Source organism: Chenopodium album, chromosome 12, assembly GCF_948465745.1.
Source record: "Chenopodium album chromosome 12, dcCheAlbu1.1, whole genome shotgun sequence".
Taxonomy (NCBI): domain Eukaryota; kingdom Viridiplantae; phylum Streptophyta; class Magnoliopsida; order Caryophyllales; family Amaranthaceae; genus Chenopodium; species Chenopodium album.
Genome location: NC_137845.1, coordinates 16,396,968 through 16,466,881, shown reverse-complemented (window position 1 = coordinate 16,466,881; position 69,914 = coordinate 16,396,968). Strand labels below are relative to the sequence as shown.

At 33.7% G+C, this 69,914-nt stretch overlaps 6 protein-coding genes and 2 pseudogenes across 8 annotated transcripts; all 8 read left to right on the top strand.

Moving 5' to 3' along the window:
• Window positions 1–1,840: 1,840 nt before the first annotated feature.
• Window positions 1,841–3,151, top strand: LOC145572147 (glutathione S-transferase-like). Its single transcript, XM_081631168.1, has 3 exons — window positions 1,841–2,004; window positions 2,456–2,504; window positions 2,690–3,151. Exons 1-3 carry the CDS (start codon window positions 1,858–1,860, stop codon window positions 3,136–3,138), a joined length of 645 nt encoding a protein of 214 aa, XP_081487294.1. The 5' UTR covers window positions 1,841–1,857; the 3' UTR covers window positions 3,139–3,151.
• A 6,313-nt stretch (window positions 3,152–9,464) lies between these two features.
• On the top strand, window positions 9,465–11,826 carry LOC145570987 (glutathione S-transferase pseudogene; annotated as a pseudogene).
• Window positions 11,827–13,019: 1,193 nt separating this feature from the next.
• Window positions 13,020–14,628, top strand: LOC145572146 (glutathione S-transferase-like). The gene is made up of 3 exons (XM_081631167.1): window positions 13,020–13,293; window positions 13,385–13,433; window positions 14,072–14,628. Exons 1-3 carry the CDS (start codon window positions 13,150–13,152, stop codon window positions 14,524–14,526), a joined length of 648 nt encoding a protein of 215 aa, XP_081487293.1. The 5' UTR covers window positions 13,020–13,149; the 3' UTR covers window positions 14,527–14,628.
• Window positions 14,629–17,492: 2,864 nt separating this feature from the next.
• LOC145570986 (glutathione S-transferase pseudogene) lies at window positions 17,493–17,882 on the top strand (annotated as a pseudogene).
• A 2,539-nt stretch (window positions 17,883–20,421) lies between these two features.
• Window positions 20,422–22,025, top strand: LOC145572145 (glutathione S-transferase-like). The gene is made up of 3 exons (XM_081631166.1): window positions 20,422–20,702; window positions 21,365–21,413; window positions 21,583–22,025. Exons 1-3 carry the CDS (start codon window positions 20,556–20,558, stop codon window positions 22,023–22,025), a joined length of 639 nt encoding a protein of 212 aa, XP_081487292.1. The 5' UTR covers window positions 20,422–20,555.
• Window positions 22,026–24,744: 2,719 nt separating this feature from the next.
• On the top strand, window positions 24,745–28,246 carry LOC145572143 (uncharacterized). Of its 3 annotated transcripts, XM_081631163.1 has the most exons (6): window positions 24,745–24,813; window positions 24,924–25,046; window positions 26,664–26,720; window positions 26,810–27,145; window positions 27,231–27,311; window positions 27,587–28,246. In XM_081631163.1, the coding sequence occupies exons 3-6, from the start codon at window positions 26,670–26,672 to the stop codon at window positions 28,118–28,120; spliced, it is 1,002 nt and encodes a 333-aa protein (XP_081487289.1). In that variant the 5' UTR covers window positions 24,745–24,813; window positions 24,924–25,046; window positions 26,664–26,669; the 3' UTR covers window positions 28,121–28,246. The 3 variants fall into 3 exon arrangements, with proteins under 3 accessions (XP_081487289.1, XP_081487290.1, XP_081487288.1); XM_081631164.1 differs by having other exon boundaries at window positions 24,751–25,046; window positions 26,816–27,145; XM_081631162.1 differs by having other exon boundaries at window positions 24,751–25,046.
• Window positions 28,113–30,116, top strand: LOC145572142 (uncharacterized). The gene is made up of 6 exons (XM_081631161.1): window positions 28,113–28,249; window positions 28,346–28,483; window positions 28,567–28,650; window positions 28,751–29,571; window positions 29,693–29,882; window positions 29,965–30,116. The coding sequence occupies exons 2-6, from the start codon at window positions 28,394–28,396 to the stop codon at window positions 30,067–30,069; spliced, it is 1,290 nt and encodes a 429-aa protein (XP_081487287.1). The 5' UTR covers window positions 28,113–28,249; window positions 28,346–28,393; the 3' UTR covers window positions 30,070–30,116.
• LOC145572144 (uncharacterized) lies at window positions 30,088–31,188 on the top strand. Its single transcript, XM_081631165.1, has 3 exons — window positions 30,088–30,301; window positions 30,388–30,494; window positions 30,596–31,188. Exons 1-3 carry the CDS (start codon window positions 30,110–30,112, stop codon window positions 30,882–30,884), a joined length of 588 nt encoding a protein of 195 aa, XP_081487291.1. The 5' UTR covers window positions 30,088–30,109; the 3' UTR covers window positions 30,885–31,188.
• Window positions 31,189–69,914: the final 38,726 nt, after the last annotated feature.

Sequence of the window (69,914 nt, the reverse complement as noted above, 5' to 3'; positions counted from 1 at the left end):
TTTTTAAGGGGTTTTGGACCGGATCAATTAAGAGTATCTTGATTATTATTCTATACTTTTTAATAGTTTTTACTATAATATGAAAAAAAGAAAATATATATATAAGAAAAATAATTATTTAATATTTTTTTTGAACATCTAAAATGAAATAACTCATATTATAAAACTATTTGTAGCATATTAAATGTAAAAATTAAAATAATAAAGGTTTTATTGATAATTTTTTTTTTCAAAAAAAAGAACAACCAATTCGATTCAAGACCGATTTTTGAGGGGTTTTAGACCAGACCAGGCCGAAGATCTTTTTTAAAATTCTCGGCCTAGAAACCGGACGGCCGGTTTCTTTGGTCCAGTCCGACCAGGTTTATTTTCCAGCCCAAACGATTTTTGAACACCTGTTTGTAGTAGTCTAACGCACTACTACTTTTTTTTTCTTTGCTCATCATATCCCTTATTTTCAATAAAATATATTAATCTCACTATTTTTTCTTATAATTTTGTAATATCCCAACTACCCACATACATCTTTTTATATTCGAGTAAATTATTTCGTCTAAAATTATGTGCCTGTTAAACTGTAATATTTAAAAAAAAACGAAGGAAATAAGAAAATTGTCATGATTAACGACAAAAGCGAATATGACCTGGACAAAAAATCTACAAACTCAACCCCTTGTTGGATTTATGGACAAAATAAACTCGTTCAAATTATTACAAGTACAAAATATCACATGAAACATAAATTCGATTTGACAACTCTACTAATTTTAATGACATAGAATAAAAACCTACTAGAATATACAGTTTAAACTATAAAACATTAACCATAAATAGGAAGGGAAAGCTATTGTAAAAAAAAAAAAAAAAAAAAAAGAAAAAACGAAAAAGAAAAAGAAAAAAAAGGGTTTTCTAACCTGTGCCCCTAAACTTCTTCGAAGTTGTGCCCATGCTTTTACAAACATCTAAGTTGTGCCCTCAGTCTCACTTTTTTTTTAATTAGCAATAACCTTTGACGTTAACATTAATTAACAGACGTTAGAATTCGTTAAATGTCGTTGCTATTTACATATTAAAAACATTAAAAAAAACATAAAAAAAATAAAAAAAAAACAAAATTCTTAAGAGCGATTTCCCTCAATAATGTTGAAACAAAAACAAATTCCCATTATGCACCCATTTAAAAACAAATTCCCAAAATACCGTCCATGTAGGATTGGTATTTGGTATGGCTTGAAACCGCTAATGTTGTTAACGGTTTTATGTTAAAACTGCACATAAAACAGCTAGCAACATTAGCGGTTTTTTATTTTTTTTTTAGAAGAAGCAAAGAGACCCGTTATTACTGAAATCGGGTCAAATTAATAACGCCACTTAACGTCCGTTAACGGATATGATTGTCAAAGGATATTGTTGATAAAATATTGTGAGGTGGAGGGCACAACTTATAACTTTGAAAGACTATGGGTAAACCTTAGAAATTTCAATAACTTGAGGGGCATAGCTTAGAAAAACCCAAAAAAAACCCAAAAAAAAAGGAAGGGAAATAAACCTTTTTTTTTCCCTCACTTGGATTAATTCAAATGTCAACGAAAATGAACGTAGTCAAGATGTGCACTCCCCTAGTTTGTTCCTTGTCAATCATGTATAAATCGACTTACACATTCAACAAAAAGCTATATTAAACAATTGTGGAATCTATTTAATTAGTGACTTGCATGTCTTATAAATTCTACCTCGAATTGTAGCATTTCTTAGCAACCCTCTATCATCATCTCCTTCATTTGTTGTCTCAATTATTTCTATCTTCTCCTTAATTTCTCTATCTTTCCTTCAACTATTACTAGTCTAAGATAAGCCATGGGGATCAAGATTCATGGAAGCCCCTTCTCCGGCGCCACCCTTCGTGTCGTGGCTGCTGCTAATGAAAAGGAGCTTGATTTTGAATTTGTTCACGTCGACATGAGTGTTGGTGCTCACAAGCAACAACCTTTTGTCGCCCTTAATGTAAGTTTATCACTTAACATCATTTGTTAATTGTTAACTTGTGCTACTCTTTTTGATTAATGTTGTTATTTTTTGGTTATTTAAGTTTCAATTTCAAAAATCATTTTCTAACATCTTGGTGATAAAAATACGTATATTAAAAATCTGTCATCTCATTAATAGATACAATTATAACCTTGAGATTTTAAATAATGTATGTTATTAGTTATAGCATTACTTGGATTAGAGTACACAATAGTTGACAATGATTGTTTCATTGATCAATAATTGACCATAATGTATTGTAGTCAAATATATGTTGATATAGTTGAACTTTATGGGTCAACGTACATTTTGATCAAATATTCACCTCAAAAGTAGATTACGACCGGGTGCTATTGATAATCATTCTAGTGATTCTAAGTTAATTATGTAAAATTCCTAATTCATTTGTCTTATCATATAATTTCAGCCATTTGGTCAAGTACCAGCTTTTGAAGATGACGATCTCCAGCTTTTTGGTAAGTCAACTCGTGTATATCTAACTAATAAAGCCCTGTTTAGTTCACTTAATCTTGTTAATGAGAGATAATTTTTTTATTTGCATCAATACCAATAATCAATAACTATCAATAATATGCATTATTCAAAACTCATATTGATAAATAGGAACATTTATAATGAGAATTGTTTTCATATCAAATAGAATCAAGAGCAATTACAAAATACATTGCATACACCTATGGAAGCAACGGCACTGCATTGGTATGTGAGGACATGAAGCAAAAGGCGACTCAAGCCGTATGGATGGAGGTTGAGGCTCACCAATTCGACCCACCAGCCAGCAAACTCATGTGGGAGCTTGTGTTCAAGGGCATGTTTGGCATGGAAATTGACACGGCTATAGTCGAGGAGAACGAGGCTAAGTTGGCTAAGGTCCTTGATGTTTATGAGGCTCATTTAGGTCAGTCCAAGTACATGTGTTGTGAGACTTTCTCCTTGGCTGATCTTCATCACTTGCCTCAACTTCATTTTCTAATGGGCACCCAAGTTAAGAAGATTTTCGACGAACGCCCTCATGTGAGTGCTTGGTGCACTGATATCTTGGCTAGGCCAGCTTGGGTTAAGACAGTAGCCTTGCAAAGCCAAGCTTAAGCAACCTTAAGGTCAAGATCAACCAAGCCAGTATTTTGTGTTTGTTACCTTGTTTGTTTGTATTGTTTGTAATGTTTGTAATGTTCTGATTTTATAATTTTGCTATTGAATTTCTGTATTCCAGCTTTATCACTTTAATTAATAAGAGTACTTATTGCCCTGAGTGATGTTATATATATATATATATATATATACTTCCATTGTTCCAAATTACTCTGTAATTAGTTTCAACCTAAAAAAAATAAAATTGTTTTGATGATCTTAAATCCTCACCAATATATAGCCAAAATAATAACTATGTAAGATCTCATGAGATTAGTGTTTATATAAATCCGAGATATTAATAGCCTAAGTTGTGCAATAGTAGAAGGATGTGAAAGTCAAATGTTGCAATTATTTTGACACGTAAGAAATCCATGTGAAAATAGAATCAATTTTTTGATATTATATTCAAACGTGTAATTGTTAGTTGATTATTTTTTATTTTAGTTACAGTGTGGTCAACCGTCAAACCAATTTCATGGATTAGTATAAGTTTGGGTCTTATAAAGCTGAGGCATACTCCCACCGTCCCTTTATTTTTGCCCCATTGCCATTTTTGGGTCAAACTTTAAAAACTTTGACCATAAATTACCGTTAATATATAAAAGATAATATAGTCATGAGTGGTATTGTTAGATTCGTCTCATTGTATATTTTATTAAAATCACAATTTTATAATTTTTACGTGTATGAAAATAAAGATATAAACGTTTTAAAACGTGTCTTGGAGACCGTGCATAGTCATATAGGGATAGAGAGAGTATTAGTTAATGATTATTTGGATGGGAAAACCTTTTCGATCACCCCTTGTCATTTATTGAGGGTATATAATTGTCACTTTACTTTGAAATACTTGAATCAGTTAATGAAAAATCTCCTTCAAGCATCATATTGAAAATGAGCTTATTTTGAATCAGCTCACCGATCACCCAATTAGCCCACGGAAGATTCATATATTGATGGACAAAGTCAATCAAGCCATTCCTCCTCCAACAACTTTAATTATTAGATCAATCCAGAATTATTTACAAAGAAGCTACTCCTTTTGTCAAAAAATTAATAAGTGTTACACTTTGACTGATACATAGTTTTAGGCAATTTAAATGACTTAAATAAATAAGTGGTAAGAGAGTAGTTGCAGTATTAAAAAATTGTAAAAGAAAGACAATGAGGTTAATAGTTAAGTGAAAAGTACTGAATATGAGAGGAAGAAAATTGTGATGTATCATTCCTAAAAGAAAGGGGGGAAGCAAGGAGAAAAGGGAAATAATAATTGACAAAGTATTTGCACATAGAGAGTCCACTGCAGGGCCGTCTCCGACAATTTGGAGGCCTTGTTCTAATTACAAAAAATAGGCCCCTATAAGTTTTAAAGAACCGTTTTTAAATAAAGGTAAAAAGTATTATTATTATACTTCAAAAAAAAAAAAAAAAAAGCTGCAAAGACCATAGCTCCAAGTCTACAAACTCTAATGGAAGAATTCTTGGCAAAAGAACTTGTGGATTGAACCGAATTATAGTTGAAAAAAGATTGTAATTGTTTTTTTATTTTTGGTGCAAAGATTCTAATTGACTATATTTTGTGGGTATAAAAGTATTTAATACTGGTATAATCTTAAAATATTTTTCTTTTGAGAAAAGGTATAATCTTAAAATAAATTGACAGTTAATGTGAATCAAAATCGAATATTATATTTGAGGATAAATTGTTGCTTAAAGTTTGCCTAAAAAATAGTGGTAGTTGGGTACAATTAAGGGAATTAGACATTTAAGAGAGATAAAAAAAAAAGAGTGTTTAATTTTAATTGGGAATTTAAAAACTAAAATCAAAGTCTTAAATTTGGAGAAGAAAGAATCTCAAGAGTTTGGATATAGTTTTGGAAATGGTGGCCTTATTTTACGGGAATATGATAAAAATGAGATATTTACTTTTTTTTTATTATTATTTTTTATTATTATTTTTTTATTACTTGAACCAACGAAATTTGGACCCTCAATTTTGAGTGCCCTGTTCTGTGTATCATAAAAACATGCTCTAAGACGAGCCTGGTCAACTATTTGCTACATATAAAATTCATCAAACCAAACCCCAGACGCAATACAACATCATTACAGAGGTGACAAGGTTGTTGTAATTAAAATCTTCACCGTTTAAAAAATACTAAACAAACTTTGTTTCGATTTTGCTCTTACTATAAATAATCTACTTATAACAGATGACATTTCATCAACTAAAGAAGTAAAGTAAACTGTCTTATTTTTTTCTTAGCTAGCCACTCTTATAGCTTAAGGCATAGCCATGGGAATCAAGGTTCATGGAATCCCTATAGGAATCAAGGTTAATTTATTTTTTGATTTTGAGATGTATTTGTGGATGGAGTCATTGTTTTAATATCAATTGAATTTGTAGAAGCTAATTTGATCGATTTCAATTCGTAGACGATTATGATCGATTACCTGATTGTTTTTATTGTTCTCATTAACTTGATTGTTCTCATTAATTTGTATGTATTTTTTTTATTTTGAGATGAATTTGTGGATGAAATCATTGTTCTAATATCAATTGAATTTGTTGAAGTTAATTCGATCGATTTCAATTTGTAATCTATTATGATTGATTACCTGATTATTTTAATTGTTCTCATCAATTTGATCGCTTAATTTGATTGTTCTCATTAATTTGTATGTTCAATTTGTTGAATACCACACCTATACATTTGAACATTTAGTAAAAAAATCTGAACAATTGCAAAATTTGAACATTTAGTTAAAAAATCAGAATATCGAAAATTTTGAACATTTAGTAAAAATATCTGAACAATTGCAATGTACCACGCCTATACTTTTAAACATTTAGTAAAAAATCTAAACAATTTAAAAATTTGAACATTTAGTTAAAAAAAAAAAAAAAAATCCAAACACTGCACCACGCCTATACTTTTGAATATTTAGTAAAAAAATCTGAACAATCGCCTGTGGTCCAGCACTCTAGATGCACCAGGGTGCACAATAGACTTTGGGCCTATTCCGATTTACTGAAATGAGCAAAACTACATTGAATTGAACTGAACAGAATTGATTGGAGCTGAAGTGAGCTGAACTGAACTGAATATTTTATGAGAGAAGGAAATTAGGAACTGAACTGGACTGATTGAAGCTTAACTGAATTGAAATAAAATGAACTGCATTGAACTAAATTGAACTGAAAATAAGCTAAAAAGAACAGACTCTTATTGCTCATTTTAGTGCTTGGTGTAAGAATATCTTGGCTAGGCCTGCTTGGGAAAAGGTTTGAGCTTTGCAAGAAAAGAGGTTGAACTAATGTTTTTAAATTATTTTAAGTTGGTATTTACTAATTGTGTACCGAGGTTGAGGTTGTGAGTTGAAATCTATATCATTAACAAAATAATTTGATTTTTTTTTTTTTTTTTTTTTTTTTTTTTTTTTTTTTTTTTTTTTTTTTGTAATTTATATGTATGAATTAATTATTTTTTATGCAAAACTATTAAAAGTATATAACCTATATGGCATTGTATGTTCAGCGAAAGCTATGTATGAATTAATAATTTTGTATGCAAAATTATTAAAAAAAAAAATAGGAATAATGGAACAAAAAAATCCAACCTTTGCACTTTTTTCTCTTAAAAATCCAACCTTCATTTTATTCCTCAAAAATCCAACCTTTATACCCCACCTTTTCCAACAGATCCATTACCTGTTGATGACTGGTTTTTGTAAGTTATATGCCACGTGTCAGCTATTAATAGGTTAATTATTTATTTAATTATTAAAAAAAAATAAGAAAAAGAAAAAAAAAACAAAAAAATTCAGAAAACCAACCCCACCCTTCTTCCCTTCCCTGACCAACCCATCCCCACCGCCCATTGGAACCACGCAACCCCAACCACCAACACACACGCCCAGCCACCAACAAAAACGCCTAGCCACCAACTCCAAACCCAAACCCTGCAAACCGCCCAGCCCCGCAATTCCAAATCACCCAGCCACAGCCCCTGCTCAACCCCTAAAAATGCACAGCCACCAACTCCAAACCCGAAACCCGCAAACCGCCCAGCCCCCAACTCCCAAACGCCCAGCCGTGCAACTCCAAAACCAGTCACAGCCCCTGCTCAACCCCCAAAATCGCACAATTATCACCACCCCCTCCATAATCACCACCTCATCAACACCACCACATTCACCTCCATAATCAAAATTAGTAATTTATGTTCACCACCACCTCAACTCGAAAGTGATTGAGGTTTTGGATTTGTTGGATCGCGAACCAGCGAGGGCAGAGGATAGAGAGAGGGAGGGTTGTGGTGGTGGGAGGAGGAGGCGGTTGTCCATGTTGTGATGGTGGTTTCGGAGGAGGAGGAAGTGGTGTTGCGTGGTGCCGTGGTGGTGAACATAAATTGGAGATCGTCGATGATTGGAGATTTTTGATGAGTTAGTTGAGTGGTGAGGTTGGGGATTTGGGTTGGGTGAGGGTTGATCCATGGAGGAGGAGGTGAGAGAGAGATAAAGAGGGAGAATGAGAGTGAGGGAGGGGAGGAGAGGAGACAGAAACGACAGTGATGAGTGGTGGTGACGGAGGTGGGGTTGGTGCTTTCAGTGTTTGAGGAGGTGAAAGAAAGAAGAGGAGTGAAAAGGGAAAAATGAGAGAATAAAAAAAAATCTTTTTAACCTGTTTATCAGGTCACAGGTAAAATGGATCTGTTGGAGAAAGTGAGGTATAAAGGTTGGATTTTTTAGGAATAAAATGAAGGTTGGATTTTTAGGAGGAAAAGTGCAAAGGTTGGATTTTTCTTTTCCATTTTTCCAAAAAAATAATGATTAATAAATGGATGAAGTATGTATGAAAAAAAGTATTGCGTAAATTTTTTTTTTTTTTTTTTTTTTTTTTTTTTTTTTTGGGTGTAGACGAGAGGCTAGGCCCCAAAGAAAAAGACAGATTAAAAAAACTACGGTGAGACAAACCGAGGGAAAGCCACACCAACCCTATCTTCATTTTTTCGAAAAAAAAATTAAGAAACGGAGGAAGTATGTATGAATTTAATGAAAAAAAAAGTATTGTATAATTAATTTGTAATTGTCCATTTATCACTCTCTTTTGCCATTCTTACTAATTGTGTAAGATCATCATTTAAAAATGATACAATTGTATATGATATGTGATTTACAGAAATGCCCTAAGGTATGAAATATTAATAGGTAAATCTTAGCACAAATGCACAATCATGTAAACCACGACAATAGGCCAAGCCATGAAACAATTTGTATTTAGTTAACTTGAATTGGTTTACATGAAGACAACTTTTGAGGCCATGTATGAAAATGAAAGGGGAGGGGGTTGGTGGTTGTATTATTTATATATATATATATATATATATATATATATATATATATATATATATATATATATATATATATATATATATATATATACACTAATTTAATATGTATAGTGTGTATGTAATAGCTAGTATGTTTTTTTCTGAAAAGATTCTAAGCCATATATTGCCAATGCAAGGAGTATGAAAAGTCAAATGTTACCATCAAATGAGAGATTAAATCAGAATAATGAAGATGTTTAACTCACAATAAACAGCCACTTGAGCAATAGAGTTACATAAGAATAACCAAAGATCAATAAGGAATCAAGGAGAAAGAGTAGAAAGCCAAATAGTGAATCTACGTATAAAAAGTCTACTCCACAACTTACCTGTTGGCAAACTTAGTAGGCCACAATTTATTCATGGAATTAACTGATCATACTCTAGAAAAGCTACAAATCAACCGAGAAACATAATTTTTACTCTCTTTACTCCAACAATATTAATTATTAAAAAAGCTAGGTATGTATAATTGTAATTCGTGTATTCTTTCTTAAAAATACCGAAAAAGGGAGAAAAGAGAAATAATAATTGACAAAGTAATTGCACATGGAGGGTCAACTGTCAATACCAAAATATCGTGGTATGTTAATAATAATAAGTATTATACCGTGCTAATCGTGCTACATATAAAACTAATCAAACCAAACCCCAAACACAATGCAACATCATTAGACTGTTAGGGTGTTATAACAAAATTTTCCACCGACTAAAAAACACTAAACATATATTATTTTGATTTAGCTCTTACTATAAATATCTACTCATTATAGATGGAATTTCATCAACTAAACAACCAAAGTAAACTGTCTTATTTTTTTCTGAGTTAACCACTCTTATAGCCAACTTCATTCATCTGCCAACATTTCTCTAGTACATTTAATTAAAGTATTAAGGCATAGACATGGGAATCAAGGTTCATGGAATCCCTCACGGTGCCACCCTTCGTGTTTTGGCGACTCTACAAGAAATGGAGATCGATTACGAATTGGTTCTAGTTGACATGAGATCCGGTGCTATTAAACAAGAACCTTTTCTTTCTCTTAATGTAAGCATTTTATCATATATCTCCGTTTTGCTATGTTCGACTTACTACTAGTATTTCTTTTCATTTGTATTTCCAAATTTTGCATTTTTACTTTATTTCTTTTATTGACATAATTCTATGTATTTATCTGTTACACATTACTCTATTATGTGGCATCAATTGTATTTAATTAAGGAAAAAGATATATGTAATCCTAAAGGCTACATAAAATAAGCTAAAAATGAAAAGAATTGACAATAAATAAACATTTATTACACCGATTTACTCGTGAATTGTCAATAAATTTCCAACTAAATACTAAAAAAGGAAGAATATTAAATGCTTATAAGCAGCCCTTAGGGCTGCATATATCATTATCCTTATGGACCTTATCTATATTAATTACTCAAAATATTTCAATATAATTTCCTTTTCAAATGTTTTGATATTTATGCCTTGAATTTAATTAATTATTGTTACTAAGGGTCTGTTCACATTTACTGAAGTGAGCTGAATTGAACTGAATTGATTGAAGCTGAACTGAACTAAACTGAACTGAATAGAGTTGAAATGAATATTTTATGAGAGAAGAAAATTAGGAGCTGAACTGAACTGTACTGAATTGAATTGAACTGATTAGAGCTGAATTGAAATGAAATTAATCTGAAGTGAATAGGCCCTAAGCAAAGCTTGGCTCACTTGTTAAAAGTGTTTTGAATTACCACCGTATATATATATTTTTTTGACAGGAATTACCACTGTATATTATAAAATTTTAGAATAATGTAGAATGAGGGTATTTATTTGAAGATAAGAATCCCTGTAATTCCATTTATCTAGAGTCTCATTAGTGAGAGTGAGGGATAACTCAAGTCATCAAGTGGTTCGAGTTTCCTCTCGATTCCAAGAGATCTTGGGATCGATTCTCATCACCTCGCCCTAGTAAGTCTCGTCAGAGTCATTCTACTTCCCCTCGAAAGAAAAAGAAAGGAAAAAAAAAAAAAGAAGACCTTCTACTATTTAGAAAACAATAGAGGCATTAATTATTTCATGATTCTCCATTGACATTCGTAAATGTGAAAGTTGGCCTTCAGCAAAGATTTCATGCATAAAATTTTGAGGCTCGTTGTTGTTTTGCTTTTACGTAGTAGATTATATATATATATATATATATATATATAGCTTACATTTTTATAAATTCTTCTTTTTGTCTTGTTGTTTTAGCCATTTGGTCAAGTTCCAGCATTTGAAGATGGAGATCTCAAGCTATTTGGTAAGAAATAATGCACTTTAAGTTAATTACATTAATTTATTTATTCATCACCACCCTAATTTCTTGATTTGCGAAACATAAAATTAAATAAGTCAACATGTATATTTTTATTGCAAGTGTAGTTGAATAAGTTTATTTCAAGTTGTATGAGGTACATATATCTATTTTTTATCATTATAATCACGCAAATTGAATACCTTGTTATTTTTTTTAAAAAAAATATATGTCTATCAATATAGTGCATCAATTAAGAGTAATTTATGGATCTGCCACTAATTAAATTTAGCAACGCACAATGGTATTATTGTGATCTTGTAATTAAGGGTCTGTTCTCTTCAGCTTATTTTCAATTCAGTTAAGTTCAGTTCAGCCCCAATCAGTTTACTTCAGATCCTAATTTCCTTCTCTCATAAAATATTCAGTTCAGTTCAGTAAATCAAAACAGGCTTAAGGTTATGTTATTTATGTAATTTTGATTAAAACTTCACTAACATTAAACAGAATCAAGGGCAATTACAAAATACATAGCACACACCTACGAAGGTAAAGGAGCTTCTCTTATAAACAAAGACAAAAACCAAATGGCAAACATGGCAGTGTGGATGGAAGTCGAGGCTCACCAATTCGATCCTATAGTCAGTAAACTCATTCATGAGCTTCTTTACAAGGTTTATTTCGGGAAGGAAACAGACAACGCGATTGTTGAGGAGAATGAACCTAAGTTTGCTAAGATTCTCGACGTTTATGAAGCTCGTTTGGCAACGTCGAAGTATCTAGCTGGTGAATGTTTCACATTGGCTGATCTTCATCATTTGCCTTCACTTAATTACATGATGCGTACAAAAGTGAAGCAATTGATCGATGAACGCCCTCATGTTAGCGCTTGGTGTAAGGATATCTTGGCTAGGCCTGCTTGGCAAAAAGTTTGGGCTTTGCATAAAAGAGGTTGAACTAAAGTTCGTTCTTAAATTGTTTTAATTTGATGTTTTATTGATTGTGTACCGAGGTTATGATTGTAATTTGAAATATATTGCATTTATAAATCTATATAGATTCTTTTTAAATTTTATTTATGAAATAATAATTTTTAAAGCAAAATTATTAAAAATTCAAGATATAAATGATAGGATAATGTTCAATGAAAGGTGTGTATGAATTAATAATTTTTTATGAGAATTTATTGAAAAAAGATTAATAAACCGAGGAAGTATGTATGGACCCAAAAAAAAAACAAGATTGTTGAATTGTAGGTGGTGATGCAATAGTTAGTAAAAGAAAGAAAAGAAGGGTGTAATCCATAATTGTACGTTTATAATCATTCTCTTTCCCCTTCAAAATAATTGTGTTAGATCATTTAGAAATGTTGCAATTATTTTAAGGAATGTGCTTTAAGGCCGGTATGAGATATTAAGGTGTAAATCTTAGCACAATCATGTAAACCACGACAGTAGGCCAATCCATGAAAGCAATTTGTAGTTATTAGTTGACTTGAATATGGTTTACATGAAGACAACTTTTAGTGAAAGAGGGAGAGGGAGGGGGAAGGGGGTTGGTGGTTGTATTATTTATATACTAAATTTGACAATATTTTTCTAAGTATGTAGATTAATTAAATATTTGCACAATCAGCATAGATTAATTGCCTTCGGGGTTTGTCAGAATAATCGCTTCGATGTTAAAGTCAGTAAATAGATGATAAGAGCATAAAGGTGGTTTAAGAGTGTTTTAATTAAGAAAATCGTATACCTTGAAATTGAAATGTGGTGAGGTATTTATAGTGGTTGCTTGGTCAGGTGGGTGATAAGTGTCACATGGTCGGAAGCAAATCTCCATGTGGATGGCAAAATAGGTTGAAAAGGGTAACGAGCCAATATTTAAATGGATTCAAATACAAAGTTCTGATTAGATTAACCTGATCTATATCGGTGCTGGTATCATCTCGTACAAAAATAATGTTATGTCTCTAGACAATTTTCTTGGAATTAAATCCCAAACACGATAAAACATTACATCATCAATGACGTACTTAAGGGAGATAAGTTCAAGATCTACACCAATTATTGTTAATTTAAAATCAAAAAATTCAAAGCAAACAAACTTATTTAATTGGAAATGATAACGAAAGCTATCTTATTGGGACTATTTCAGCTCACACTATAAATATTCTACTTAGTATAATAGATGAGATTTCATTGTTAACAACCACTTTCATATATAGCCAACTTAATTCATCTCTTAGAGTATTCTCGTACATTAAAGTTTAAGTCATAGACATGGGAATCAAGGTTCATGGAATCCCTCACGGTGCAACCCTTCGTGTTTTGGCGACTCTTCATGAAAAGGAAATCGATTTCGAGTTAGTTCCCATTGACATGAAATCTGGTGCTCACAAGCAACAACCTTTTCTTTCTCTTAATGTAAGCAACTTATCGATGTTTTCTTTTGTCTTTGCAAAGGAGTTTTCTAATTCTTTCTTATTAATTCTTTTATTTTGTGTTGTAACTTTAGCCTTTTGGTCAAGTTCCGGCATTTGAAGATGGAGATCTAAAGTTATTTGGTAAGATATACATAGTAACATACTCCCTCCGTGTTTTTTTAAGTGTTACAGTTTGACCGATATATAATTTTAGACAATTTAATTGACTTAAATAAAATAAAAAATAAGTGGGATAGAAAAAATATAAAAAAATTATAAGAAAGATAGTGGAGTTAATAGTTTATTGAAAAGTAATGAATGTGAAAGGAAATATATGATAAAAAAAAAATAGTAGTGGGTTTGGGTGGGGGCCATGAGAGGAGAGAGATATAATATTTTATTGTACCTTTTTGCTAAAAAAGAAAGTTTAACATTTATTAAATCACGGCCGGATTTGATAAGTGTAACACTTGTTAAAACACGGAGTGAGTATTGATGATCCTTAACTAAACAAACATGGTCATTCCCCATGAAATTTAAGTATTATTATGTCAGATAATATAAACTCTTGAATCAGAGTGATTTTCATTAAAATCAATATTTATAGGGTTACATTGAGAGTCCTAATATATCATAAAGATTGGTCATACGAAATATACATTCTAAACTTAGGAGGAGAATATTCTATTGATATTCTCTATCATATTATGTGTGATGAACACAAGTTAAAAAATTCATTTTGTAATAAAGTATTTAATAACCTGTATATGTTTAAGCAGAATCGAGGGCAATTTCAAAATACATAGCATTCAACTATGAAGGAAACGGAACTTCTCTTTTTTCAAACAAAGATGCAAAGCAAATCGCTGAATTTGCCGTATGGATGGAAGTCGAGGCTCATCAATTCGATCCAGTAGCCAGTAAACTCAATTATGAGCTAGGTTACAAGCTTTACTTGGGCATGGAAACCGACAACGCGGTTGTTGCGGAGTACGAAGCTAAGTTGGCTAAGGTCCTTGACGTTTACGAGGCACGATTAGCAACGTCAAAGTACCTAGCCGGTGATTCATTCACTTTGGCTGATCTTCATCATTTGCCTGCACTTAAATACATGATGCTTAATAAAATGAAGCAATTGGTCGATGAACGCCCTCATGTTAGCGCTTGGTGCAAGGATATATTGGCTAGGCCTGCTTGGGGAAAGGCTTGGGCCATGCAAAATGATCTTAATTAATTTTAACTTATTGTCACCAACCTCATCAATATTAGCTTTGTAATGGTTGTTTGTACCATGTCCAATCTTGTATTCTTATATTATATTATGTTGGTGTTTTACTAGTGTTGTGTATCCACTTATGATCGTGACTTGAAATTTATCCGTTATTAATAAAAGTATATTGAAAATCTAGCATATTACTGTTTTATTATAGATTAATAATATTATACTACGTAATAAATTAAGCTTGGTCTTACTAGCGATATTATAACCTGAATTTTATTAATTTTAAAATGAACCTATAATGTCTATATGTCTATGATGAAACGAGTAATTATTATTGTAATTGAATAATATATGACCTAAGCTATGTGTGTTCCATTGACTTCATAGTTCATATAGCGACAAAAATTAAGAAATAAAAAAGCTAATTCGAGCCAATAACCATTATTGTGCAAACTTTTACAATTACTTAAACGAAAAATAGTGAGTCAAGTCGTGCACTCCCTTTAGTTGTTAGTTTGTTACCACTTGTTTTGCAGTCCTAATATACTAGAAATTTTAGAAACATTAATAAATGGTAGAAATTGATAAGTAGCTTAGCTTGTCCAATTATATTTTTTCAAGCATACTTTAAAGTTGTTGAAAATGTCGGTGGTGGTGAAAAAAATATTACGTTAATCAATCAACTAATCCATCAACGAATAAATAAAATAACACACTGTTCAATTAATTATCTACTACTGTAATGTTGTAAAGCTTTTAAACAATTAGAACTAATTTACTGGGGTAAAGATTTTTAATTTGGCCTTTTTTGTATAAATTAAATTGTGAAAGTACTGTACAAGTTGTCTAGCGAGTAGCGACTATTTAGTAATCTGACTAATTTACCATCCGAAAGATTAATAATTCTCTTTTCTGGCCTAGCTAATCCAATTCATCGTTAGTGACTCATGTAAATTTATGATACTGTATGTTGAGTTTAATTCTTTTTTGTTGCATTCTTCATAACAGTTTTAACTATTGAAATTGCTTTAGGCTTTTATTCTTAATCTATTAAATAAAATTCATTTTCATAAGAAGACTATATGCCATTGCATATGTGCTGCAATGCATGTTGTGTTACAAATAAGCATAAAAATAAAAGTTAAGTTCTTTTGAGATTTACCCTTTATGCCTTAATATTGATGTCAGTATAAGTAGAAATAAGGTTATTTGAAAGTACTAATATAGATTGATAACATAATTTTGTAATGAAGTAAATTACAAAATTTCCATAAAAAAAACCTTAAATTACTAAATTCATTAATTTTTAGTTAAGAACAATGTCTTGGACTAAGCAATCAACTAAGGGCCTGTTCACATTTACTGAACTGAGCTGAATTGAACTGAAATGATTGGAGTTGAACTGAACTAAATAGAGCTGAAATAAATATTTTATGAGAGAAGGAAATTAGGAGATGAACTGAACTGAACTCAAGTGATTGGAGCTAAACTGAACTGAATTGAACTGAAATTAAGCTGAAGTGAACAAATCTGTAAGTGTATGAAATTATATTTAATGTTATTGTGTAGGTCGAATATGGTCCCACGTAATTACATAATAAAAGACCATAGATGAAGGTTTGCAAGAGTAGCATGCACTACTTCACTACATTATTGGCGAAGACTACTCATTCATATCTTCTCCTATCTTTCTCTCTCCTTTGACTGGTTCAATCAAAGTCAAACAAATTAGCGTAAGCCATGGTGGTCAAGGTTCATGGAAGCCCACTCTCCGGCCCGACCCTCCGAGTCGTGGCAGCTGCTTATGAAAAGGAGCTTGACTTTGAATTTGTTCACGTTGACTTTGAATGTGGTGCTCACAAGCAACTTCCTCATCTTGCCCTTAACGTAAGTTTATAATTTATGATCTTAGTGTATTGGTCTTTGATTTTGTTTTCTTTGCTACAAATAATAAATTGTCGTATTAAAAAAAAAAAAAATTGTAAGATAATAATAGAAAAATTGAAAACATGAATAACATCTCCAGACACCCAAAATAGAAATACAAACATGAGACATCATATTATGAGATTTGAGGGAATAATTATATTATAAATGAAAAAGGGATCTGAATTACATAATTTATTTGATGGGTTTTATGTGATAATTTACTTGATGGGTGTTATGTGATAGTCTTGATAATCAATAACATAAGGGAAATTATTTGATGATTCATAGTGAAAAAAAATAGTCATGAAAGATTTTGTTAAGTTCGTCTCAATTACATATACAATCTCCAATTTTTTTTTTAAGTTGCAACTTTGAGGTATTATTTGAGACATAAAATATTCCAAAGTTACAACTAAAAAAAATCGGAGGTAGTATTCATAATATCAAATTATTATTATTTTATACTTAATGATAAATATCACTATTTGTGCTTGAAATAATACATTAACAATCGATGAGAATTGTTATAACTCATTTTTTTTTCCTATTATATAATACTAGCCATTTGGTCAAGTACCTGCTATTGAAGAAGGAGATCTCCAACTTTTTGGTGAGTTTACTAGCTTGCCTTGATATTGAATTAAGGTTGTGTTATTTCTAACTATATACTACCTTCGTTAATTTTTATGTGCAACTTTGAAATATTTTATATCTCACAAATAATACCCCAAAATTGCACATAAAAATTAACAGAGGTAGTATGTTGTTCATTAAACTGAAGCTAGCTAAATTAATTAAATTATTATGGTGATCAAAACAAACTTGTACTTCGTATATCAATTTGCTTGAAGTCTACCATCTTCGACAATGGCTAATTTTTGCACCAATTCATATACATGCATGTGAAAACTAATTTTATCAATATGCATTCATTATTTTGAAAATATTCTGTTTTAACAAGAAAATATTATGCGTCAGAATCAAGAGCAATTACAAATTACATAACACACACCTACGAAAGAAATGGGACTACATTGATAAGCCAAGACATGAAACAAAAGGCGATCCAAGCCGTTTGGATGGAAGTCGAGGCTCATCAATTTGATCCAACTGCTACCAAGCTCGTTTGGGAGCTTGTGTTCAAGGGCATGTTTGGAATGCAACCACCCGACATGGCTATAGTCGAGGAGAACGAGGCGAAGTTGGCTAAAGTCCTTGATGTATACGAGGCTCGTTTAAGTCAAACAAGGTACTTAGGTGGTGAAACATTCACCTTAGCTGATCTTCATCACTTGCCTCAAATGAATAGGTTAATGAGCACCCGAGTCAAAAAATTATTCGATGAGAGACCTCGAGTGAGTGCTTGGTGTTCGGATATCTTGGCTAGACCTGCTTGGAAGAAGACTGTTGAGCTTGCAGAAACGAGTTTAAGGAGCTAAAGCAAGGAATCTATTACTACTCCTGTTTTATATTATTTGCAACTTTTGGGTATTATTTGTGAAATTTAAATTTAAAATATACTAAAATTGCAAATAATATGAAACAGAAGTAGTATATATATGTGCTACGAATTGATGTGATAAACATTTTTAATTTCCCTGTTTTTCTTTCTTAGTAACAAGCCTATATCTGATGTTTGTTAAATTAGCTTGTTTGTTTTAATTTAATTGAATCCATTTTCAATAATGAAAATTATACACCCTTACCGCATTATTTTAGAAGATAGATTATGATGTATCTGAAATCTAAGACTTTAGCTTGTAGATAATCTTAGAATAATGTCCAATCCTTCAATTTAGGTGCATACAAGTATATAATTTCTATCAGAACATCATCTATAAACTTTATTTGACCCCCAAATTTACTATGTTTGTTTTCCCTATTTCCCAAATAAGCTTACTACAAATGTTTATGGAGATCACAATTTTACTCGATCTCATAAGTTACTTAAATTTAAGACTCATCACTTTTCTCTTTAATCTCATTTTTCATCAATTCATTCAACCAAAATATAATAAAGTAGAAAATAGGCATGTAGCAAACAATTAAAAACAGAGAAAATAATATATATATATATATATATATATATATATATATATATATATATATATATATATATATATATATATATATATATATAATTACTACCATTGTTTCACATTATGTGCATTAAAGGCCTTAACACAAAATCTTAGGCATAATTTGTTTGTAAGTGTTACATGAAGAGAGAGATATAGATTAGGAGCAGGGCAAAGAATTTCGAGGTCCTGTGCAATTTTTAAAATTGGGCCCTTTTTCATAATTCAAAAAGAGGTTTTGGTTTAATAACCACTTCATAAATATTAATTCAATTGTCACATTACAAGTTCAATTACTAGAAATAGAACTCTAACTTTTTCACAAGTACTTTCAAAGCCAATTATCTTAATAATTCAATCATATAGCAAAAGAAATTATTATCAAAATTTTCAGCAAGTTGTTTTTATAACTTTGTTGATTAAATTTATACACCCTGCCAAAAAAATAATTAAATTTATAGGCAAGATACAATAGAAAGTAAAAGGATAAAAATAATACTTACCTATAGATTCTTTAACTAATCATTGTATTAGCAAAATTAGGTGTTTTTATGTAAGAAATTATGACAAATAAAGAGATAAGTCATAAGCCATTAGACATTAGAATGAGAGAGAAGCAAAGATACATTAAAGAAATAGACAAACTTTTAAATAAATCGGATGTACAATAAATATTGTACATCCGTTATAAAGTTACCCCTAAAATTAGCGAATCGAACCCTTGACTTCCCTTCAAAACCAATTTGTCCAACTAGTGAACCATTGAGATCTTTGTTTAACTTTATAATCATAATAACATTTTATCTGATTTTGGGACCCCAATATTTTGAGGGCTTGTGCGGTCACCCAAGCTGTGCCACACCTCCTTTGCCCCTGATGTAAATGCATGTAATGAAGAGAGATATAGAGAATATAATGAAAACATAAAAAGGAAGGATTTGTTGCACATAATGCATGTATAGCAACCGTATTTATTTAATGTTGCACATCATACGAAACAAAGGTAGTAAGTAAAATTTTGTAAGATTATATACTATGACCTTGTTCACTTTAAATAATTACTATTAAGTAAAAATAAGTTTTGTTTAGTAAGTATAAATAAGTTTAGTTTAGTAAAAAATCAATAAGCTAAGTATACAAAAGGAATATAATAAGGAATCATTAAAAATAATTGCAGTTCAATCAAAATAATTTCAGTTTAGCAAAACTAAAATTAAATTAGTTAGGTTTATCAAAAATAATTTCAATTTAGTAAAAATAATTTTAGTTTAGCAACAAAGTGAACAAGGCCCATACTTTTTTAAGTTTTGTTGAATGATTATTAAACGTACTAGTAATTAATAATTTATTATCAATGTTAGCCGGCAAAGATGAATAATATCAATTTTTTGCAATTTTAAAAAAACATATACTTTCTCCGTTTCATATTAGATGACACATTTTATTCAGGTCAAAGTGCACACTTTCTAATGCAAATGTATATCCTTAATTACTTATGAACATAAATTTATAAGCTATTCGGGTTTACATTACTCATTTACTCAAAAATTTAATTTAATTTGCTCATTTGATCAAAATAAGAAATACATTTGTTCATCGATTGCAACCAAATGACCAATTGTATGATAAAATTTACCAGTATTACAATAGTTTTTGAAAACTTTAAATGAAAAACGCCTAGGACGGCAACTAGAAATCCCACCCAAAGTCCCAAAGAATAGAACGTCACTGTAGACGTAGTTAAGAAAGTCAATATTCTCATCCAATTTTTTATTTTTATTTTTATTTTTATTTTTTTAATTTAATTATATTAAAAAAAAAGGAGTCAAAGTCAAGAAAAAGGGGGCGTTACATATTATTATATGGACAAAGTGAATATTGCTCCTACTATAAATATTCTACGTAATATATAAGAGATTTCATCAACTAATTAAACGACTCAAAGTATCTCATTGATAATTTTTTGAGTAAAATTATTGATTGCCTACTTCATCTATTTACTTTTTTCTTTATTTAGCTAATTAAGCCATAGCCATGGGAGTCAAGGTTTACGGGATCCCTCACTCAACCGCCACTCTTCGAGTTTTAGCTGCGATTCATGAGAAGGAGCTTGAGTACGAATTGGTCCCCGTCGACTTGAGATCCGGTGCTCACAAGCAAGAACCTTTTATTTCCATCAACGTAAGTTTTACTAATATTAGCTTATTATAAATTATAGAATCGCTTGTCCATTTTATTAGAATACGTTTCTATTTTAAATTTATTTGATTAAGTTAAGTTACATTACTGCTTCCTCGAAAGTGAGTGTACTGTCTTTAATTAATTGATATATCATTATTCACCATCCCATTCGATCTATTTATGCTAAAACATAGCTAGTTGTATGTGTGTATGGACATTAGGACTAAGTACAATTATAAGGTTATAGGATTTATTTTGCTATAAGATCGAGTTGAATAGATGATTTTAGAATAGTCGTCGTTTATTGCAACGTATGAAGAATTTTTGATAGTACTGTTATTACCCGAAGAAAAAAAAACATTGTCTAATACGTAGTAGCATATGATATATATATATATATAGTACGTAAAATACAAAATAATTAAAAATGCAACTTTATACTTTAAAAACTATATATTCAATAGAGAACGTGATATCTTGACCAAAAAAAAAAAAAAAAAAAATAGAGAACGTGATATATGCGTGATAACATTATCTTATAAGTGTGATCCATCAACTAATGGATGTGGAGGATATAAAATTTAGTATCACTGTACATTATAGAGTTAGATTAGTTTCTTTGCTAACAAATTTAATGTTTTTATTTTGTCTTGTAATTTCAGCCATTTGGACAAATTCCAGCTTTTGAAGATGGAGATCTAACGCTTTTTGGTAAGCTAAGACACCTTAAACTAAAATTTAATTATTAAATGGTTACTAAAAAAAAAAAAATTAATGACCGAAAACAATATTGTAAGAAGATCAAATTTACATTTACAATTTGATTGCCTTTTTTTTTTTTTTAATCAAAATGAATTAATTCAAAAATGATCTTAAACAGAATCAAGGGCAATTACAAAATATATTGCATACACCAATGAAGGCAAAGGAACCTCGCTTATATCAAAACAAGGAAAGGAAATGGCTAACTTAGCCGTGTGGATGGAGGTCGAGGCTCACCAATTTGATCCAGTGTCTACCAAACTCTCTTGGGAGCTAGTTTACAAGGGTTTTTTCGGTATGGAAATTGACAATGCTATTGTCGAGGAGAACGAGGCTAAGTTGGCTAAGGTCCTTGATGTTTATGAGGTACGTTTGGCTAAGTCCAAGTACCTAGCTGGTGACTCGTTCACTTTAGCTGATCTTCATCACTTGCCTGGACTTCAATACTTAAATGGTACAATAGTGAAGCATTTGTTTGATGAACGCCCTCACGTGAGTGCTTGGTGCAAGGATATCTTAGCTAGACCTACTTGGGAAAAGGTTATGGCGTTGCAAGCTTGAAACAATTCATGTTACCGCGATTTTAATTAATCTTTCTCTAATGTACGTGATAATTGTTGAAATGTGTACCATGTTACATTGTATGCTTGGTGTTTTACTTTATGTGAGATTTTGTTCTTATTTTTTTTTCTTGGTAATGGTGTCGAAGATAAAAATGTTGACCCTAAATGAAAGTTTTGTGCATTATAATTAACCATGTACTGTATTAGGAGAATGAATCCTACACAAAGGTCTTGTTATTTGATTACTTATATTACAATACTTCTAGTTGTTTGTTTTGATTTGATTCTTAAGGACCCATACATTGTGTCAGGTTTAATTTGGGAAAAGTGGAAACAAAAATATTATGAATCGTGTAATCAATGGTAAAAATTATTATTCCATGTTGTAAAGGGAAAAAATGCATATGAACATTCAATTTGCTATACCAATCATCATATGACATATGTACAAATCATATGAAAGATTAATCTGGTCATTTATAATAATGCATAGGCATTAGCACAATGTTTCATATATTTGCTAAACATAATAATGCATAGGCATTAGCACAATGATCCATATATTTGTTAAACATTTGGATTAACTTTTTAAATGTGGTCTATTTTAATGTACAACAAGATTTAATTAAATAATAATTTTGACCAATAATGAAATTTAATACTTGTTTCAAGGTATTATTTGTTTCAAGGTATTATTTAAACCAAAAAAAAAAGTATATATAAATGTATTTCTGACATTTGCAAAGAAGTTAGATATTATGAAGCATGCATAATATTTTAGAATAATTGTATTACACGTTTAAAAGGACACTTATCAAAGGGTAAATATGTTGAAATTATAAAAGGAGATGAATGTAAAAAAAGAGATGAGATATAAATTTGATGTATTCAATCCGTTTCAATCTATGACTTTATATATGCTTACATATCATTACTACTAACTAAAATCATTGAAATCTAAACTAATATAGTGGATAAAAATAGATGCACTAAAGATTAACTCGTCAACTTGGCATTTCTTTGAATCAAATATCCAACTCCAAGGCAGAAAATACATCACATTATTTATTCAAATTATCATAATAGAGTAGAATCATTTGTCCTTTGTATTCACATTATACTTTTAAACATTAAAACTTTTAAAATATAAACCGAGAAATGATGATACATTGTTTTTATCTTCTCATTAAACTCAATCTTATTTTTATTTATTAAAATCATTTTATTCGATTTTCCATATTTGTGATGCATAATGAAAATTTCAATTTATGTTTACTCTTTTAATTCATTAATTTATGGGAAATTCTCAATGGTAACCTTCAACTATTGCTTATTCTCAATGGTACCCAACTTTTTTTTGGATTCTCAATGGAGTCCTCTACTTTTAAAAGTTGCAACCTTAACCTTAATTATTTTTTTCCGTTAAATTTCTGTTAAATCTAACCTTATTTTAAACTAAGGTTAATTAAAAAAAAAGTAAATAAATAAAATCACTCCTCCCCTCCACTGCCCAGCCAACCTCTCCACCCTCTCTCCACTGCCCAACCACTTTCCCCATCCCCCTCCACGGCTTCACCAACCCACTAGTATGTGATAGATTCTCTATGACATCCAACACCCCAGCCATCCTCTTTCCCTTACCCCCTCTTTGCATGCTTCAATTTCTTCTTCTTCATCTCCATCTCCATCTCCATCGTCGTCGTCGTTAAATTTGAACCACATGTATGTTAATGCGATGGGCGAAATAGAGGATTGGAAAGAGAATTACACTGGAATTTGATTTGAACCAACCATCGAATCTGTGCAAGAAGAATTGAAAATGATTTTCGAATTCTAGGGTTTTAATTGGGGATTTTTTTTGTAATGGTGATTGAAAGGAATGGAGGATTCATCGACCACCATATTAATGAATTTCGAGCAGTAGAGGTGTGGTGGAGGGTTGTGACAGTGATGTTGGTGTGAAAGCTGTAATATGTGTGATTGCCGTTGTGGGTTGGAGGCAAGAGAGGTGGCAAATGGTGGTTGTTGTAGGCTGTTTAGTTGTATATGGTTGAGTGACCCGGTGGTGCAAAGGTGGAGGTGTTTGGTTGTTGTTTCTGTTTAAGTATTGATGTTGTTGTTGATGTGGCTGATTTAGTTGACTTGAAGGGTTGGCATTTCAATGGAAGGGGGATAGAGAGGAGGTGGGTGTACTGTGGACTGTGGAGGGTTTGGGGTTGGAGGTGTTTGCCATGTAAGATGTATAAAGGGGAGGAAAGAGAAAATGGTTAAGAGAGAGAAAATAGTTGACAATAATTAAACTTAACGGATAATTAACGACTTAGAGTTAATAAGGTTACGGTTGCAACTTTTACTAAGTAGAGTGTTACCATTGAGAATCTTAAAAAAAATTAGCTACCATTGAGAATAAGCAATAGTTAGGGGCTACCATTGAGAATTTCCCTTAATTTATATAAGTAATATTCCAAACTAATAATAAACACTTTGTTACATACCCTATCTACTATTGTAACCAATTTACTTTACTCATTTTTTTTCTTCTTCTATCTTTGATTTTCATATTGATATTAGTGCCATGATTTGAGTATGCATAGTGTGCTACAAATTAGGCAAAGTAAGAAATCATGAGTAATACTAGTCGCATAGTTACTATATGCATTAAATGCATATAGGGGGACAATTCTGGAAATGGTCATTGGTGTGTGTTATTTGACTCCATTTGACTTCATGTTGACCCCGTTGTAATTTTGAAATGTTACGGGAATGATTAATGGGGATATGAAAAGGTGGGTATTACCTTTAGTTAATCAATTGAACTCTTTTGTTCGACTTCTTAAATTCCCTCTCTCCTGAAACTCCCTGAAACTCCTCCTTCTGTCTCACTATGTCTGCGAAGTGCTCCCCCCAAAATCGTCCCTGTGAAGGCGCCGGAGCTGCCGGATTTTTGGTGGTGGTGCGTCGTTGGTGATTTGCATTATCTGTCGTTGAGATTGTGGTGGAATTAGTCGCGTTTTTTAAGGTACGATAATCTGCTTTGATGTATTTTTGCCCTATTTTTTTAAAAAAAAATTCGTAATCGTTGGGCTGAAGTGAATTTGATTTCATGCTGTGGTTGGTAGTTCTCGAATTAGGGTTCCAATTATTCGTTTCGAATTGTTCATTCCAGTTTCTAGGGTTTACATGAATACATAGTACAGTTGTTCTCCTATGTTATCCTGCGTGAAATTGTTCTAATGTGTTAAAATAACACTGAGATACAAGTTTTTAGGGCTAAATTGTGTTAAATTCTTCTCATGGGTTAAATTGTTCACATGCTTAATATTCATAGTTTTAATTAAATTCAATTGAAAATGCGTAGTGTATTTGGGTGTTGTTAGTTTGGCATGGTTGTGGAGATTCTACCATTTCATTGCATGAGATACTCTTGAATTCGAACCCTGTGTTTGCTTCATTGCTACTTGGGGGGGGGGGGGGTTTGGTCTGAGGTCTGAAGCATCTGTTAGTTCTGATGTGTCTGTAAAATATGCGGGGATTTGATGACCAGATGATTAATTTATGGCATTTTTGTTAATGTAGTTATAAGTATGGAATTGATTATGTTATTTTTTATGATGTAATCCTTATATTAGAGTTCCAAATCTAATCTTGTGGTTGACTCTGGTTTATTTCCTAATTAGATGAGTGTAGTTTTTGATTAGTTATATGGGTTATTGGATCAAAGGCTAGAAATTATTGGAACTGCTAGATTTGAGCTGTGTTGTTTCCTAATGTATGGTAGTATGTAGTTGTAATGGTATGTACAATTTGATCCATTAAATGTGTTGAATAAATTGCATTAAATTAAAGCTTTGAATTGAAATGAAAGAACATAAATAAGAAGAAGGGATATAGCACGAATATAAAGATCTCTGTCCTGGCCACTAAAAAATCATCATCATGGCCCTGAAATCAACTAACACAGCTATTCAATTTCAATTTTATATGTACCTGCATTGACATGCACAAGTTATTTTGATTTTGAAACAAAGGAATGTTTATGTAAGCATATAATGTGAAGTATTTATTTTGAAACGAAGGAATTTTAATTAGCATTTGAACGGGTAGCATTTGAACCAGTGATAAATCTTTTATGGCTTGTTACTACTTATCTTAGTTATCTTGATTACAACAGTTGATCTGTCTCAGTTAGATGCACTTTAGTTCTAGTATTCTTCCACTGAATCAACTAGTATTCCTTAATTCTGACATATGACATAAGCGTATTTGGTAGCAAAAATATAAATATTTGTGGACTCTTCAATGTTTCTTTAGAACACATTTGGTCTTTGATTCAAATTAGGATCACATTTGATCGATTTTTGATGTGCTATAATTGGATAATATGTCCTATAATAATTCATTAACATATGTGTAGGACTTTCAGTAAAAGTGATAGTTTATTAGGTTTTGCTAAAACAATTTTGCTAGAAATTATTGGAACTGCTGGATTTGAGCTGTGTTGTTTCCTAATGTATGGTAGTATGTAGTTGTAATGGTATGTACAATTTGATCCATTGGAAGTTTTCAGGAGACGTCAGATTATATTGTGAAGTAGTTATTATTGATATTTGAGGTAATTTTTATTATTTTCCTCCAGGGTGCAATGGTGAAGAGGAAAGTATCCGGAGTTGCTTCTAGCAGTGTAAATAGGAGGGTATGTGTGTGGATCATTTACATTCATATGGTATTGAATTATGTTATTTAGTTTATTATTTTTTTGCTGATGTTATCTGTAATGTGTAGGGTCAGTTAAAAGCTGTGAATGGAGAGGGTGTACTACCTATCAAGAAGGGTGTAAACAAAGGGAAGAAGAAGGTGAGAGAAGATCCAGTGTATGAGGTAGAGGAACTAGAAGACACAAGTAATGAGGATGGAGAAGAGGATGATGAGGATGGAGAAGAGGATGATGAGGATGAAGAAGACGATGCAGAAGATGATGCAGATGATGAGGAGAACGAAGAATTGCTAAATCAAGCGAGACTCCAGGGTATGTTTCTGAAGTTTCTTCAGGAACAAGCTAAGTATGCAAAGAGAAAAGGTGGGGGAGGGGTTGGAAAAAAAAAGTTGAAAAGAGCAAAGGTATGTGTTGTATTCTTGTATAAAGAATTGAATACAAAGTGAGGGATGATTATTAAAATTGGGTGTCCATGAAATGTTAATGTAGGTTGAGTCTGATGTGAATCTTGGTCAAAGAGTGATGCAGAAAGGAGTTGTTATCAAAACTCAATCTCGGACAACGCAAAAGGTAAAATAAATTTAATGTTTTGGTTTATTTATCAATCTAGATGTGCTTAGATGTTTGTTGGTATATTCCAAGGCTTGAGTATAGGTTTTACATTATTTTGATTTTATATCTCTATTGGCAACTTGAAACCAAGGAACTGTTTGATTTAATATCCCCTACCTTGCTATTATTTGTTGGTATATCTTTGTTGGTGAATTGGACTAAATGTTGGTAGTACAATTTTGTATGGATTTGGTGAGTAACACTCATTATTTTTTGTATCTTGTGTTTTCTAGGCCCCCAACCTGAATGGTGTAAAGGCTTTTGCAAATCTGGTGGTTCAGTTTGATGAGTCTAGGAAGCAAGTTGTAACTGAAATGGGTTTTGGAAGCCTGTTAAAGATACCGCTAACTTGTTTTCCTCGTAAATTTGCGTATTGGCTGTTGACTAGAGTTGGTGGTGATGGATCTGTAATGTTTGGGGATGGCTATGTATTTCCACTTAGTCCTGTTCAAATCCAGTGTGTCCTTGGCATCCCGATGGGTTCGAGACAACTGCCATCGAACATTCCTGATGATGCTAATGTGAAGGCTGAAGTGAGTCGGATTAAGGGTTTGTTTGCTAAGGGGAACAGTATATCAGTGCCTATTGCAGGGGCTGCTTTGTTTAGGTGGGATAGTAATGCTCAGTTGGCGCCTCTAAGTTCTGAAGCGGAGAAGTCGCATTTTAGAATTGCTTTTCTTATAGTTGTTCTTGGGTATTTGCTTTGTCCAACGACGAACACAACCAAATTGGCAAGCAAATTGACACCAGCTTTGACAGTGTACTAAGAAACGGGGGAGTTTGACTGGTGCAGTTTAACTCTTGATTGGCTTTGTTGTGCAGCCAACAAGTTTCAAAAGAAATTTACAAACAGAGGATATGTTGCCGGGTCTGGGGGCTGCTTTCTGTTTTTGTTGGTTAGTTTTCTTTTGGTTTCCACTTTAGGGTATCCATTGTACCCTATTTTTGGGAATAGTTTTGTTTGACTAATGTCACCTATGTCTATCATTTAGCTTTTTTACGTCGACCATTTGAGGCGTGTGCCGGTTCAATGGGGAGTGATGCCGAGGATTACGGTATGGACTCAGAAGAAAATCAAGGATGCTCTTAATGCAGACATATTTCCCAGTGGTGATTATGGGAAGATGAAGGTACATTGTTTTCATTGCATAAATGTATTTGAAATAGGATCTTATATGATGTTCATGTGTCAATGATTTTGTTGTTGGTGTAGTCAATGAATGTAGCTTACGGTGAGGCGCATCCATTAGGAGATCGTGACAAATCAAAGAGCGATGTGGACCACTTAACCGCGCTGGTATGCCCTAAAATTTGTTGCTGGACTTTGTTTTTTCCTTAAAATCAGTTTCGACTATGAATGGAATCTGTTGTTGAAGGTGTGTTGTGGCTTTGTGTAGGTTGCGGAGAGGGTTACTCCCCAAGTAATGTCTGCGGTTGATGTAAAATTGAATAGTGTCATCGACACTGTCCAGTCCATGAAAGATTTATTGACAAGGAGCTTTGGCTCTGGTCCTAGCAAAGTGATAGATGTAATAGACAATGTTAAAGCCAATGAAAGTGCAGTAGAGACGGGAAATGATGGTAGTTTAGAGAATAGGGATTTTAAAAGTGTATGTGATGCTGATGCTTTGGGATATGAGTATGAAGCTGCAGGTTTGGTCCATCCTGGTGATGATGGTGTGGACCAGGGTGTAGTTACTGGTGTGAATTTTGGGCTTGGTGGTTATAATGATGTGGATCAGGGCCTTCAACAGGGTGAGGACCTTGTGAATGAAGTGGGTCAGGGTGAAGGCCTTGAAAATGCTCTGGAAAAGTTAGAGACTGAGGTGACTCCTGGCAACAAGGTTGGTGATTGCTGTAACACCAAGGGGGTTGAGGACTTAGTTCAGTCTGAGGAGGACGATAAGTCTGAGCCGGAAGATGAGGATGCTGCAGTAGAGAATCCTTCTTCACAGGTTGTTGTAGGGTTGGTTGGACATAGAGGCACAACAGTGTGGGTGGATAATGGAGTACAAGGGACAGATAATTCATCTGAATCTGAAGGGGAAAACTCGGGGCCTGGTGATGAGGAGGGGAAGGGCAGTACCCGAAAGCGGGCCGTAAAACCAACTGAAGCAGCCCTGTGTGCCAAGTCTTCAAGTACACGACGGCATACACCGTTTGAGTCTCGAATGTTGAAGTTCGTTCGTGGATGGAAAGACAGCCGTGACCCGCTAAGGTACGGATGGAAATTCACACCTTCTAATAAGTGTTTGTGAATGTTATTATAAATGTTTCCCATATTCCTGTTGAGTGTTCCTAATATTTTTTTCAATTATGTCCTACATTTGAATGCGTAGCCATGGTCCGGTGATGATCTGCTGCGAAAAAAACACAGCCACCCAGAGGGACTGTTTCGGTGTTGTTCATCCACGATCTCGGGTAGGAGATGGATATGTACTCACTGTAAGTGCCTTGTACAACAAGCATTGGGCCACAAAACAGTTCCTGAACAGAATCAAGAGAATTATGCTCGACCCGAGCTTCTCGGTGAGTTTTCTTTTGATTGAATATTTAATTTTTTTCCCTTTTTCTACCACTTATTATCGGATCTGGGGTACGTATTTTGTAGAATCGAATTATGCTGAATGAAAACAAAGATGAGCACATAGCTAAGAAGTATGGGAAGGCATTGCTTGTTCATAAACTTAGGGAAATTCGAACTGTAAGTTTTTAAATAGAATTAAAGGGTGTTGTCATTGATTGTTAAACTTTACATGAGGGAAGTGATGTTTATCTATTTGTGGTTTGGACATGTTTTCATACCAGTGTTGGAAGTCCCTCCTAAATCTCCGAACGATTCTCATTGGTGGTGCCTGGCTATTGACTTGAAGGGGAGAAGTCTTTGGATGATAGACTCATTGTTTCCAGATCCCTATGCCAAACATGAGAGCATAATTGAACTTCTGGTTTGTATTGCATTGTTTTAATTTTTTTAATTTTTGGTGCAATTGCTTCCTTGTGGTGGTGCTAATACATCATCTAATAATTTCAGGTTAGAGGCATTGATGTTATGTTCAGTTTGTGTGATCCCGGGTGGACTACTGGTGAGATAAAGCATTGGACACGGTCGACAATATCAGTGATGGAGCCCTCTGACACGTGAGATCATTAACCTCCTTACATTTATAACTCAAAATGTTTTTTATGGTGTCAAATTACTTTTTGTAATGTGTTGAATCCTGTTGTTGCTACATTGGCAGGTCGTATTGTGGTGTCTTCATGTTGGCTTGTATCAAATTCCGTGCTCGTAGGTTCACTACAAAGTTTGGTGTGGTGAGTCCTATTACCTCAAAATGTTTATTAATTATGGTGTCAACTAATGGTGATGATTTGAGAATTGATTTAATACATTTAAATTTTGTGCAGGGAAAAATTTCAACAGCCAGGGAGAACCTGTTCTTGGATGATCTTCTGTCGGATGAGAACGAAATGAAAGATAAGCTGGAAAGCATCCTTCCTGCTCCCCGGAAAACCAATCGCTCTCACTGATTTTTCCTACCAGAGTGTTTAGCATTGATAAAACAACTTGTTCTCTGTTTTTGGGGTTTGTGAATTTATGTTGGAGGAAGACTTTTTGCTGTAAATAATTTGGTATTTTATCAGTTGACTTAGGACTGCACTGACTGATCTGGTCACTAGTGATGCACTATTACAGGTGGTACAAATGGTACAATGGACAGTAAATTTTGGGTGCCATTATGCATGATAATGGTACTTATTTGTGCTTCCTAGTATCAATGGTGGTATATTATAGTGTGCTATTTTCTATGAATATGGTAAATTATGATGCATTCTATTACATGTGATGGTTAGTTTTTGTGAAAGACATTTTTTCAGAGTTATACTAAGGCCGATTAACATAAATTTAAAGGCGATTAACATAAAATTAAAGTGCCTTTAGGTCCCTTAAAGGTACTACAGTTTGTGGGAAAAATACTGGTACAAAATAGTAAACTAAAATAACATTAATAAATCATTGCAATTGGAAAGTGTTAGGTAGTGCAGGCAACGGAATTGAGTTATGCATTACAATGGATAATTAAAACAAGTCTTGGAGGATAATAGGGCCTAAGGAAATACACCAAATACAGATATATGAGGTACACAGTTCAATTCAGTTGTTGACGAATCTAGGTTGAAGGAACAACACCATTACACAATTCAGCCCGTTCTCTCTTCAGCATAGGTCCTTCCCCATTCCCAAATGGTGGCAGGAGCCGTCGAAAGCCAATCCGGAGTTGAATAAATAGGACCCTGGTTCAGCCTCTTCATCGGAGCTACACGGGTCATTATTGAACTCCACGGGGGGCTGGTAACGAAGTGAACTGTAGCCTGGTGGTGGCCTTGCCTAAAAAGAAACCACCATTGCACATTTGTGAGTTGTTCATAGTGGAAGAGATTCACAAATATTAGATTTATAAATGGTACATATTTCTACCTTTTTAATGTTAATGGTACATTTAATGTGGTATTTCGTATAGAAAGGTATATTTCATAGTCTATTTTCTCAAAGTGGTATTTAGAATGTACTATTTAGTTGCCAATCTAGTTTTCAATGATATTTTAATTGTTGATGGTACGTATTTGTACCTTTAATTTGAAATGGTACATTTAAAATGCTATTATTTACAGTACGGTATATTTAAAGAAGTAATTTCAGAAAATGGTATACTATTAATGCTATTATAGTTATAATAGTACAATAACTGTGTTAAAAGGTCAACCACTGAAATAATTAAATGGGTGGTGCTATTTTCGTCTTCAATATTACTTAATAGAGTAGGTAGATAATTATGAAATTTCAATACATGATACAAAAGCGAAGCAAAGTATGATTGAAGTTGAAACACAAAACTAGTATTTAAGATATATGTGATACAAGACATTACCTTGAATACGGCATCGAAAACCATCCCGGTTGGGGCATCTGAAGTGTATAAGAAGTTGCCCATTAGAGCTGATGGTTTCCACAGCACCAACACCCCACCTGGCCTTCTTTGAGGTCCACAGTGACACACCTCATACGAACCAGGTAGATCATACATAAGATATGTGGTAGATTCGCTAAATATTCGGGCTTCTAGAATGACGAACAACACAGGGTTGAACTTATCGAATAGAGTTGTGAAGTGCTGAACAAACGAGGGCCTGGTGCATCCTCGGGCATTCCAAAGCAGAACCACAGATCCAAGGTCCAATTCTGAACTTACATTGGAGGATATGTGTTCTCCCTTGTAACTTATGCGATGATAGCGTTTACGGATAGGCAGATGTTGTTGGGATTTCGGCTTCAGTGTGGAACCCTCAACTTGGACCCTCAGTTGTGTGTAGGATATGTCGACTCGCATCACATGGACTGTGTCTGTGTATGATCCAACAAAGATATGGCGCCAATTCATGGGAAAGCTATAAATTGGGGTGTTTTCGATGTTGAGAATGGGTTTCATGTCAATTACTTCAGCCAAATCGCTTGGTATTGTTAACCCTGTAGATGAGGAGTAGAACCCTTGGAGCATCCAATACAAAAGGATACAAGCCCCTTCACTGTAGCATCCCACCAAGTCCTCGATCAGTGGTAAATGCCCTAGAACAGGGCTCCCATCAGGCACAACCATGAATTCGGTTGGCGAGCACATTGACTGAAGAAGATATGCTCTTAAGCTTGGTGTAGGGTGGATAAACCCATTAAGAAGCTCATAATTCCCCTTGAAATATTCAACAAGGTTGATGTTAATTTCATTAGCTTCCCTTTGTACTTTTTGGAAGTACATAATGGGCTTTTCTGGGTGGTATGTGTTCACATCAGGTGTCGGTGTTTGTGTACCTACAGAGGTAGAAGCACGGTGGAGGGAGTGACTCATGTTGTGGGTGTGGGAATTATTAGGTTGAAACAGGGGAGGGGATTGGAGACGAGGAAAGGAAGAGTTCTAAAATGAAAGAAGAATGTGGACTAATATGGTCAAGCCTTCAAGGGCGGTAAACTAATTTTTCATAAAATTTGAATTTTGTAATTCACCCACCCAAAGTTAAAAATTGTAAATCGTACGGAGGTACAATAGGGAGGGAGGGATAGTAATTTATCTCTGCCTAGCTATTTTACGGAAAATGGAACTAAATTAGTAGTATTAATCTTATGTGGTACAAAGTTGTTCTTCCAGAGGTTGTAATAATACCATCATTAATGTTGATTAACAGTGGTGGGTTTTTATACATTAAACAATTGAAATAGGATGATTCGTGATTGATAGTCTACGCACCTAGGGACTGTACTGACTTGACAACACGTCAGGACATTGAAAACGAAAACCAAGGTGAAATACTAAATGTACCATTTTAAGTGTAAATTCTACTGCAGAGTGGCCACTTTCTACCTTTTTGTGATTTTCAGACTCGGTAAAAACACAAATTTACTAATGTCACAGTGCACCATTACTTATATAATGGTACATTATAAAACCAGTTTGTATGTTTAATGTACCATCAAAAAGTAGTACAGTCGCAATTGTAAATGGCGCGTGAATTATGTTTCATGGGGTTCTTTTACAATTATTTATACCACTTAGCCAAGCTCCAAGACTAGTTAACACACAAGTCTTCTACTTACTTGGCTTTAACACCTTTAAACCCTCTTAATGTACTCTGTTTATTATGTTACTAGTAACTCTTAACTCCAAAAACTAACAAACATGGTGAAAAAAAAGGAAAACGAAAAGAAATCCATGATCACACCACCAGGTGTTATGAAAAAGTTGGAAAATTTGAAAAAACAAGGCTACCATGATGCAAATGGTGTTGTTAGGGACTTATTTTTTCTAAGGAGGAGTAGGGAGATGATATTTTGTCATCAATCGGCTACTATTGCACGTGGTGGTTTGGAAAAACCCATACTCGGGATAGATTTCCACCCCGAGTACCCATTTCTTACCCCCTTCAAAATTGGTAGGGCCCAATTCTTTAGGAAGGAAGCATTTTGTTGCATGCACTACCTCGTTGATGCACACAAAATTGCTGTTGTTGTCAATTTTAAAGAGTTCTTAAAGGACTTGAAAGAGTGCATGCAATACATATACTGGGGCACATACTTAACAAAGTTTTGGGAGTTGTTCCTACCTCTTCCACTGTGGCTTAAGCATGTTGATTACATGCTTCAAACACATTGCAGTGAGATAGATGAGTATGGGTTGCTGTTGTTAGGCCGCAACTTCAGCGCTGATCAAGATTAGGGTCGTGTTAACATCACAATGGAGTGGCTTAATCTGTCTGAAGAGGATCCTTACGAGACTATAGTGGAGGTTGAAGACGAGCGAATGCATTTTAGGAGTCAAATGTTGGCCGAGAATGGATACGATGAAATGAAGCATTTGAAATTAATCACAGCTGATCCGTTTACCTACGACGACTACTCGAAATGGTATGTGAAAAGGCTTGACGAAGCAACAACTCGGTTTCAGAACAAGACTGGCTTTGACTCAGTAGACTGCTATGAAAGTGGGTATGCATCAAGCGATCACGAAATGATGAATGAACAGCCTTGGCTTGTTTACGATTGGGATTGAACGTTTCTTGCTCACTAGGGTTCTCAATTTTTTGTTTTGTTACCCCGATTTCCCTGTTTTACAAATTTCCCCTTGTTTATTTTGTAGCGTCAAAAATATTTTGTATGATTGCTGATCATTATGATGGGAGTAGTACTATATTGGGGGGTGTTGTTTATAAATTTAGCCAATGCCAAATATTTCATATTTAGATGGAACAGGGAGCAGTTGTTTGTTGGGGGGCCTTTGTAATGTCACTACATTACCTTTTGTACATGAAATAGTTGCTGTGTGAAATGGAAAATTAGATTGAAATAACAATTAAAATGATCCAAATGATTGCATTCCAAATACATTTAATTAAACGAGTTGATCATGGGCAATAAGAACTACATCACAGCACAGACATACATAAATCCTAATACTTTAAATACAAAACAACTGCTATGAGAAACAGAGTAAGCCCGATTTTAACTAAATTAATATTTTGGTGTTCCAACACCTCCAGCCTTTCAACAATTGCAGCAATATTGGGTGGAGGACCGTCTTTAACGAGGTCCCCGTGACAGCCCATTCCCAGTTGCCGCAAAGACGACATTTATAGTAAGGCCTCATAGGATTCATCTCGGACATTGATATACGGAACTCCACCAAGTTTGATTGCACTCCGGAACAAGAACAAGTTTTGGCCGATATCCATGACATTTCAGCAGTAGCAACCGGTCTCTGGATAGATCGCCGGACCGAGGAGGAGGATGTGTTTGACTCCATGAACAGAGTGCTTTAGTTTGATTTCAAATGTGGTGATTCATTTGGGAAAAATGTCTAACCTATTTATTATAAATAAAATTATTTAATATTAAAATTACAAAAACTCATACATTCACAAATTTCAAGGTAGGGAGAAAAATGGCGCCAATTCACGTTACCCTTTCGCGCCAAATCAACAAAGGGGCTCCAACCCTTGTTAACCACAAAGTGGTAAATTTAGCAGTATATTAGTACATATAAGTACCATTACGCTGTCAAATATTGAGTGTTGGTATAAATAAGTACCACTTATAGATTTGAGATACACAAGAGAGTACAGGGTTTGCCCCCATAAGAAATGGCGGTAAAAAATACGTTTGATGTACGCGCCAAATGAGCAGTGGGGCCCTAGGCATCTGCGCATCAATTATGGTACATTTTCTTATTCATATACGTATTTATGTACCATTTACTATATCTGAAAAGGAATAAATAGTATAATAGAGTACTATTATTAAGGCCTGGGGTTGCATGTCCATGATCTAAATATTATAGGGACTTTAAGTAAATGGTCAATTTAATTTGTTTACTTCCAAAAGTAGAACCAATTTGTAACACCATGTGAAAATGTCAAGTTACTAGGGAAAGTTCAATAAATTTAATTTGAACGTATCTAAATTAACAACAAACCTCAGAATTCACTATCCAAGTCCAAGTACATATGCATACAAATGAGTTCCTCAACTACTATGTCTGACTACGTGAGTAGTCCATGAAACATGGTTTATAACTTACAAATAGTATGTTTGATTATAATTATAACTTGTTATAGTGCTTGACTAAATATAACCTACCCTCCTAACTTACAAATGTGATTACAATTAATTTAATGACCATTTTTAATGACACAAAGGTCAAATTTACCCAATGGTACCCTACATCAAAACAATTTCTAAGTATGGTACCCTTGGATATTTATCCATTGCAATTATGGTACATTATCCTCCCTGGTAGTACAATATGATACCGCTTTATTGCTGAGCTATGCTACCATACCGTTTATGGTACATAAGAAGTCATGTTATTAAGGAACACTACATGAATATTATCCATACTACACTCCTATAGGAGAATGAAAAGGCCCCAAATGAATTCATATATTATGGGATCCAAATTTATGTACAACGCGAATTCATAATCGAACCTGATACGATACGCAAAACTGGTACTCGCTCACTGTTGTTACATGTATGTGGGCCAGTTCGATATACCCATTGTCATATGTAAGTCTTAACTTTGCACTCAATGTGGATCATTAATCTGTTTAAATAGTAGTAGAATACCTTAACTGTACATAGGTGATTACACATTAGTACATTGTAAATAATACTTATGATGGATAATTGTCATATTTTAGTTGTTTTTATTAATCCAAATGTAGTTAAATGGTAAACAATTTTTCGTCGTTGTCAATTATTAAGGACAATTACCAAAGTACACAACTCACAACTCACACATAGGTGGGAGGAAATATGGAACATTAAACTACCATTCCTGAGAATTTTGATTACTTCACTCTCAATGGTACAAAATAGTACTTGTTTTGTTAATAGAGTACTTATAAAGTACCATAACATAAAAAGTAGTCAACTAATAACTCCTAACAGTACCTAACCAGTACCACCTTATAGGCCATGCACAACTATTGTTGCTTACCACCACAAAACAAGTGAAATTACAATATTAATGAGAATATTACCTAATAAAATTCATAGAGTAATAACCAAAACTTACATAAACCACATATTAACTGCCGTACCCAGTACAAGTGAAGTTTTCTATGGAACCATCAAGGTCTGTCATGTGCACTCCTGCAGACCTGATATACTCATGGCTGGACAATGTGACACTGGTGGTGTTGTTTTTAGCAGCTAGCTTCTTCGCCGCATTCTTTGCTCTTGCTGCCTTTTCTTTTCCCTTTTTCTCCGTGCATGAAGGATATCTTTTATTAGTGGTCCTGTGATTCTTCTTCTTTTAGGTAATGGTGGATCAGGAATGACACCTGATTGGTGAGGAATGGCACCAGAAAGATCAGGAATGGCACCAGATATAGCAGCAGCAAAAGACCCTTCACAACTACCCTGAAAAGCACTACTTGGAGTTACAGGAGCTGTGTTACGTGCACTGTTATGTGACACCTTGTTCTGTCCCACAGAAGAGGGGGTAAGTACCAAATCTTCCCCACCCCCACCCTCATCATCAGGTTGCTGTTGTTCATTAGCATTTTCCTCCATTTCCTGTTTTCGCTTTTTTTCAACCATAGCAATTACCTCGTCCACTCTAAGGTCCATCAGCTGCAATAAATCAGACACAGCAGACACAGCCTCCTTATAGGCAGCTGCTTTACAACAAATCGGTTCAAAAGCCCCTATAAGGTTGTGATACTACCGAACCTCATCTGTCTTGAGAGGGTCATGGTATGCCACTTTCACCCTTGTATGCTTTCTATGGATATCTTTCCTCCAACGCCGAAGAATGTATTTCTCAGGCACTATACTTACACCAGAAAGATCGTAAACAATGATCATATGCCGACAAATTATTCCATGGCACTCAAAATGCTTACAGTCACACGCTGCCTCAAATGTTGTACTATCATACATAACCCTGTAACATCTCCGAATTTTTGTTACACTCTCCTTCTTTGCATTCTTCGGCTTAATCCAAACACGATCTTCAAGAATGTACTCCACAAGCGTGTCAGAAATTTCAATTTGATCTATACAACGCACATACAAAACTTTTTTACACTGCTGCTGCACTTCTTTGAATTTTGAGTCCGTATAGCACTTTTGGAACACCTCCTCGGCAGGAAATGCTATTGCTAATTCCCGAACATATCGAAGAGTGTTAGAGTCGGCAATTCTTTCTGCTTCGGCTCTAATCTGCATGGCATCACAATATCGGAGCACAAATTCTGACAAAGTGGTGTGGTTGTCAACATAGCCTTTAAAAAAAAGATTAAAACTCTCGGACCTCTGAGTCGTTCGCATGCCTGCCCAGAAAATATGTTTCAAGTATGCTGGCACCCACATATGTCTTTCCAAGTACAAGCCTGCTCAGAAAATATAGTACCTTGGTAACAAAATTCCCAACAAATGACACTTCATTTTATAAGCATAAAACCCATAAAATGCAAATGATACAACACACACAGCAGGCAACACAAATAGAATATACCAGGGGGAGGGATTCATATAAGAGCTATATTTAATAGTCTATGATAACCACAACAACAACCATCAAGTATAAGTTCAAATTCTTCAAATACCACACCAAAAACCAAGTTAGGAAAAAATCATTAAGCAAAAATAAAAGGTAAGTATTTTATCAAACACTTTCCCAGATATCTATTAATTAAAACACATCCGTAATGCAGATTAAAACTATTAAAGCAAATAAGAACTACCATACCTTCAAGCCAACTATTATTTTGCAACTTATAGTGCTAAATTGCATCCACCCAACGATCATCAAACTCCGCAGGAACTAAACTCCCATATATTATATTTTCCAATTCTTCACCGAATTCTTCATATTTCTCCAACTTCCCAAGATACTTTCCAAACTTCTACAAAATATGCCATATGCACCACCTGTGACATGTTTGATTCAAGACCAAATGAACAGCTTTCCGAATGGCAGGATCTTGATCCGTAAGTATGGATGTTGGAGCTTTATCACCCATGCAATTCAACCAAGTCTTGAACACCCAAGCATACGTCTTGGCAGTCTCACGGGAAATCAACGCACAACCAAACAATACACTCTGACCATGATGGTTTACCCCAAGAAATACAGCAAATGGGAGATGGAATCTGTTCGTCAAATACGTACTGTCAAAGCATACAACGTCGCCAAATTCTTCATAGCAGCCCTACTCCTTGCATCAACCCAAAGAACATCCTGCAATGCACCATCCTTCCCAAACCTACATAGGTGGAAAAAATTCTGATTGTCGGAACTCATTTTTTGGAAATACTCAATCATACCATTTGCGTCGCCCTCGGTCAACTCCAATTTCTTCAACTCAGACACTGCATTCTCCAAATCTTTTTGCGTAAAGCCCATCTCATCAACCCCATTCCTCTCCCGTGCAACACAACTGTACGTTTGTGAAATTTTCACCCTTGACTTCTTGGCATTACAGGCCTGTTTAACCACATGCTTATTTTTAATAAGCAACTCATGCTTACGAAACATGGCAACATCCCTTGCTTTTCTTGGAGTGACTATGTGCCTTTTATGTTCCAAAATAACCTTACGAATAACCCAATTCCCCCCCGCATTCACACTAGCGTACAACTCCACAGGGCATGAACACTTCTTTGTTTTCCTTTTTACAACAGAGTCATCATCTTGCGCCAATCCTTCCTTCAGAGGATCTACCTTTCGCTTCCTAGAGGGTACACCATAACACTCACAAGTCCACTTCGCATTCCTCCTTTGTTTGCAAAACTTACCATCCCCCAATTCACTCTTCACCCTAGCCCAACCAGATGCTGCTCTCACTATGCCAAATCCCTTCTGCCTCGCATACCTCCAGAAGTAGCTATCAACTTCATCCCAACTACCAAACACCATACCAATGGCAGGTGGTTCCAGTTCTTCTTCCTCCCGTACAAAGGTATCAACCAATACCTTCCTCTTGGGGGTAATAAAGGAGGAACCCCAAACATTTTCACCTCCTCCAGAAACCCCACCTTCCTCATATTCCATTTCCATACCATCTTCAACCTCTTCCTCGTTACTAAATTCCCCATTTCCTTCACCCTCACCCTCTTCCTCAGACCACATTTCCTCCACATCTTCACCATCATTATCACAATCTTCCTCTTCTTCATCAATCAAATCAGCATTTCCAAATTCTACACCACCCTCCCTTTGATTTGATCCATTTAGCCCAACAACAGTATCATCAAACCCACACCCCTACAATAAACATAACAACACAAAAAATACACAAAATTTCAATACAACATACGACCAATAACATCAACACACATTCTTTATCTTATAAAACACACATAAAACAAATCAATTAAACTCCATTATCAAAGGACAATATTTTCTTCGATTCATTCTGTTAACAATACTCCATATCCACACATTCAACATTTTAGTTTTAAATAAGCATTTCCAAACCTAAATGTTCAACAAAATCAAAATCAATTGTGTTGTTGAGCAATACTTAAATCAATTACGTATGGAGAATAAAAATTAATTGACGCTACTACTTACATTGTCATCGTCGAATTGAAGCTCTTTCGCGCAACCTAAACTGGAGCCTTCACTCAACGCCTCGGCTAAATCAACGCCAAGCAGCTCCGACAGCGTCCTCATTCTTCACATATCATCCACTACGACTGCCACTTGAAGGCAAAGAAGAGTTCAAGAAGTACGAGTCAAATGCATGCCTCGTTTTCGTTTGGAGGAGAAAATGCTACAGTAATAATTTTTTGCCCCAAATCAATTTACCTAATAAATTAGTGAAGACTAAATGAAATTACATTTTCCCGCTTTAGAAACAAAGCCCGTTAAACTCACATTGCCCCGTTTTGCTTTTCCATGCCAACTGTACTAGGCCCCACATTCAACTTCAATTTATTAACTCTTTTGCCATCCTATTGATTTCTTAGCCCATAGTAACTATGCGCTAGAGGTTCTCCAGAAATGAGTCCCACTAGTCGCATAGTCCATATATGCAAAAATGCATATAGGAGGGCAAAAGTGGAAAAGCGCTGAGGTTTGACATCCAGAATGGTACTTTTTATGGTTACAGTGGTACATTTTTTGTACTATTATGCATGTATATTGTACCATTAGATCTTAGTACTACTATTATATCTCACAATGGTATAATATTTTGATGTACCATTTACATACTTATTTGTACTATTAGCATAATATTTATACCACTACAACTTTTAATGGTACTATTTACCTATCAAATGGTACTTTATACTCCAACTACAACTTCAACTTTATTACTACATTGCCATCCTATATGCAATGTTTGCATATAGGAGCTATGCGCCAGACCTTCTCCATCGAGAACCAATAAAAATACATTAACTAGAAATAGTAATAGCTAATCTCTTTTTCTCAAAAAAGTAATAGCTAATCTCTCGTATTTATGTCTTCATTGAGAAAATTTTCACAAATTTAATTAAAAAACATAAATATTGAAACTAAAAAACAAAATTTTCAAACAAACCAACAATTCTACATACTAAAATCTTTACATGACAAGAATACAACAATCATCCTTTTGCAAACATTAATGTCTACCAAAAGAGCACAATTTATACAGCTAGCTTTTAGGCCTGGATGATGCCCCGAGTTACTACATAAATTATACTAGTATGTTCTTTATCCGTCCGTTCATTCCCCAAGCTCAATAAATAAAGGGTTACAACATATAAAGATAATATTTGACATCTCTAGAAGCATGTTTGGATGAAAAGTCAAATTATCAAATTGGCAAGTTTGTGCAGGAAAGTTAACCTGTGAAATAGGTTTTTTTACACAAAAAAGGACCGTTATATGAAGTAATACTTTAAATCTTTAATTCAGTTTATTAAGTCTATGATAAAAAAAAAAACCTTTTTATGTAAATGAGTTACTTCCTTTGTTAGTTAATACTCTTCCTTTTTTTTATTTATTTTTTATTTATTTATTTATTTTTATTTTTTTTATGGTTACAACACTTTGCTAAAATGAAAATGTCACAATAGATTCAACACATTATAAAAGAAAGGTTCTTATGGTAAATATTGTACTATTACCTTTATTTAAAGCTACCCACTTGATTTTACACTTAACAACATCTTAACCCCATTTTAAGTGTATTAGAGCATCTCAAATGACATACAAAAAGTACCTACTTGCAAATTAAATTAAATTGTAAGCATGAAGCTTACTATTGGAGTGACAATATTGATGTATGTAGCTAGATCAAGCAACGTTGCTCAAACAAGTTACGTTGCTTGATTTCCTATAGAGAACTTCATCCTCTTTTATTATGACATGTGTATGATAGAAACTATTTTATTTTTATTTATTTTTCTAAACTACAATATTGTATTGCTCACCATTGGAGCTGAGCACTACTTTGTAGCTTAAAAAAAATTAGCTTGAAATTTTGATATATCAAGGTAAGCTACAAGCCTTTGTAGCATGTCATTGGAGGAGATGCTCTTAGAGAAACTCCAATTGTTGTAGTTAGGGACTTGCTTGCAATTTAGAAAATACCCTACCTATTAACTTGACCATCAGATCTAAAAAATTAAATTAGCTTTAATATTTCAAGCAAATTAGCTTGGCCAAGCTAATTTGCTTGACAAAAAAACTTGCCAAAAAGATAGGTTGATACATTAATAAAATTAAATGTAAAAAGCTAATTAACAAATTAAGGCGCAATTAAATCACAAGCTAGTAGCTAACCATTGGATCACAAATTAGCTATAAAAGGGATTAACTTAAGACAAGCTAATTTGCTAATTACCTTCCATTAAAGTTGCTCTTATACATGTGATGACTACTTTTCTTCGTTAAGTATTGACGCATAGTTGCTATTTATATGTTAAGTATATAGCAGCTATAAGTCAATAGCATGGTTGATGAGTTGTAATTATGAACATTGGCATAAAGTAACATTAAATAGGTGAATAGTATCATTAAATGCTTTATGACTTCTCCCTCCATTTTTAAATACTTGCTTCATTTCTCTTGGGTATGTATGGCGATGTTAATCTTTGATCAATAATATCTCTAATTTTGAATAAATATAAATTCTAACAATTGAAAATTAATAATCTATTCATAGAGACGATTCCAACAAGTACCCAAAAGCAGTGCCGTCTCAGACATTTTTAGGGCCCGGAGCAAAAATTTAAATAGGGGCCCCAACCCTAAACTACGAAGTGTATTTTATACGTAATTCAGCAACAAAATATCTTACCCCTTATATTATTTGGATTATAATTTGAATTTTTTTTTTACCATCGTATTAAAATTTTGACGGGCGTCACCAAATTTAAAACGAGAGAGAAGAGGGAAATATTACACTCCTTCTATTTCATAATAATCGCAACACTATGTCAATAAAGAAATTTGGCTATCAATATTTGTAATTATGTATTATTAAAATTTATAAAAGGCTAATATAATGAAAATATACATAAAGGCTAATCCATAATTTTTTACATTAACATAAGTTTTTTTAATATATTATTGGTAAAAACTAATGTCAAAGTAAGCATATGAATAACATAAAAGTCAAGCTACATATCACAATTATCGCTGAACAGACATAGTAAAAGATTATTAGCATGGTATGGGTATAACTAATGATATATACGAAGTAGGAAAAACCAAATAAATTGATTTATATTGTATAAAAAAGTATTTATTAAATGACGGGGCCCACGAATAGGGGGGCCTAAGCCGTCTCTTAAGGTGCTCCCCCTAATAGACGGTCCTACCCAAAAGTCTATTTTTTCTTATGTATAAATCATAAACATTAATCAAAGTAAAACAAATGAATAGTGCAAAAAGTAGAAATGGAACAAGTATTTAAAAACAGAGGGAGTATTAATGGTTTTCTAGTGGTACAAATAAGTATATAAATTGTACATTAAATATTGTATCACTATTACCTGTAACAGTCATATATAGTACTACTAAAACAACATATACTCTAGTAGTATAAAATACATTTATAATACATTCTCCGTTCTTTTTTTATTGCACCATAAGGGGTTTCACGCTTGATAGTGCTTACTTTGGCTATTAATTAATACCTTTAATTATAATTTTGTAAAAGTTATAAAAATTTGATATTTAAAAAGTAGATTTCGAGACGAATCTAACTAGATCCCTGTGAGGAGGGTGTGCCCATCGAAGGGGATCCTTATGCCCATGGCCCTTTAAAATCCTAAGACTTTACACTTTTTAAGGTGTGTTAGGATTTGAATTCCTCACTGTTTGGGGGACCTTGAATTAAATTTGATTCTATCATTACGCTTTTTTGTAAGAAACTAATAATGAGTCGCCAATGAGTTTTAGGAAAACTTAGAAATCTCGTTCATTCCTTTCTCCCAAGTAGAATTCAATGGATATTGAGCATGAATCATAAGTTTACCCATGCCCAAATTGGTCTACTTGTGCCAGAAATGATTTCGGGAGAGAGGGTACTAAAATAACATTCTTTTTACAGAGGAATCGCTATTCTAACCCAAGTGCACGGCCACGGGCTCTACTAGCTCTTCTTTTTTCACAATTTCATTACCAAACGATATATGCAACGTGATACCTATTACTACGTTAGTTGATTTTATTTACACACGTTAATCATGTAGGAAATACATTGCAAATATCGTTATTCTTATTTATTCAAATTCGTGAAAGAACAAAACGTAAACAAGATTTGTCTTGGATTAAGTGATCAAACAATCAATTAATTATTCAAATTCTAGTCTTGGTTAACGCAAGAATACTATGTGAATTAATTGATTAAAGTTTATTTAAAGAGATCAAACAACACTAAGTAGTTAATTAAAAGTTGTTTAAACAAGAAAAGAAAAGGTGATGTATCTAAGTACTCGAGAATTTACCACTTTTCCTTGCAAGATCTTCGTTTAGAAAACTTATGGACTCCTTCTTGTTCGGTAACCTCCACCGTAAGAACAAATAATTAAAAGAGTGTTTAAGGCAAGGGGATGATTAGTGCATAAGTTTATAAAGTTTCTGCTGACTTTCGGGTTAATTTTTGTGTATTTAAAGCTTCGTATCGAACCTCTATTTATAGGGAATGACTAAGTTTAGGGTTTTGAACATTTTGCCGCAGCTTATGGCGCACACATCTCGAAAGGTCGCGCGCGGTTGCTGCACGCAAGTGAATAAGCTGCGCTGAAATGGGCAGCCGGCGCAACCTATTGTCTTAGGCGTGGCTTGGTAAGATTCGATTCAGTATATTTATGAAAGGAGGTTGCGCTGGGTGTCACAGGCCAACGCCACTCCTTGAGTTGTGCGCAAATTTTCCTGCGGGAGCCTCAGATTTTAACCTAGGCACCTCTTAATACGTCAAAATTAGGTTTAATCTCAGGATTAGGCCTAATTGCTGATCGGGCTTAGTTTTAGCAAGCTTTGGTTCATTTCGTATTGGGTCAAGATAGTTGTTTTATGTGTTTAAGTCTTACTTAGTAGTCCATAACCATTCCTCACTTTAATCCAACACAAAGATGGTTTTATTTATCGTCATATCACTTCCGGTCAGTATAGGGGATCAAAAGTAGATGTCTACAATCCCTCATAACTATGTTTTCCTAATGGATAAATCACAAATTTTTAAGTGAATAGTGTAAAAATCCTTATGGTGCAATAAAAACAAAACAGAGGAAGCAGTACATTAAAAATACCACTCAACCATAGAAAATTACAAAAATTATCCAGTGTCGTGTGAATTTACCAGTTTGCCCCCTATATGCATCCCAAGCGCATATACTCTAGTAGTAGTTGAGCGCCTAGTTGCACTCTTCTTGAATACCGTGATAAAGTGTGCAACTATAAAGAAATAATAAAAATTGTTATATACACTTGGATGCAAGGTGCACCTAAGTGTATATTGCTCATCTGATATAGTTTTTTGCTCATTTTAAAATATAAAATGAGCAAAACAAAACACGTTTGGGTGCATCTACCACTATGTACACCCAGATGTATATAAATGGTTTTCAACAAACATGGGAAGTAAGTGTTTAATTCTCATTCATTTTTTTTACAAAAATAAGTGCTCCATTCCTCTTTTTTAAAAGTTGTGTTCCCTATATTACGTCCCTTATATATCTTTTTGCCGAAATTTCCTTTTTAGTCTGTATATTTAATGTTGCCCATTCTATTACTAGACATATGAAACCACACTTTTACTCTCACAATCGCCCCATTGAACCCACCACTTTTCTATTTCATTATTTATACCACCCAAAAATTAATACTCCCTCCAGCCCATAATATATTAGACGTTGAACTATATTTTACTATTCATGCATTAGGTTTGACCATAATTTTTTACAAACAAAATTAAATATATTTTTCATAAAATATGTTATTAGTTAGGTATTAATATAAAGTTTCATAATATAATTAAAAAAATAATTTTTATTAATATTTAATTATATAAAAATAAAGTCAAACTAATGAGTTGACATGTGTGCAATGTTTAACTGTATCATGTATTATGGGATAGAGGGAGTAAAGTAACTTATTACTTCTATGAAACAAAATATAAGGGATGGGGGAATAACAAAGTTTTAATACCCCCCCCCCCCCATACACACACACACCACCACCACCACTAACGCCCACCATTTCATTTTTAATACTCCATTTTTAATCTCTCCTATTTACAAAATCCATGCAAAAAAGAAACAACTATGGGGATAAGGGGTCCCTCTATCGCAACCCACAAGAAGGTTTAAAAACGTTAGAAACCCATACACATGTAGAACTTTTTGAATTAAAGGAACACCCAGTTCACATGATCATAAGCTTTGGACATATGCAATTTGATAACTACTTTGGTAGAGGCCCCATTACTGATATTGATGAGGTGTAAGAGTTCATGGCTCAATTGGACATTATCCTCCACATAACGTATCGGCACAAAAGCAAGTTGATACTCAATAATGAGATCCGGAAGCAGAGTTTTCATCCTATTTACAAGGCATTTAGCTATGCATTTGTGAATTGTGTTACATAAACTAATAGGCCGAAATTGTGAAGTCAACTCTGGAATATCCACTTTTGAAATCATAAGAAGCATTGAACTCCTTTAACAAGTCACTTGTAGAGAAGAAAGATTATACCGATTCAACCACATAAGGACCAACTGTATCCCAGTCTTGGTGAAAAAACTCCGCTATAAATCCATCTGGCCCTGGCGCCTTTAGATTATGGATTGAAAACATCGCCTTTTAAATTTCTTGAATTGTGAAAAGTCTAATTAAATGAGCCGCATTCAACTCTAAAATTCTTGGCAAATCTAGTTCTCATATAACTAAATCCATCCTTTCTTCTTGATCATCCGAGACTAGACTTGGTGGATTATAAACTTCTGTAAGAGTGTCACAGATTAGGTCTTCTAAATTTTTTTGACCAATTCCTTGTCATCCTCATCCTTCCTCAAAGTAACAATTTATATTCTCTTTTGCCTCTACTTAACCCTATTATACATCATAGTCAAAGAACAATCTCCTTCCCTAATCTATCTTTCTTTCATACAGTGAGGATGGTGGCCCATCGTTGGGGATCCCATTTCCTCTACGCCCTTTTCCCTTTAGAATCCTAGAATTTTACACTTTTTAGAGTGAATTAGGATTGAATTCCCGACTGTTTGAAAGACCTTGAATTAGAATTGAGTCCGTCCTTACTTTTTTTAATAAGTAACCAATAGAGTCACCAATGAGTTTTAGGAAAAGTCATAAACCTCATTCATGCCTTTCTGCCCGAGTAGAGTTAGTTCAAATAAAACAAGATTTTCCTAGACTTAAGTGATAAAACAACAATTTACTATTTAATTTCTTGTCCTTTATAAACGCAAGAATATGTGAATAAATTTAATTAATTTTATTTAATGTGACAAAACATCACTAATTAATCAATTAAAGTTTTTTAAAATAAGAAGAAAATAAAAGGTGATTGATCTAAGTGCTCAGGAAACTAACTGTTCTTCTATGCTTGTTAAGTCTCCGTTTTATGCATTTATGGACTTTCTTCCCTCTTCGTACGTCCAAGGACTTCAATGGAATAAATAAGGGTTGTAGAGTAGCTAGGAAGAAAGGGGAAAAGTAGTATGATAGTAATATAATTTGAGAGATTAGGGTTTTCAGAACTTTATATTAGGGTTTGATTTTTGATTATTCTACTGTCATTAGGCTAATCAAAGACCTTTATCTATAGACGTAGGAATCTAAGTTTAGGTTTTAAAACCACAACATTAGGAGGCGTGCAACTCTCAAAATTTTACTAGAGTGTCAAGTGCAACTTTGAGACTTGTGCGCAGCAACCATACACAACATTGGAAGTTGTGCGCGGACCTTATACGAAAATACGTTTTTAAAACTTCCAGATATTTTAATTAAAAATTTGAATTAAGACAAATAAGAAATTATTGGGAAGATATGAAAGTCTACTTTTCAATGACGTTGGAATTACGTTAAAATATGTTATTGATCAAAATGTATGGCCATTTGAGTGCAAAGGTGTCAATTTAGGGCCCAGTTTAGCATTTTGATGATAACTTTTTCGTATTAACTCGGAATTGGGCTTATAATGTACCGTTGGAAATCTATTTAAAAGGGCTTTCCACTTGTATAGGCCATGAATAGATATTAGGTGCTAATTTATTTTGGTTGGCTCAGTTTTCAACAATGTAAAATCAATTTGATCCAATTATTACATTTGACACATTTAGGTCCATTATTAATCAAGATTAAACACGTATGAGCACGCTTTAGGCCTAATTAGTAATCAGATTAGGCTCTTAGATAATTTGGTCTCAAATACAGATTTTTGTTTACTTCATAATGTATTCCAAAGTCTATAAACATTTCAAATAATTTGATCCAGCATGAAGAACGAGTTTTTGTAACATCATTGCACTTCCCGTCTGGACAAGAGGCCAAAAGTATGTGTCTACACATACGTTTTTGCCAATATTGAAATTCCTTGGTGCTCTTCGAAATTTGATAATTAATTTCTTGTAAATAATCAGTCCCCTCTTGAAAGGTACTAGTATTAGCACCTTAATCCTGCAACTCTCTCAAATATTTTCTCCAATTTATTCCCCAAATCTTTTTGTTGTTCAAACACCATCGTTGTATTTTGGGACGCAACTTCTTGCACCTTTGAACCTGCTTAAAAATATATGATCCACTACATTCGAGACTCCAAACTTCACTAATAAAATCCTTAATTTTCGGAAAAACTAAGCACCATGTCTCAATTTGATATGATCGATTTGATTTCAAAGACATAGAATGAGTATCATAAATAATTACCGCATGATATGAAACCAGGATTGGTTCATGAGTCACCCTTCCCTCAGGGAATTCATTAAACCGTTGTGACGAGGAGTAAACTCTATCAAGCCGCTCCATGATTAAATCTGATCCCAATCTCTTGTTTGTTCAAGTAAAACGTGGACCTGAGAAAGGAACTTCAAGTAAATCACTTTGAAATCTCCAATGCAAAAAAGCATTCAGCCCCTTTATCACATTAGAGCCTCCTAATTTGTCACTTAAAAACTCCAATTGATTTATGTCTCCCTTAATTAACATATTTGGAGTATTATGCAAAAGTAAAGTTATACCATATCACACCTTAGGTTTATCTTCAACCTTAGACGCGACGCTCCATACAAAAACATAACGTGTCTACTACTTCCATTAATTAACATCAACTATCTAACAAAACATAAAATTAGGAGAGGAGGCAATACAAAAGACATCACCCAAATACTAACAAAACAAGCTAAACCTCCCGTAGTACCAATCGAGTCTACCCCATATGAAAAATTAGGGGCAAACTTTACAACCAACTTACTAACATCACTAAATAACATTTTAGTTTCCGAAATAAACATAAAATTAGGTAAATTAGTAGCTAATAACCACACTATATATGGATATGTAAAGAAGAGTGTGTCATTTATGCCCGTAAAATTCCAATAATTATCTTCATATATCCTCCGGGAGCTGATCCGGCGCAGCCTCCTCACAATTTTGAATAGTCTCAAAGTCCACGCCATAAGAACTTGTTGCACTTCCACGTCAAACACATCGAGATCGTCATACATCTTCAAGCCTCACTTCTTTGTTTTTTCGCCGGTGTAAGGAGGGTGTGCCCATCGTAGGGGATCCTTCTCCTTATATGCCCATGGCCCTTTAAAAGCCTAGGACTTTACACTTGTTAGGGTGTATTAGGTTTTGAATTCCTGACTGTTTGGGGAACCTTGAATTAGAGTTGATCCTATCATTATGCTTTTATGTAAGAAACTGGTAAGGAGTCGCCAATGAGTTTTAGGAAAAATCATAAACCTTGTTCATGCCTTTCTCCCTCGTAGAGTTCAAGGGATATTTAGCACGAATCGTAAGTTTACCCATGCCCAAATTGGTCTACTTATACTAGAAATGAGTTCGGGAACGAGGGTACTAAAATCGTTCCCTTTAGGGGGGAATCGTTATCCTAGCCCTAGTGCGGCCTCTACTAGCTCTTCCTTTTTCACAATTTCATTACCAAACAATATATGCAACGCGATACCTAAAAACTAAGTTAGTTGATTTTATTTACAAGCTTTAATCACGTAGGAATTACATTGCAAAGTCGTTATTCTTTATTTAATTAAGATTTGTAAAAAAGAACAAAAAATACACAATATTCGCCTTGTCTTAAGTCATCAAACAACAATTAATTATTCGATTCTCTTCTTTATTTAACACAAGATACTATGTGAAATTTATTAATTAAAAGTTTGTTTAAAGTGGTTAAACAACACTAATTAATTAATAAAAGTTGTTTAAACAAGAAAAGAAAAGGTGATTGATCTAAGTGCTGGGGAATTTACCACTTTTCCTTGCTAGATCTTCGTTTAGAACACTTATGGACTCCTTCTTGTTCGGGAACCTCCGCAGTAATAACAAGTAATAAAGGGGGTGAGTGTTTAGGATAAGAGGGTTGAGAGTACACGAGTTCACAAAGTTTCTGCTAGAGTTTCGGGTTATTTTTCTATCGGTTTAAGCCTCGTATTAAGCCTCTATTTATAGGGAATGGATGCATTTAGGGTTTTGAGTGTTTTGCCGCTGTAGGTGTCGCGCGCATCTGAATGGGTTGCGCGCGGCTGCTCAGCGCAAGTGATTCAGGTGCGCTGCTATGGGCAGCGCAACGGAACTTCTTGCGCACGATATTATGTAAGATTCGATTTTATATGTTTATAAAATTCTGAATCTTTCGCGAGCGCATCACTAGAGGTTATGCTGGTCGTCACACGCAACTCTATGTGTTCATCCTAATTCATTTCCCTCCTCCATCTACATTCAACATTTTCCTTCATAAGTTTTCTCTCTCTTCCTTCATAATCCACCACCTTCAATGGCAACCACCACCTTCAATGAAAAACACCACCAATTTGGGGAAGTTCAAACACTTTTTAAAAAATTTCTCAGCAAGGAAGTTCAAAATTTCTTCCTTTTTTCATCTTTCTTCTTTTGGGGAAGTTCAAAAACTTTTTCAAAATCTTTATCGAGGAAAGTTCGAAAAATCTCACCTTATTTTTCACGTCTTTCTTTTTCGGGAGAAAGTCGGTACCCTCCACTTATGACAAAAAATGATGAAAATTTTTTGCTTTTGCATTTTCATTTCCTTGTGTCTGCAAACACACTCAACTATACACACACAGTGACAAGTCATACATATGTCATGTCAAGTCAAGATTGGTCAAGTCAGTTGGTCAAGTTAATCACAGTCTATACGAGTCCATTGGCAAATTTTATTTTGCAAATCTCAATTACAGCCCACATTTGGGGATAAGCGAACCATCTGCATCCCAAGTTCGGGGATAAGCGAACTATCTACGTCCCACGTTCAAGAAAAAGAGAACTATCTTCGTCCCACATTCGGGGATAAGCGAACTATCTACATCCCACGTTCGGTGATGAGAGAACTATCTACATCTCACGTTCGGGGAAAAGCGAACCATCATCAAATACTCAATGATCATAATTCAATAGGCTGCTCGAGGCGGAGTAGCTCACGATAGCTTTTCCTGAGGCGAGGAAGTTATCTTCATTCAATAGGCTGCTCGAGGCGGAGTAGCTCGCGATAGCTTTTCCTAAGGCAAGGAAGTTATCTTCATTCAATAGGCTGCTCGAGGCAGGGTAGCTCACGATATATTTTCCTGGGGCGAGGAAGCTATCATCAAGTAGACAAGTTTTTCACTAGGCCTAGAAAATTTTCGGTCGTTACCACCTCTCAAGACGAAAAAGTCGGCGATTATAACATCATTCCCGAGGCAGGGAAAAATCATTTTCTAACAACATTCTAGAGGCATGGAATCATCATCTAATAGCATTCCCAAGGTAGGGAAAATCATCATTTAACAACGTTCTATAGGCGTGGAATCATCGTCTAACAACATTCCCGAGGAGGGGAAAAATCATCATCTGACAGCGTTCTAGAGGCATGTTTCTCGAGGCGGGGAAAAATATCACAGCAGTCTTCATCCGGTGGATTCCTAGAGGCATAGAAAACCACCAAACATATTTGTTGCCGATTGTAGGGAATAATTTCAAGCATCCCACACTTGAGCCCCACTGTGATCATACACTTAAGTATAGTGGCGTCCAAAGGGAAGGAAGCTAGAGCAAAAGAGTCGCTAATAAATTTTAGGAACTTGTAAACCGTTCACAGGGTGAAGGTTACACCCCTTCATAATCCATGAGATCGCTAACTCCATAGTGGTCCTGAACCATGACTGGATATTCGGGGATGAAGGTTGAAATCCAATCTAAAAGAGATTGAACCTGCCCTAAATATAGGCCTCTACTTTATTCTTCTCATATTCATGTGCCCTTTTTGACTAACATACAATCAATATATTAACCCAAAACCTATTTAATCTATGTTGGTTGAATATCAATGCACAAACAAATCTATTATTGGCGATCACTTGAATTAAAATCACATTAGGCTAAATAAAATTATTAATTATCTTATTAAGCGTGATTTCAAGTACAAATTCTCTTTAAACCCGCAAGAGAGGGCGTGATCAAGAAATAACATAATAATATATTGAGCAACATAATATTGATACAACAAATCATCATCATCATAATAATATTCTCATCAAAGCATATTAGCAAGATCCTAGGCATGATACTAACAAGATTAGTAACAAACCCTAGCATGTCACTAAACAATAAAGATCAAAACTTTAGCCATAACATGATACCATCATGATAGAAGAAATATGAAGTAACCTAAACATGATACTAGAAACATACATGATATTAGAAATATTAGTTAATACCCTAAACATGATACTAAGAATCATAAAGACATCCTAAATTGTTACTAGGAATTAAAATAATCTAAGCATGATTGCTAAAGACATAGAGCAATAAAATTACTCACTTTTTTGCCTCGTATCTCTTTCTATCAAAACAATACACACGTTAGTAACTTCAAGTAAAATATTAAATCAAACAATTAATTTAAATAATTGAAATAGGGATTTGGGACCAAACCCTCAGAAATTATCAACCTTTCACGTCTAGGGCGAAGGCAACTTTGATCTTGGCTAGGTGTGTCTAAGTCTTGTGAAGGAGGAATATTGTATTTGAAAAGGTAAGGCTTAGAAAATCCAGAGAGAAGAAAAGAATAAGCTTCTGGCTTTAAAGAGAAAAGAATAGATGATTGTTGATGATTTAAAAAGGGGTGATATGACCTCTATTTATAAGGAAAAAAGAGGGTCGAAGGAATAGAAAAGAATCCGAATTCGAAATAAAACTCGACGGTCAGCAGTTTTTATGAATTTTGTTTTTATCATAACTTTTGATCCAGAAGTCAAAATAAGACATATACTATGTCATTGGAAAGCTCTTGAAGTCTAATTTCCAACCTAATTAGAATCAGATTAAAATCTTTTGTAGAATAAAAGATATGGCCAAAATAGTGGGATGGTGTCAGTTTTGGATAGAGTTTCGTATTTCTTTTATATCATTTTCGTTATAGCTCGGAACTAATATTATAATATATAATTGGAAAGATGATTTCATAATCTATCCAACCACATAAGATTTGTATAAAAATTATGAGGCACAAGAATAAGATCTGATCATCTTTGAACGTCTTTCATTTCGAATTGAATTGGGACTTAAAAAAGGAAAGTTTTATCCAATTTCAAACTCTTTGATCTTATCTTTTTAAAAAGGATAATTAAGAACTTTTGGAATATTATAGAAGCTTCAAATAAATCCTAATTAGTTTAGTAATGGTATTAAACCTTTGGACCCTCCACATGATTATTGGGCCGTAGGTAAAATCCGGTTTAAGCCCAGTTTAGTATTTTGGCCATAACTTCCTCATTATTCATCGGAATTGGGATTATAATATATCGTTGGAAATTTCTTTTCAATCCCCATCCAACTACACCATTATTGGTCCCTTATCATGGACCAAACTAAACTGGACTGGACGTTTTTAATAAATAGGATACGAAAAGAAAGATTTTCGAAAACAGAAAGAAGTATTTTTATTAAAAACAGAGTAATTCACGAGACTCTTTCACATTTCACCTCGTTTGATAATCAATGATGTGAAGGATATTCATCACCAGGTTTGGTTTTTGGGGAGGCACAATCAGGTGTCTACACCGATACACTGGTGTCAGATACACTGGTGTCACAATCAGGCTTATAACATTTTTCTACAGCTATTGGCGTATAAAGAGTGATTTAGGATCGCAGAACATCTTAAATAATTCTCCGTCCCTATTTTGACTTTCGTTCTTGAAACTGACGTTTCTACAAACTCAGTCAAAGTAGGGGATTCTATAGACACCTAAAAATGTCTCCCCAAAACCGAACCCGATGATGAACAACCTTTCACCGCCATTATTTATTGGGTTGAGTATTTAATATTTAGAGTGCTTAAATCCATATTCAACCCAATACATTTCATAAACCAACCCAATTCTTAGCCCATTTCCCCAAATCATAACTTATTTTCCTCTTTTCGTGTCCACATCACAAAATCGAGCTAATATGATTGCATGGCCCTATAATTTTGATAAAAATATTATTTGGTTGGATAGGCCTTTCAATAAGATTTCCAACGATATATCATAAGCTCAATTCCGATTTAAAACGAAGAAGATATGAGCAAAACCGACACCTTTTCACAAAAACGGTCATATCTTAAAATCCACAATACATTTTAACCTGATTCTAATTGGATTGGAAAGTAGACTTGATAAGTTTTTCAACCATGTATTATATGCTTTATTTCGAGTTACCTATCAAAAGTTATCATAATTTTAAAAACGCGTAAAAACAGGAATTTACCGCGTCAAGGAAAAACGTCGCGGTGTGGCATTTGTTGACGTGTCACAGTGCTTTGTACCGTGTCACGGTATTTTTCACCGTGTCACAGTACACATATCGTGACGCGGTGTTTTCTCCGCACTTAAAACACCACGCACTTAATGAATCTGGACGTTTTTTAAGCAAAACTGTACACCGTGTCATGGTGCAAAGTACCGTATGACGGTGCCCAATACCGTGTCACGATACACACACCGTGAGGTGTTGTATAATTAGGGTTTCTCCGCAGCGCCTCTTCATTTCTAACTAAAGCTTAGGAGGGTTTTAAAGAGGGGGTATAAATACCCATCACATGGGAAAATAAACTTTGCCCAAGGTAGAGAATACTCATGGTAACTCTCTCTCTTTCTCTCTCCTGTTATTTTTTCTCTATTTCTCTTATTTTTCCCTTCCCCTTTATTTTTGTTTTTATTTCACCACCACACACACGACCGCTGGCCACCAACACATGCCGCCGGCCACCACCGTAGCCGCCGACGGCTGGAGAGGCACCACCAGCAGGCGCGCAGTAGCATCCTTGCTGTGGTGTCGTGCTGCCAGTTTTCGAATAAAAAAAATATTCTTTTGTTTTTTATCTTAATCTAGCCTTTGATTAATTATTGTGTTTTGGGTTTTGTGATGATTCTTATGATGTTTGATTATAAATATTATGTATATAAATTTTCAGATTTGGTTATGAATTAAAAAGCCCCAAATTACAAACCCCAGGTTCTAAGTTTATGTATATTGATGTAGATTATTTATGGGTGATTTAAATTATTGAATAAGTGTTTTAAAACACAATTATAGCAATTTTAAATGATTTAATAAAGCTAGAATTTTTGTATATAAGCTACAATTAAGTTTCTTGAAAGGATTTTTAATTACCCATTAATTAGGAATAAAAGTAAGAGTTTTTAATTAATCTTCAGCTTTTTTTAGAGGGTTATTCAGTGACTTAAAGAGTGTATATATTGCCAGAAATTTTTATTGAATAAGTATTAATGTGTCTTTGTAATTTTGGGTTGTATGAGATTTCCAAGTCAGTGATTTATTTTAGTCATGGCGAGTTTGAGATCATATTCAAGGTATGTTCACGTACTTGGTAATTATTTCAGTATGTAGAAGCATGCTAGGCTTTGATTAATTAATTCCAAGGTAGTATCATGATAGGTATTGGTTGGAATTTGTTGTATGGTTGATGTTGGAGAATGATTTATGATGTATGAATTATTTATGATGGATTGGTAATTGGAATTATATATGATGGCATGTTGGTTATGAACCACACTTTTATTATTAGCATGATTGAAGACATGTTTAATTAAACTAAATGTATGATTTGGTTTGGAATGATGAAAGGGAATTTTATTATGGTTTATATAATTTTTATTGATACTGTAAGCATGGGAATTGAGCTATTAAGTGTCTTAGTACACAGGAATGAATTATGTTGCGGTGCCTACGTGCACTTAAGGTATTTCTAACACCGAGGGATAGGATTTGCGGCGCATTATGCGTTTAAGGTGTCTTTGACACTTTGACACTGAGGTAGATTAAAAAGGATTCAACATTAAAAGTTATGTGGTCACTAATTATTCAAGAATTAATTTGGTATGGTTGATTGCTTGTATGATTATAATGTTTGATTATGTTATGGTTTGAGAGTCATCACCAAGTTAAATAATATGTAAACAAAGTAAATTGAAAAATATTACGCACCAAAACTCTTAGAACTTATATACCTCGAGTAGAAAATATAGAGGGAGTTATGGGGTTTTATATTTAACCGTAACTTCTACTGGGAGTAAAGGACGATGTATTTTCCTTTTGTTATTATTATGCACAGGACGTCATCACTTCATGTGACATTTTCCTACCTGATAAGCTCCCGATGTAGTTTACCTCAATTTATTTAGGGCAGGGATTTGGTTGGAAACCCGTTCAATGCATAAGCAAATTAAATGGACATTGGTATTTGTCTAGTTAATGTTGAAAGTCTTGTATGCTTGTTCATAGGTGCAACAACAAGGTAAGTTGTGTGATGATAGGATGAAAGCATGTTAGTGTATTTTATTTACGCTTATGTACTCAGCATTGCTGATTGTGTGTTTGTATGGTTGTTGGCCTTGTCTTTATCTTGGCCGTACGACGACCCATTTCTAATGGCGGGTAGTGGAGACAGGTAGAGGGAAGCATTTCAGCTGATGAAACATATTTATGATGGGCATGAGTGAAGAGCGAATCATGCTTAGTTTCCATAGGAATATGATGTGTTTTAATTGCTTTGAATATTAGTTATTTTTATTATGCTTATGAGACTAACGTAAAAAATTTTAGTATTGTTTGGTATTTAATAAGGGCATACAATGGTTTGACTTTACTTTCGTTTGGTTTTGACTTTTTTCTTTATCTTGTTTTGAATGGTTTTAAAGATAGTCTTCCGCTATGTGTCTTTGATATTTGTCTTAGCCGTTTTTACGGTGGCGGTAGTGTCTTAGATTTTCCTATTTCGTAAATTTAAAAGTGCAAAACAGGTATTTTAAAGGAAAGAAATTTCTAGGGTGTTACAATTTATTAGTTTTCTATCATCCTGTCATTAGGGGGGGAAAAATTTATTATGTGAGTTAGTGAGTGACATATATATGGCTAGTGATAGCGTCAGTAATGTTTTGTTTTAGTAATAGTTAATAGATCATATAGCAGCTATAAAAAATGAATAAAGAGAATAGATTCAACAATTCCAAGACAATGGAGAATTATCTATCTAATTTGCTTTTTTACTTACATTGTGTTTTAAAGTAGCAATTCAGTGCAACGCCCGGGCTACACACTAGTTTTATTATTTTAAATCAAGTTAAATCAATTTTATGAAAGAGTCGGTACAAACATTTTGGTATTATCATTAGACTGTGTTCTCTTAACCTTATTGGACTTGAACTTATAACTGAACATACCTTAACTTTGACCTTATCCAACTTGTTAGTTATTATTGAATATTAAAATTAGGGCTATAATTGAATTTGTTGGCGATTGAATGGTTTTGGAAGGAGTAGTGGGTTCCATTAAATTCTAGGATTTTGGAAGAAGATCGAGGGTTTAGAAATTGGGGAATTTCTCAAGACCTGAGAACCAGAATTTAGGAAGGGAGGAGAAAGATAATGAGGGGAATAAAGAAGAAAAGGAAAGGCGATTTTTGAAGAATAATGACCAAAAAACGGTAATGGAATGTTAGGAGATTTTGGAGTGAAGTTGTACAGAGTTGTGTTGGTTATACTTCCTTTATAAGCTTTATTATTTCCTGCCAGCTAATAGCACTACTACAAAAGTGACCTTATGTAATACTTTATGGTAACACTTCTTTATGTTTACAAATGATTGATATTTAAGTAACACTCTTGTAACACATTGATAATTTGTAACATTTTACAGTAACACTTTTGCATTAGTAACACTTCAAGTAACACTTTTATAATAATTTTTATAATAAGTAGCAATTTGTAAGTGTTACTCTTTTTTTTCTTTTTTCTTTTTTTTTTATTTATGATTACTAGGTATCACTGTAGTTATTTTAGAGAATTGAGTGGACTTTTTTTTTCCAATATTAAAAAAAAATCAGCAGAAGATTAAAGAGGGGAAATAATTGTATTTTGTAAGTGAAATGAAGTCGCCACCACAAAACCCAATTCTTTTTCTTCATTGATCTGAATGTTTTTGCTCCACGAGTTCGTCGAGTAGCCCCTTTTGAAGCTACGCCGACAACCACTGTCCAAGATGTTATTGTCATCCTTTCACTTGCTCATGTGTATCATTTCACAGCGAACAACACCGCAATTCGATCGGTATGGGTCTTGCCTATTGTTATCTTCCTACGCTGCAGTCGCACCCCTTGTTGATTGGTAGTCAATGGCACTATTGTTGGCAAACCGTAAATTTGTAAATTTATAATTACTCAAAATTTGGTTTTTCAATGGCAATTTTAATTTGGTTGCTTCAATTTCAATGGATTTTGACAGAGTAATTGCATTTTCATTTTGCTTATTAATCGTTTAAAGAAATCCTATCATACTATTGTTATTGACAAAGTAATTGCATATTGATAGAGTAATTGCTGGCATATTCACATTTTTAGCATGTTCCAAGTTATTACTACCATTTTTAATTTCATAAATTATTGAACCCATATGAATCAATTGAACGAACTACTTGATATTTAACAAGAAATTTGTCCTATCTCTTATTGGTTTATGATTCCTTAGGATAATTTTCTACTATACATCTAAGTGACATTATACATGTGAGAACTCCATTACCTATGAGGTATGCTTTTTTTTTCAACCTTCCTTTTTTTCTCAGCCATCTTATTATGCCCTTTAGTCAACGTGAAACTACAAAACTATTTCATTCGACTGTCACATATTTCTAACAAGGTTCACACTATTATATGTAAGAAAAATTAAATATTCAAGATTGAATTGGTTGATTTATTATGTTCGAAATAGATTAGTGTTATAAAATAGTATTAAGTATAGTCATATACTTTATGTTATAGCCCTTTTTTTATGTGTTCATCAACACATTGTTTGGATTGAGAGAGAATTAAATGGAAAGAAAGAGAAGACAAATAAGAGATTCATTTTCCCTTTTTTGGATACCTTATGATAGGAGGGAAGGGAAGGGAAATGGAAGGATTCATTTTCCCTCCCTCTCTAATAAACCAAATCTTTCCAATGTTGAAAATATTTTGAGAGAAAATTAAAACTTACCTTCTCCCTCCCCTTCCATTCCATTCCCTTCCTTCTTCATCCCTCCCTTCTCTTTCTCTTTCACTTTGCTATATATCCAAACAAACCATAAAGATGAGTTGAGTGATTAGCAAAGAAAGTCAAACTTTATGGGCATAGTGTTGTAAGGAGTGTAAAGAATTTTAATTGATCTGGGAAAAAACAACTAATTTAGCACTATAAATTACTTCTTTTTTTTTCTTCTCAATATCTTATTTTTGCATATTGCATCTCATTTGTGCTAAGCTGCTAATGTTTTTCACTGACTGATGAATTGTTCAAACATGATTATCTCAAGAAGTACATGATTGATTTAGTAATTGTGTTTGCAAAGGAACCGCATATGTACAAGTGAAGTGCTAGTGAGTAGCATTATGCAGGTTTTGTGTGTGTGTGTGTGTGTGTGTGTGAGGAGGGGGGGGGGGAGAACATAGTTCTGCTAGCTAGTGTACTGTGGTTTTTCGATGTGTGTCATGCTGGTCCAATCAAATTTCTTATATTAGGTAGTGTTATATATTCATCTAATGTATTAATTTTAGTGGCTACACAAATTTTGATTTTTCTCTCTAGGTTGTTTTACTAGCTTTCTTACATGCTGACAACAACTGTGATACATGATTACATGTTTGAGCTCCGTCAATACCTTATTATAATATGTTTTAGTATAATTCAGACTTATATGTTGTGTTAACACTAGTTGGGAAACTTTACATCTCGCTCAGGTCGTAACTATAGCAGAAGCAGTTTAATGTATGGGCAAAATACCGTCTTCAGGTATTATGTAACTCCTGCTAACCTACCGAAATTACTCCAAGAGTGTTGTATAAAGCTTAGAGAATCAATTCAATGGATGCAGGCCTAATTTTCATGATTATTTACATTATAATAAAATTTACTATATGTAATTTCAGGCAGGCCATAGAAGAGATCTTTGCATGAAGAAGGAAGAAGGTATACTCTAGAGCCAAATAAATGCTTTGAATTTAATAGCCTTTTCTTTACTCCATATCTAATCCGCAAATGCTTTATCAATTTATCTTGTATTATTTATCCTTTAGCATTCACATCCCAATATAATGTATGAGATAATCCTATTAGTTTATGCCATTTGAATGCTATAACATCCTAAAAAGTCAATCTTAAATTAGTGTCTTCACTGTGTATGTGTTTTGACAATCACCTATACTTTATAAGCCATCTAGTTTAAGTAGCTCTTATGGTATTTGATTTACTGATCTGCACTTTGTAATTAGATTGTAGGATGAAATGTGTGACAGCAAATCTTGCAAATGTGAAGATTCCATGAGATCAGGATTCTTCTTCTCTAGAGTTGTCTGCTAACTAATATTGTCGCTATTGTCACTTACTATTGCCGCTGTCACTTACTGTTGTTGCTGTTTTGCTGCTGCTGTTGTTACTGCTGTTTTTTGCTGTTACTGTTGTCCTGACTACTGCTACTGTTGTTTGTTGTCACTGATGTCTACTACCACTGTTTGCTGCCACTACTTTCTGCTACTGCTGTTTACTCTACATAATGTTGTTTGCTGGTAGCTTCTGTCGTTCAGCTTGATAGTTGTTGCTATCTGCTGTTACAACTTATAACTGTTGTCCAGTTAGTAGAGATAGTGGTTGGTATGGAGACAATTTTCATTATATTTGAATTGATATGGCTGGTTTGTCATGTGCTATATGGGGCTTTCTTCCTTGTATTTTAACACTGACATAGTTTATTCTATGTTGTATGAAGTGATGATAGGATGTAAGTGATGGGAGATTAAAAAATCGAAGCTTTTCCTATATCCACCAGATAAATGCCTTACAAATAATTGGAGGTACTTTAACTGAAACTTTAATACTTGATAGAATTTTGTTTTTTTAATCCCTTTTTCATCAATCAACTCATTGCTTGAGTAAAGAGATACATTATCCTAGGTGTTAGTGTGAAATCTTATTGAAAATTAAAGGTGCAACCAATGTATATTACGAAGATCATTAATATAAGCTTAATATAATAAATAAGACAACATAGCATTTGATGTATCTTGCAGCATTTCTTATCTAAGAACATCAATCATATAAACATAAAGTAGCTAGGAAGGGTTCTCATTACAGTTTGGTGAATCTCCAATTCTTATAAAATCTCTTTGACAGGTTTGCATTTGCTTGTCTACCTCATAGGAGAATATTTACTTTACTCCCTTTGCCACACAAATGTTTCATTTCTATTTTGTAAGTGAAAGTAAAGTAGCTGTACTTATGGTTTTGTAGGATATAGATCTTTTACATGCGGGATCAAAGAATTTGAAGATTTATTAAAGTTAATTCTAATAAAATTGAAGCTTCTTACTTGCTTAAAACAAACCTAACCCGTGTCCCTTTATTCATTACAGAATACTTAGAATGTTATAGTTGAAGAAGATGGGTTAGCCAAATATATAGATTGATTTACGACATAGCTCTGTTGTTAAATACTAGTGATATCTTTTAAAAAAAAATCTCATACTACTGATGCGTTGATATGTAGGTCTTCACCAGCATTTCTATTTTGGTTTATGCCTTTATAAGCATGTGGATGTTTTTATGTGGATTATTGACTAATGGTATTAAAATAGTAGTATACGGAGTTTATATAAACTAATTCTAATTACAGACATGCAGGGTCAAAGAAATGATGAAGAACTTGATGGAGTAGTGCATTTTGAGATCAAAAGGCATATACACATGCATGGAGCAATACGATTGAAGATGGATAATAACAACTAAGAACTACTATATCTTTGCTCTATTTTTTTGTATAAACAAAATTGAGAATAATGTATGGTTACTTTTTTTTTTTTTTTGAACAAATGTATGGTTACTTAATGACATGGTGTCACCGATGTATAATATATTTTTGTTAAAAGTCCACTTGTATATTTGCATAAGATATAAATTAATAAATCAATATAATTTATTTTTAATTGTATATTATTTTTTTCCTTCTTCTCATCAATAATAATAATAATAATAATTATAATAATAATAATAATAATAATAATAATAATAATAATAATAATAATAATAATAAATGTCACCTATTGATTATAATGATGTTACATTAGCTTACAAAAATGATACATAATGTTGAATATAATGTTACTATATGTCAAAAGATGATTAAAATGTGTTACCTAATAATCAGTAAGGTGTTACATTAGTTTATAAAAGTGATACATAATGTTTGATAAAGTGCTACTATAGGATTGAAAAATGTTACTAAAGATAAATAAGTGTTACATAAGAAATAAAAATTAACACTTTAAAAATGGTACTAATAGTATAAAAAGTGTTACGTAAAAGGGTTTATAGTAACACTTATAAAAGTGTTACCATACATCACCCAAAGTGTTACATAAGACCTTAGGTAACATGGGCGGATGTATCACCCATTAAAGTGTTACCTATTGTCTATAATAACACTTTTACTACTTTATATAACACTTTTTGGGTGTTACTTAAGTTTAAATATGTACTAGTGTAGGTAGGGGTTTAACCTACGACATTCTGCTTAGGAAAACAAACGCTCTATCCACTAAGCTACAAAGACTAACTGTATATCACTATTGTGTCAACATTTTAACTATTAAAATTGTCAAAAGTTACTTTTTCTACCATAAATTTAATTTTCGAAAAACATCAATTGTACAGTTCATCGTCAAATTCATTCTCAATTTTTTTCTTTCCAACCACAAGAATTCATCAATGGCAAGAAGCCCCAATGATCTTCTCACCACAATTCTCAAAAACCTCCCTCCAAAAACAATAATCAATTTCCTCATCTTTTCAACATCATTGTATTCCTTGATTACTACATACAATTTTATTACATCTCATCTCAATTACCATAAATTTCTTGCTCACTTTAACTCAAACCACCGATTATTTCTACTCGAATCACACTTTTGATACTCAGTTACCCAATATGGACAACCTTTTTCCCATCATAGTTTCCTCCTCTATTTCGCCTGGAGAATTTAGCCCTGTCGCCACCTTGTGTGACGGTTTAATCTGCTTTTTTAACCCCAAACAACACAATCTTCTTTATCCATTGAACAAGTTTTTACACATTAAACTACCTCCATTATCGGCGGACGCTATTAGTTTTGGGATCGGAGATTCCTATCTTGTATTTTTTTTAATTTTGTACTTGTGTATATTAGAAAAATTTAGTAAGAATATTCCAATATTTATCTCGTTCTATTAAAATAATTCAATTTTTCAATCAATGCTAAAAAATCCTAAATTTACAATGTATTTTCCAATCTTTTTAACGATCGAATACAACAGGCCCCTTTTCCAACCATTTAGATAGCCCCTAAACCCATCTTTCCCACTTGTAGAATATGGGCATCAATAATATTGCCATTATCATTTGTTATCTCCTAGAACTAAGAACAGAGCTCTAATCAATTGAGTTATTCCTTAATTTCACCATTACCATTATTTACCATTACCATTATTCACTAGGTATTCACTAAGAATTCGAGCATATTCATCCTTTAATAAAGCATTCTCTTCTAACAAGTAATTCACATATTCTTATCCCCAATAAAATCATAGGTAACTCGAGGTTTTGAATTTTTTTTTTTTTTTTTTTTTTTTTTTTTTTGTAGGGGATAGGAGAAAGATAAAGGCATCCACTATATGAAAATAAGAAAGTACAAGAATCCTTGAAAGGGGTAAGTAATACAAGAAAACTCGCACTTTAAGAACTCACAAAGGAATAATACAAAATTAGGAATGAATTCAATTCGTAGAGAGAAGGTAAATTGGTAGAGAATTATAAGGAGGTGAAAGGCTTATGTGAATGGTATGGCTTCTTGTGTGTATATGTACCTTGATTGAATTCCCGTGACTCATATTTATAGTTATGAATTTGTAATGGAGCTTGGAAAAAAATGGTCGAAAAATTCTAGAAGTTCCTTCATCATTCTTGTATCCATAATGTTCTAGAAAATTAACGAACCATATTTCTATTAATTCAATTCCAATGTCAAGAATTCTCTAAATCATTTTAGTGGCTTACATGATACATGCTAGTAGAAAAATCTAGAGAATTAACAGCAATACCAACCATGCTATGTGAATTCGGAAGTTTCTAGAACATGAACCAATACTCCATCAAAATAATGGGCATATTAAAATTTGGGCCACACCCAACGGGGATTTTCTTATAAAATTAGATCGAGCCACAAAATCTTAGTTGATATTTTGTGATGGGTGAATAAGAATATAGCAATACTAATATACTTGTGGTGGTCAAATCAATAATCAATAATCTATATCTATATCTATATCTATATTTAGTATTTAAAAACACAAACCATAGTTGTCATGTGTCCTCCTCCCCTATCACCTTTCTCTATACTTATTCTATGAGTTGCCGCGTGTCCTCCCCTATCACCTTTCTCTATAATCATTCTATGAGTTGCCTGTGGGCATAAAAGGGTTATATGGGAAGTTGTCATTTTTTTATTGGAAAGCTGATTAAAAAAACATATGAAAACAGATTATTAAAAAAAAAGAGTGAGTAGTTTCTCATAGGGGTGAGTGTAGTAGGGTGAGCGTAGCAGGGTGCCCTTTAAAAATCTCATAACCCGGAACCAGAACTTGTTGCAACAAGTTCCTAAAAATAGGAACCGGAATGGGAACCAGAACCTGTTCAACATGTTCCTAAAAATTGGGAACCGGAACCTGCTCAGGTTCCGGTTCTGAAACGGGATACCTAGTCTTTCAAAGTAAGCTTAATAGTTATTTGATTATGTAGAATATTTAATACAAAATTACAAATACATATATTAATACCATTAATTAAACCATTAAGAGTAAGATGAAAAATGAAAAAAAGGAGGGAGAGAGGTAGGTGATGACTTTTATACAATTGTGATATAGGGCTTTTATACTTGGGATTAAATGATAGGTTCTTGTTTCATGTACCCTATAGGAAACCTATACTAACAGGGTGTCCTACAGATTCCGGGTCCAAAATTTTATTACACGGAACAGGAACCTGTTGCAACTTACTACTACTTTTTTATTATATACTTCCTCTCACATTCATTACTTTTCAATAAACTATTAACCCCATGTCTTTCTTTTACAATTTTTTAATACTCAAACTACCCACTTATCTCTTATTTTATTTAAGTCAATTAAATTGCCTAAAACTATGTGCTGGTCAAACTTTAACACTTAATAAAATACGGAGGGAGTAAATCAAGTTCGACAAAAAAAAATTTATATTATGTATAGTAAATTAATTTTGATTTCGTTAGACTTATAATTGGAATCTTAGTATCACAATAAGATTTAATTGATATATTTAGAGGTAGTAAAATGAGCGGAAAAGTTTTAGCTATAAAGCGACACGTGTCAAAATATAGCTTGAGTGCCCTCTGTTTTAGTATAATTACTAGTATAACACCTGTGCGATGCATGGCTTACAAATCTTGATACTCATATTTATTTCACAAAATTTTAAAATACAATGATTTATTGAGTAATAATGAATTTACTTATAAATATATATTAATCATATATTTTTAACCCTCAAAATAATGATATACAAAGTACAACTTGAAAACAACCTCTTTTTTTTTTATTCTTAGATTGTATGGAAAGATTTGAAAAATAATTCAACTCAATGAACTAATAATCAATACCTACATTAAGTCATATTTTTTCCCTCATTTCTACTTGCGCCACTAGCCACCTCATTTTTAAATGGGGAGATTTTTCTATGTGGCTGGTCATATCGTGTGGCCGGGTTACTCGAGTTACTCGATCAGGGGTTACATGAGTTACTTCTGAGTTCTGACCGAGTAACTCGTAACCCCTAATTGAACCTCTCGTGTAAACCCTTGACCGAGTAACTCGAATAATCCTTGATCGAGTAACCCCTGACCGAGTAACCCATCTCCGAGTAACCCCTAATCGAACACCTCAAGTTACCCATGACCGAGTAACCCCTAACCGAACCCCTCAAGTAGCCCCTGAATTAAATCTTGACAGAGTAACTCGAGTAACCCATGACCAAATAACCCCTAACGAATAACCCCTCGAGTAAAACTTGACCGAGTAACCCCTTAAGTAACCCATGACCGAGTAATTAACCCCTAATTGAACCCCTCTAGTAACCCCTGACCGAACCCGTCAAGTAAACCTTGACCAAGTAAATCGAGTAACCCCTGACCGAGTAACCTCTTAATTAACCCATGATAGAGTATTTAACTAACCCCTGACCGAAACCCTCAAGTACAGCACCCGTGCAATGCACGGCGCGGCTTACAAAACTTGATACTCAAATTCAATTCACAAAATTTTAAAATAAAATACTTTATTGAGTAATAATGAATTTACAAATACATCTTAATCATATATTTTTAACCCTCAAAATAATGATATACAAAGTACAACTTGAAAACAACTTTTTTTTTTTTATTCTTAAATTGTATGGAAAGATTTGAAATAATTCAACTCAATGAATAACAATCAATACCCACATGAAGTCATATTTTTTTCCTCGTTTCTACTTGCGCCACTGGCCACCTCATTTTAAATGGGGGGATTTTTATATGTGGCTGGTCACATCGTGTGGCCGGGTTACTTTACTCGATCAGGGGTTACTTGAGTTACTTCTGACCGAGTAACCCTTGACCGAGTAACTTGTAACCCCTAGCTGAACCCCTCGTGTAAACCCTTGACCGATTAACTCGAGTAATCCTTGATCGAGTAACTCCTGACCGAGTAACCCATCTCTGAGTAACCCCTAATCGAACACCTCAAGTTACCCATGACCGAGTAACCCCTCAAATAACCCCTTAATTAAATCCTGACAGAGTAACTCGAGTAACCCATGACCGAATAACCCCTCGAGTAAAACCTAACCGAGTAACCCCTTAGTAACCCATGACCGAGTAACTAACCCCTGACCAAACCCCTCTAGTAAACCTTGACCGAGTAACTCGAGTAACTCATGACCGAGTAACCCCTGACCGAGTAACTGAAGGAGTTATGTCTTCGATAAGTGCAATTACTAGATATATCAAGGATCACTATTATGGAGATAATAAGTTCATTCTTTTGGGTCGTCATTATCTGTTGCTAGACTATGATCAATGATCTTTGGGCTAGTCAAATAGTCAAAAGCCCGCTAGAATTGATCCTATGAGGTCACACACAAGGGTATTGGGTTAAGCAAGATATAGGCCCATTTATGGGCCTCATGAGCAAGTAACTAATCATGAATTGGATTGGGCTAGCATAGTTAGATTGGAGTTAGGTTTTGGGCTTTGTCATGGACTCTTATTTAGAGATGAGATCTATAAATAAGATCCATGCCTAGGGTTGTATGAAATAACAATTGACACACAATTAACAGTTGATTGTGAATCAAGGCAACCAAATCCCAAAACCCTCACACTCTCTCTCTAACCCACAGCTCTTTCTCTCCTCTCCCCTTGGACTCACGGTCGGCCACCCTTAGTGGCGCGTGTGGTGGTTCGTGGTTGGTTCGTTGCTCGTTCTTCTCCTTAGAAGGTCAATTGAAGGGTTCAATTGCAATTAACTAGCATTAGTGGAGATCTTAATTCGTGTCCATGAACCAAGTAGAGGAATCACGTTTGAGGTTCTTTGTCTCCCTTGTTCTTGTTCAATCACACGTGGAATCACGCTACAAAGGTATTAATTCTAATTCTTTATGTGTTATGCATGATCTTGGGATTAGGTGTTGTATGAATATGATTCATGTTTTTCCGCAATCGTACCTATAAACTCCTACAGTGGTATCAGTTAGTCTATGCATGTACATATATTGAATATTAATTCTTTGATAGTCCACAATTTTAATTCACATTTTAATTCAATTAGGAGGGAGAATAATTTAATTATGGGTCAATTATTATTTTAAATATGATTTAACAATATAGAATCATTTAAAGTTGTTTAGCTTGCTCCAAATTAGCCATCAAGAGATCCGATTTTTGCCCCTAATCACTCGAAAAATTTCGAAACCCTAAACCCTAATTTGTGAAATTTGTGTTTTGGTTTTGATTTAATTCGATTCTTAAGTGTTTATAGAATTTAATCTATTTGATTTCATGCTAAATTATGAATTTTTCATGATCAAATTATTTAATTTAAGAGTTAAATTAAATTAGGGATTATTTTCATGAAGAACCCTAATTTCAAGATTGAATATGATTTAATTTTGAA

What these genes read in the sequence shown, in the direction of transcription:
- LOC145572147 (XM_081631168.1), top strand. Translation starts at nt 1,858, where the DNA reads ATGGGGATCAAGATTCATGGAAGCCCCTTCTCCGGCGCCACCCTTCGT. An exon ending in AACCTTTTGTCGCCCTTAAT is followed by an intron (nt 2,005 to 2,455) that starts GTAAGTTTATCA and finishes ATATAATTTCAG; the next exon opens with CCATTTGGTCAAGTACCAGC. An exon ending in TGACGATCTCCAGCTTTTTG is followed by an intron (nt 2,505 to 2,689) that starts GTAAGTCAACTC and finishes CATATCAAATAG; the next exon opens with AATCAAGAGCAATTACAAAA.
- LOC145572146 (XM_081631167.1), top strand. Translation starts at nt 13,150, where the DNA reads ATGGGAATCAAGGTTCATGGAATCCCTCACGGTGCAACCCTTCGTGTT. An exon ending in AACCTTTTCTTTCTCTTAAT is followed by an intron (nt 13,294 to 13,384) that starts GTAAGCAACTTA and finishes TTGTAACTTTAG; the next exon opens with CCTTTTGGTCAAGTTCCGGC. An exon ending in TGGAGATCTAAAGTTATTTG is followed by an intron (nt 13,434 to 14,071) that starts GTAAGATATACA and finishes ATGTTTAAGCAG; the next exon opens with AATCGAGGGCAATTTCAAAA.
- LOC145572145 (XM_081631166.1), top strand. Translation starts at nt 20,556, where the DNA reads ATGGGAGTCAAGGTTTACGGGATCCCTCACTCAACCGCCACTCTTCGA. An exon ending in AACCTTTTATTTCCATCAAC is followed by an intron (nt 20,703 to 21,364) that starts GTAAGTTTTACT and finishes TTGTAATTTCAG; the next exon opens with CCATTTGGACAAATTCCAGC. An exon ending in TGGAGATCTAACGCTTTTTG is followed by an intron (nt 21,414 to 21,582) that starts GTAAGCTAAGAC and finishes GATCTTAAACAG; the next exon opens with AATCAAGGGCAATTACAAAA.
- LOC145572143 (XM_081631163.1), top strand. Translation starts at nt 26,670, where the DNA reads ATGGTGAAGAGGAAAGTATCCGGAGTTGCTTCTAGCAGTGTAAATAGG. An exon ending in CTAGCAGTGTAAATAGGAGG is followed by an intron (nt 26,721 to 26,809) that starts GTATGTGTGTGG and finishes TGTAATGTGTAG; the next exon opens with GGTCAGTTAAAAGCTGTGAA. An exon ending in AATCTCGGACAACGCAAAAG is followed by an intron (nt 27,312 to 27,586) that starts GTAAAATAAATT and finishes TGTGTTTTCTAG; the next exon opens with GCCCCCAACCTGAATGGTGT.
- LOC145572142 (XM_081631161.1), top strand. Translation starts at nt 28,394, where the DNA reads ATGCCGAGGATTACGGTATGGACTCAGAAGAAAATCAAGGATGCTCTT. An exon ending in GTGATTATGGGAAGATGAAG is followed by an intron (nt 28,484 to 28,566) that starts GTACATTGTTTT and finishes TTGTTGGTGTAG; the next exon opens with TCAATGAATGTAGCTTACGG. An exon ending in TGCTCGACCCGAGCTTCTCG is followed by an intron (nt 29,883 to 29,964) that starts GTGAGTTTTCTT and finishes CGTATTTTGTAG; the next exon opens with AATCGAATTATGCTGAATGA.
- LOC145572144 (XM_081631165.1), top strand. Translation starts at nt 30,110, where the DNA reads ATGAGGGAAGTGATGTTTATCTATTTGTGGTTTGGACATGTTTTCATA. An exon ending in AGAGCATAATTGAACTTCTG is followed by an intron (nt 30,302 to 30,387) that starts GTTTGTATTGCA and finishes TAATAATTTCAG; the next exon opens with GTTAGAGGCATTGATGTTAT. An exon ending in GTGATGGAGCCCTCTGACAC is followed by an intron (nt 30,495 to 30,595) that starts GTGAGATCATTA and finishes CTACATTGGCAG; the next exon opens with GTCGTATTGTGGTGTCTTCA.